At 50.4% G+C, this 60,948-nt stretch overlaps 3 protein-coding genes across 4 annotated transcripts; 1 reads left to right on the plus strand and 2 right to left on the minus strand.

Annotated features, from left to right (window-relative positions):
* The first annotated feature begins 11,404 nt into the window (after positions 1 to 11,404).
* Positions 11,405 to 28,590, plus strand: LOC308347913 (keratin, type II cuticular Hb5-like). Of its 2 annotated transcripts, none has more exons than XM_080811720.1 (9): positions 11,405 to 11,924; positions 14,581 to 14,789; positions 16,107 to 16,167; positions 16,762 to 16,857; positions 17,502 to 17,666; positions 17,887 to 18,012; positions 21,221 to 21,441; positions 23,933 to 23,964; positions 24,690 to 28,590. In XM_080811720.1, the coding sequence occupies exons 1-9, from the start codon at positions 11,502 to 11,504 to the stop codon at positions 24,839 to 24,841; spliced, it is 1,485 nt and encodes a 494-aa protein (XP_080667846.1). In that variant the 5' UTR covers positions 11,405 to 11,501; the 3' UTR covers positions 24,842 to 28,590. The 2 variants fall into 2 exon arrangements, with proteins under 2 accessions (XP_080667846.1, XP_080667845.1); XM_080811719.1 differs by having other exon boundaries at positions 11,445 to 11,924; positions 17,866 to 18,012.
* A 1,718-nt stretch (positions 28,591 to 30,308) lies between these two features.
* On the minus strand, positions 30,309 to 37,974 carry LOC308347695 (keratin, type II cuticular Hb5). Its single transcript, XM_080811343.1, has 9 exons — positions 37,448 to 37,974; positions 35,241 to 35,449; positions 34,586 to 34,646; positions 34,361 to 34,456; positions 33,529 to 33,693; positions 33,136 to 33,261; positions 32,536 to 32,756; positions 31,713 to 31,744; positions 30,309 to 31,301 (listed from the first exon to the last, which is right to left on the minus strand). Exons 1-9 carry the CDS (start codon positions 37,865 to 37,867, stop codon positions 31,108 to 31,110), a joined length of 1,524 nt encoding a protein of 507 aa, XP_080667469.1. The 5' UTR covers positions 37,868 to 37,974; the 3' UTR covers positions 30,309 to 31,107.
* A 15,378-nt stretch (positions 37,975 to 53,352) lies between these two features.
* Positions 53,353 to 60,682, minus strand: KRT84 (keratin 84; the record flags this gene model as incomplete). Its single annotated transcript, XM_080812368.1, has 9 exons — positions 60,024 to 60,682; positions 58,604 to 58,812; positions 57,926 to 57,986; positions 57,318 to 57,413; positions 56,274 to 56,438; positions 55,982 to 56,107; positions 55,645 to 55,865; positions 55,143 to 55,174; positions 53,353 to 53,690 (listed from the first exon to the last, which is right to left on the minus strand). Exons 1-9 carry the CDS (start codon positions 60,558 to 60,560, stop codon positions 53,353 to 53,355), a joined length of 1,785 nt encoding a protein of 594 aa, XP_080668494.1. The 5' UTR covers positions 60,561 to 60,682.
* Between the last annotated feature and the right edge of the window lie 266 nt (positions 60,683 to 60,948).

The following is a 60,948-nucleotide window of genomic DNA, read 5'->3' on the forward strand; positions in this document are numbered from 1 at the left end:
AATAGAGAGAGAGAAAGAGAGAGAGAGAGAGAGAGAAAGAGTGCGTTCAAGCACAAGTGGAAGGAGAGGGAGAGAGAGAAACCTCAGGCAGACTTCCTGCTGAGGATGGAGTCCGACATGGGATTCGATCCTGGGACCCTGAGCCAAAACTGAGAGTCAAGAGTCGGATGCTCAATGGACTGAGCCACTTGGGTGCCCCTGTCCTTTCTTAATGGAGTTTGGATATATGACTCTGTGATGAACATTTATAAGATACATCTCAATGCCCATCTCCACTAATTTCTTTAACATAAATTCCTGGAGGTAAGATTCGCGGGTTCAGGGAGACTGTCCCGGCCTGGGTTGTGCCTGGCTTGTTGCTTGTCTGGCTGTGGACGTAGTATTTCTGTGGGGAGACCGCTTCTGGAAGTAGTAGGACTTGGGAGCCGGGAAGTGTGGGTGCCAATGACATCCACTAGGTGTGTGACAAGTTAGCTCATCTCTGCACCCTGTGTCTCGTCATCGGCAAAGCAAGTTTGGAATATCGGCTTCCTGGGCCCCATGAAGACGAAGTAAGGGGGCGCACCTGAAGGCACATGGGAGGCAGAGGCTGAGAGCGTACCCGCCTCCTAGCCGGGGTGGGGCACCTCCCATGCCTTTGCTTGCCCTTGTCCTCCAACCTTCCTGCCTCCAGCTATGCCTTCTGGCCTTGAACTCAGAGCACACAGGTCTGTGAGCAGGAGACGATGAAATGTGGCTGCTTCGTGGGCTCCAGAACCGTTTATTAGACAAGTGCTTGGTGCTTCCGGGTATAAAGAAGAATTTAATATACACCCCTGTCCTCGAGGAGCTGACAGCTTAGTCATGTAGATCTGTAAATAGGCACAAGTTCAATGGGTAGTAGATACAGTCGTTTTCCAGGGAAGTTCATGAAGGACTGTCCACGGACAGAGTGGGTCTTGTCTCAGGGGCCCAGGGAGGAGCTCTCTGTGAGCCGGTGCAACCAGGGAGACCGTGGGAAATGTCATCCTTGAGCCGGGCTTTGAAAGATGTGGAGAGCTTAGGAAAGTCAGGAAGGTGGAGGCGGTGCCAGGCCTAGGATGGCAGAAGAGTCCAGGAATATTCAAGGGCCAGTGGATGAGCACCGGGGGAGTTTGTGGGGAGGGGGCTGGTGTCTCACCTGAAGGACAAGTGTTGGACACACACTCAGAAAGCCGCGAACAGGACAAGGATGCCTGCTGTCCATGCCGTGCCTCACATACTGGAATTGCCGGCTCAGGACATAAATATGCATAAGCATGAGACAAGAATTGGGATTGTTTGCACAGCTACATAGAAGACCAAACAAAATCAACTGATAAACTATCCCAATAATAAGATGGGATGAGCAGCCAATTAATTGCAAGGTCAACTTAGAGCGATCTCAAGTGTTTTTCTGGATCGGTGTTAATCAGTTAGAAAAAACCCAGAAAAGTGGAGATATGCCATTTCCAAGAGTGCTAAAAACAGTGAAGGATTTACGATAGAACAACAAAATATTCACAAGATCATTGTGGAGAGCAGTGTAAGTAAGACTCTATTATGAGAAAAACATACGAAAACATCTGATTAAGTGGAATTATATCAAACTCAGGAGTGATTGGACCTGATTCCAAAGATACAAATTCCCTCTAAGTTTATTTACAAGTACAAGGCAAACCCAATAAAAACTCAAGCTGGATTTCGTTTGAGGGGCTTGATAAAACCAATCTCAAATTTATAGGAAAGAGTAAAATCCACTGATTGTAAAGTCTGTTGTGAGAAAGGAAGGCAAAGATGTCTGAGGATCAGAGAGCCACAGTAATAAAAACGTGTAGTACTTATGCAGGAACGGGTAAAGGGGCCCCTGCAACAGAACAGAGAGCTCAAAACGGCCCCTTTAATAAAAGGTAAACTTGGTATTTGTTTTTTATTTTTGTTTTTTTTTAAAGATTTTATTTATTTATTTGACAGACAGATCACAAGTAGGCAGAGAGGCAGGCAGAGAGAGAGGAGGAAGCAGGTTCCCCGCTGAGCAGAGAGCCTGATGCGGGGCTCGATCCTGGGATCATGACCCGAGCCGAAGGCAGAGGCTTTAACCCACTGAGCCACCCAGGTGCCCCTTTTATTTTTGTTTTTATTTTTTAAAAAAGATTATTTATTTATTTACTTATTTGACAGACAGAGATCACAAGTAGGCAGAGAGGCAGGCGGCAGGATGGTGGTGGGGGAGCAGGCTCCCTGCTGAGCAGAGAGCCTGATGCAGGGCTTGATTCCAGGACCTTGGGATCATGACCTGAGCCGAAGGCAGAGACTTAACCCACTGAGCCACCCAGGCGCCCCTAAACTTGGTATTTGCTAAAGGTCATGGCAACAAGCAAAGGGCCATTTCTTCAGTTGGTGAGACTCACTTCATGGAAAGTGGACAGCTGGAGTGGGAGACCCCCAGCGATCGGAAGGCCTGGACAGGAACCACTCAACTATAACGCAAACAGAAGAACGTGTGAGAGAACTTCCTTGTAACTCAGAGCCGGGGAAAGAATTCTCAAGCAAACGCTAAAAGCTGAAACCACAAGGTAAAAAAACCAAAAAGGATTGACATGAACACATCAAAATGAAGAATTCCAGTTCACTGCAAGAGGAAACAGGAAGAGACGGCCGGCAGCCTGGGAAAAGCACAGCATCTACCCTATGGGACGAACTCCTTCAGCACAGCAGGGGACTTCCAGGAGACCCAGCGGGGAGCCAGCCGGAGCCTGCCAAGGGAAAGACCAAGCGGGCCGACGAGCATGGGAGCTGGGGATGAGCCCTGCCAGTTCTTAGAAGCTTGCAGACGAAAACGAAAACTGTGAGCCGTGAGGTGCCTTTCTATCATAGGGATGGTGAAGATCAGACCGTGGGTGTTACTGACTGTGGGTGGGCAGCTGGGGGGACAGGGACCCCTTCCACAGTGGGGTGGGAGAGTGGGGTCCCATGCACGTGGGGGTGGGAAGTGGGGTCCCGTGCATAGGGGATGGGAAGGTGGGGTCCCATGCACGGGGGTTGACGGGAGTGGGTGGGGTGGGAGGGTGGTGTCCTGTGCACAGGGGATGGGAAGATGTTCTGGAATGCAGCAAAGCGTTACGCAGTGAATTTAGGCGGGTGGAAACCCTGCGAGCCCCCAGTCCCCCTCCTGAAAGCCATTCTCCTGCAAGGACAAGACAGTTCATGGTGGCCTTGTGTGCTGCAGGAGGAAGCTGGGGCAAGCCAGGTGACAGACTGGACAGAGACAGGGAGAAGAGGATGAAAGCAGATTAAGGCACTTGGAAGCCACACAGTCGATGTCATACTTATAGATGACAGAGTGTCAAGTTAGAACCTGTCAAAACCATATTGTGTCGGTAGATAAAACAGACACACTCCCCAAACACTGCTGCTCCCAGGTGTGAGTGCCCATGTGAGGATTTTCATATGCGTTGGCTGAGCTGAGGAGAGGGACAGGAGGAGTACAAAATGAAGAGAACAGAGGAGCAAAACAGAGAGTGGCTTCTGTGGGCTCATGGGGACACTGCGCCAAGAACTGGAGCATGTGACAGACTCACCTCTCTGCCAAGAGGTTGGAAAGAAAAACAGAAGATACAATAAAGAGAGTAGGGAAGGCCTAGGAGATGGGCTAGATGGGCTTCTCGGGGCCTGCTGGAGGTTGGGCCGAGGAGCCTTCTGATGCCTTCCTCTCAGCCTTTGGTGACCTGGCAGATGTGTCTTGGAAGCAGATTTTTAGGGAGCAAAGACCGTCAAGGCATACGATAAATTGCAGGAGGGAAGCCTGGTACATAGATCTGTGAGGAAATGAACACATGGGGGGTGGTAGCTGCCGACCGCCCAGGGAGGGTACAGCGTGGTGTGCCGAGCACTCGCTGGGAAGCTGCTGGGAGAGTGAAAAATCCAGGCAGGAAAGAGCCAGGGAAGCCACACTTTGTGTTGATCAACCTGGGAAGGCTTCCTGGAGGAAAGGGGCTTTCCTTGTGTCAGGCTTAGGTGATTTCTGTGGCCAGGCTAGGGTGCCCTCCAGTGGAACAGCGTGGCAGTTCAAGCAGTCTGGGAGCATCTCTTCTGAGGCACCTCTGAGGCAGAGGGGTGACTCACACAGCCCCACGGGCTCCTAAGCCTCAGCGCTCAGAGCTTTGGTTTGTGAAATGGGTTGCACTTCATGCGGGTGTGATGCCATTGGATGAGCTCCTGGAAGAACACAGGAAAGGGGTAATCATAGGTGTCTGTGGGCCAAGTTTTCTTCCTGTTTGTCTCCTGAAAGTCCTTCTCTGGCAAGGCTTCTGAGCTGTTGGAGTTGGTGGACTCTGGAGGGCACTGTGTCCCACCGAGCCCTCCAGGCAGGTAGCTACCTCTCTGTTCCGTGGACGGCATTAGGAAGCTCTGGGAATGGCCCTTAAATAGAGCCCAAAGCTGAGTCCCCGTCACTGCAGCCCTCTGATGGTCCTCTCTGAGCACCCTGTGACATTAGCCCTGCCCCCTGGCAGCCTTACTTGGTGTCTGTGGGTACAGCTGCCCCACACGTGCCTGCCACTCTTCCCACCACCCCAAGACAGACAACCTCCTTTTCTTCAAGACTCTCACAGGGCTGGGTCTCTGGTCCCCGGGCGTCTGAACACCCCCGGGTGTGTCTTGGTCAGCACTGTGAGGGGGCTCAGACTGCTTACTCTCCCACTTACATGGTCTGCGATGCAGAGGGCGGGAGCGCCCCCTGCTCTGGGCTCCATGTGTCTATAGTTGATGCCCGATAGGGCAGGAGCTCCTTGGAACAGAAGAATGAGCTGTCCCTGTGGAGCACCGCCCAGATTGCAGATTCTTGAGTAAAATGAATGTTGCTTTTTAAAGCTGCTAAGTTGCAGGGTGGTTTATGACACAGCTGCAGTTACGGGGACAGACATCTTGGGTAGATGTCATAGTTTGTGACCACTTGCTCATTAGAATCATCTTATTCCAGAATTGAAGATGTCCTGAATTCTTGATACAAGTTCAGCTTTTTTTAACCTTAAAAAAATCTTATTTATTTATTTGTCAAAGAGAGGGATTGCACAAGCAGGGAGAGCGGCAGGCAGAGGGAGAAACAGGCTTCCCCCTAAGCAGGGAGCCCAATGTGGGGCTTGATCCCAGGACCCCAGGATCATGACCTGAGCCAAAGGTAGACGCTTAACTGACTGAGCCACCCAGGAGCCCCGATACAATTTTAGTCTTGAAGTCTGCTCAAACCTCTTCTCTCTCTGCCCCTAAACCTGGGTTTAGCCCTGGGTTTACTCGTGTGTTTACGGCTTGGTTCGTCTCTTCATTACCTCCTTCTTTTTTTTTTTTTTCTTTTAAAGATTTTATTTATTTATTTGAGAGAGAGAGAATGAGAGAGAGAGCACGAGAAGGGGGAGGGTCAGAGGAAGAAGCAGACTCCCTGTCGAGCAGTGAGCCTGATGCGGGACTTGATCCTGGGACTCCAGGATCATGACCTGAGCCAAAGGCAATCGCGTAACCAACTGAGCCACCCAGGCATCCCTTTTACCTCCTTCTTTTTGAAGATTTCCATCATGTGTCAGAGGGGTCACCAATCAAGCAGGGCTCTGCCTAGGTGACAGCTGATGGAGGCGGGGGGCACTCCATGGCCACCATGGGGGTGGTGGCTTCACGTGCCCGTTTGTTCAAGGGTTGGTTCCTGTGAGGTCCCCACACATGGTGCTGCCTTGTGATGCTTGGCCACACGTTGGCTTGTCCACTACTGGACGCTGGCAAGGCCGACCCTTCCATTTCAGCTCTCCTCCCACCAAAGCTGGTGACCATGACAGGTGGTGGCCGTTTCCGGTGGATAGCTTCTTAGAACTTGGGGGACTGATGCCCTTTTGTGCTCAGTTTTGGGACTTGGCTGCCATTCTGGGACCATAGGAAAAATCCGCCGGATTTCCATTCACCTCAGTGAGTATCTTAGTTTATTGTACATCAGTCTCATGGTTTTTTAGTGGCTAATTCACCCCAGAAATCACAAGAGTCTGAGTTTCCCTCCCCTGTCAGATGCAGGAGACCCAAAACTGTTCTCTCCAAATTCCTCTACATCTCCCTTGATGATGCAACATGCTCTCCTGATGACCCCACACCCCAGAAATCCTGCTTCTGCCTCCCTTGTGCCTAGCTACAACCGCATCCCTGCCCTTCTTGTCCTGCTCCAGGTTCTTATTCTGCGCTGGGATGTCTGTCCTCTTCCCTCACTTAGCCTGAGAGCATCTTAGAAGCAGGGGTCTATTCCAGGGGCCGGAACCTTCTACTACTCTGGAATCACGAGGGAAAGAGATGTCACTCTCAGTAAAATTTTTAATACTTGAAGTTTGACCCCAGACTTCCACGTGTACAGAAATATTTCTAGAGTCTGTCCCTGACATTCCTGCTGCAGCAAAGTGCATCAGACGTGATGTGAAGCTGACTTAGGGGCTCAGGGTTATAGGAACAGCTCCTCCTGTCCTCATGCCCCATGGCCAGCTCAAGACTGAGATGGAAGGGGAAACCCCCCTCCTGGCCGTGAGGCTGGCCCTCTGCCCTTGGCATGTCCCTGCCTCATGCTTGCAGCAGAATAGCAACTGTGCTCCTTGAGGCAGGACTCCACGGGGCACGTGTGGATTTACACTGTATTTAATGTGACCTGCACAACAACCCCAAGTTTGACACAGGGACACCGTGTGACATGCACGGCTGTCTGTCCCTATACTGATGGGCCCCACGGGCTGTTCTACTTTCTAGTACACACTGGCTCGGGATCCCAAGGGGGGATGAAAAGCGAGAGTGACCATGGCTGAGTGTCGAGAGTGCGCCACTGGCTGTGCTAAGTGCTCTTGGCGACAGTCTCTGTTAATTTTCTCCACACACTCAGGCAGGTCTGGGCTCGCGTGCATCTTGATGCCCGGCTGAGGGGGGCGGTAGGGCTCCTTGCTCTTGGCCATCCTGACTTTTGTTTTGCTTATACCACATCCAACCGGTTACCAAGACCTTCTGACTCTTCGTGGTCCTTCCGTTTCTTCTCCATCCCCTCCAACACGGTCTGAGCTCAGGCTGTGTTATTTCTCGTTTTGTTTCACGCCATAGCTTGCCAGCTGGATTTGCTGCCTTTTATCATGTTCTCACAATCTGTTCTTCGCCCTGCTTCTCGATTGATTGCAATGTACATCCAGCCACCTTCCTCCCACCCACCCACTCACCCCATCCATCACCACGCAGGCCCACCCTCCTGCCTCTTTAAGCCAGAGGAAACTCTGCTGCTGACAGGATGGGGGGAAACTCCTGGGCCCTCCTTCCTCCTCCTCCTGCTTCCTCATCACCCTGCAGGGGAGGCCCTGCCCTCCAGCCACACTCAGCCAGCTGGGTGTCCCTCCATACCTTCACACACACTGTCCCCTGGCTTTGGGCATCTCCATACTTGGTTCAGGGACCATTTCCTTTAAAAGGAGTATGGCATCTTTGCACATGTCTGTTACTATTCTGTGCTGTAGATGACGGGTTTCCCACTGTGACCAGAAGGCTGTGAGCCACTAGAGGGCATGGCCAGCTTTTGCCCACCTTGGTCACCAGCACCTAGCACAATGCATGATCCCCAAGTGCTTGATAAACAATTGCTGAACAAGTGGATGAGTGGGTGTGCTGGGCCAGGGACCCACAGACTGGGGGGGGGGATGGGTGTTCAATGGCCACCCTGCTCCCCCACTCCCTGGTCCCCAGAGCATCAGCTAGCATGGTCATGATGCCTTCACCAGACGCATGCAGGTGCTTAGGAAATTCTTGTGGCCAAAGACAGATACAGGCAGGGCAGCCTGGGCTGGCTGTGAGCAGGGTTCCCTCCATAGCCCTATTTTCTGTTTTCAGGGTTCTCCCCCACACTCCTGGCCCTGGTGGTTTTCCAGCTGAAGATTCTGGCCAGGAATTGCCAATTCTCCTTCAGGAGCTGGGCACAGCAGAAGACTCAAGCCAAGATCCTCCTTTCTGGATTTTTTTTTTTTTTGGACACCTTCATAATGGTGGTATCTGTAAGAAAAACAATCGTCCTTGAGCTGGAAGCAAAATAGAAAAACCATTTAGTACATACCCTACTCTCCAGGGCCCGTAACAGGAGATCCCCAGTTTTCCTTTGGTGACTCATCTAGCATCCTAGAGGCTAGCTCTGCGTATGCCAAGCAGGATGGGGGATCACAGCAGTTATCGGAACCTTGGTCTCAGGGTAACTGCGCAGAGGAAAGCTGTCCTACCCACTGATCTACCCCTTCCACAGTGTTCCATGAGCAGGGAATAACCTTTGGCTGTATTTGAGCCATTCCGTGTTGTATGGGAAAGGGTCGGGGGGCAGTGGGACCCGTCTGCCCTGGGTAAGGGCCAGAGGAATGCATTTTTTTGGTAGAGAATTTAAAAACAATAAAACAGACTAAAAATCAGTTTGTTTTTATGGTCACCTAGCAGGAGCGATTCTAAACAATGTCAGTGATAAAGTCCTCTTCCCCATCAACTCCCCCAGCCTGCTCAGTGCCCCCATCTCATTAGAGCCATTACACTGTTTTCTTTTGAAAGCTTTAACATTCTTTATGATACTGGAATACAAGAATACATTTAGTAAGCCTGGAAGTTCTGCCCACCCAGAACGTTGTAGGCCCCTCTGGGGAAGGAGGTCCCTGGAGCTTGCCTTTGTGCCCTGTACCCTGGCCTCAAGATTAGCAAGATTAGGCCAGACATTTGTATTTGGGCTAAAGGTACCCAAAGCCAGCCTGGGGAGTGAGCCAGGCTTGTTGAGGGACAGCCCAACAGGCAGTGGAGGGTACTCCAAATGAGGTGGTGATGAATGAGCCCTCCCCAGTTCTTTATCTTGGGGAATATCCGAGGGAGGTCCCCTCAGAGAAGGCAGCAGGAACCACTACTGAGGTGATACCACGCCTTGGTCACCAGAGAGGCTGCCAGTCCTGGGCAGTGGGAAGCCTTTTGCCGTGAGTTCCCGGACGTTCTGGAATGACCCCGTGTGAAGGTGGGCTGCATAACTTCAATTCCAAAGGCACCAAAGTAGTTTTGCTTTTTGTTTTCCCCACACAATGCTTGGGACCGGAAGTGGCTCAGGCGCACCCAGGTAAGCAATAGGACACAGTGAGGAAAAGGTCCCATCCCACAGGGCCCAACGGTGCTCTCCCCTCCCTCTCTGTATCCCCCGAACTCACCATACTCAGGACTCCCTCGCACTCTCTCTGCTCAAACCCCACAGGGCTTCCCTGCTCAGACTGGGCCTGTTCTCACCTCAGGCCTTTGCACTGGCTCATCCCCTCACCTCCTCGAAACCTTTGTTCAACATCCCCTTCTCAGGGCAGCCGACGGGGACCATCTTGTTAAAATTGGACCCCATCTTGCTCCCACTTCTCCTGAGTCCCCCTTCTTTGTTCAATTTTTTCTTCTTCTGACACGTATCACCATCAAATAGATAATTGACTCCCTCCCCAAGTTTATTGTCGATCTCTCCCACTGGAATGGGAGCCCATGAAAACATACACCTTTGTATGTTTTATTCCCCAATGTATGCCAAGTTCGTCGAACGGTGCCCGGCACATAGTAGGTACTCAGTTAGTACTTGTTGAATGAAGAAAAAGAAACAAATAGAGCCCAGCGTGAGGCAGGCCCTTCCAGTGCATTGGTTTTGAGGCCTGGTTTCTGTTTTGCTTCTCTTGTTCTGCCTGCCCACCACGGAGGGGCCCTCTCAGCTTCCAGCACACCCAGCTCCCCTTCCTGCCAGCTAGGGTTAGTGTGTGCGTCTGTGGCCACAAGAGTAAAAGGCTGGGGCAAGTTGGTTCTGCAGAAAGTCAGTTGATGGGGTGTCTCCCCAGCCCACCCTGTGACTTGGTTCAGCCTTGCAGCTCTGTCCTCCGGGTGCAGGAACAAGGGCCTCTTCTCAGACCGATGTTCCCGGGGCAGGTCCTGCTCCCTCTATCCAGCCTTACGCTCCCCACGCAGAGTGTGATTCTGTCCTCCATGTCCTCCTGCTGTAAGGTGTGTGTGCGTGCGTGGGTGCGTGAGAGAGAGAACAAGTGAACGAGCAGAAGGACCCTCCCCATTCTCTCTTGTTCTGTGTGGCTCTTTTCTTATGCCCCCTCCCCAAGCCTCTTTCCCCAAGAGGGAGTTCTGGAAGACCATTCTTTGTTCTTGTCTTTGTACGCAGAGATTCTCTGTAATGAGAGCTTTACTCAGAGGACTGGGTTGCTGGAGGCTTAGGCATCATGAGAGTCGGGACTGCAGGGAGGGGCTTTCCCCCCTGGGTCCCTTTTCCATCCTGCCCCTCTGGGGTGTGACATCGCGGTCAGCTGCTCTGGCTGAAAGCTTGGTTTGGCAGAGGATCTCAGGAACCAGGCAATCTCTCTCAGGCTCAGAAGCTCACCTGGCACCCCCGCTTCTATTCTCTCTGCCACGTCCTGTCATCTTCTAGGCCCCACTTCAGGTCCCACCTCCTTTGTGATGTTCCACCTGCCATGAGCGGCCTCCCTCAGAAAGCCGAGAACATTCCCTTCACCTGACTGGTTGTCTTTCCCTCTCTTGCCTGGATCTCTCCTGCCTCTGTCCGGTGTCCCCAGGAGACCAGGTTCTTCAAGGGCGAGTTCCGTCCAGCTCTAGTGCGCTTGGCATCTAGATTAGGGCCTTGTTCTGGTGGGACCTCAGCACTTGCCCGTGAGTGAAGGCACCTCCTCGGGGACAGCTCCTGGGCATGGCACACGGTGGAAGGGTCAATCAATATTTGTGGACTAGATGAAGACACTCTCCAGATATTGGCCCTTCCTTCCCGTGTCCAGCCTATTCAATTGTGACAATGCTTCCTGCGGACCTAGTATGTGTTGGTTGCCATGAAGGCTACGGAAGTTGATAAGGCATTCTTTCTGCACCAAGGGGCTGTACAAGCCCCAGTGACGCGACTCTGAGAATGTAGGAAAGGCAGTAACAGGAAAGGCTGGAAGGGTTCACTCCACACGTCCTCACCCTGGAAAGATCAGCCAGGCATCCTCGTGGCCTCATGGAGGGAAACGTGTAATCTGCTGGGAGGATGGGTCCGTCGACTTTATGGGACACGGGACCCTTGGCGTCTCAGGAATGTGTATCTGCCCAAGCCCCCGCTTGCCCATGTGGGATAATGACGGCAGTGGACTCACAGGGTAGGAGGGGAATTAGGGGCTGAAGAACCGTGTCTAGGCCTGTGGGGTGGAAAAGGCAGCAAGGGGCAGGTTTACTGTGACACGGGGTCTCCTCCACATGCTTATTAAAGGAGACAAGTTTCAGCTTTCCTTCTCGGTCTGCCTAGCGGGAGATTCCCACGCTCATAAATGGCATTAATAACTTTCTCCCGCCTTTTATGTTGTTGGGAGGCCTGTCGTCTGCCCCATAAAAGGCAGGGGCATTGACAGGTCTCCAACGTGAGACCTGAGCGCTTCCATCCTCTCCGCCTTCCCCGCACTGCCCTGCACGGTGGAGGCATGGCGAGCCGTTCCTACCGTCTCAGCTCCGGCTCCGGGGTCAGGAACTTCAGCTCCTGCTCTGCGGTCATGTCCAAACCCTCGGCCCATAGCTGTGTGGGTGTCCTGGCCTCCCGCGGGGGCAGTCCTGGGGGGCCCGCCTACAGGCGCCTGGGGGGTTTCGGCAGCCGGAGCCTGTGTGCCGTGGGGTCCCCACGGATGGCGGTGAGCTGTGGATGGCCCTTGCGTGGAGGGAGCAGCTTCGGCTACCGGGTGGGGGGCCTCTTCGGGCCCAGCCTGCCCTGCATCACCAGTGTGTCTGTCAATGAGAGCCTCCTCACGCCCCTCAACCTGGAGATCGACCCCAATGCTCAGTGCGTGAAGCACGAGGAGAAGGAGCAGATCAAGAATCTTAACAACAAGTTTGCTGCCTTCATCGACAAGGTGGGTCTGCAGGCTGCGCCCTGGGGAAGTGCCATGGGAATGGGCAAGGGACTTGGAGTCCAGGGATGAGCTGGGTTCACTCTATGCCCCAGGCCTGCTACCCATCAGCAGGTGGCCTTGAGAGCATGACTGAATCGGGCTCTTGGTTTTTACGTGTCACCAGCAAAGTCAAATGCAATCGATAATGGGTGTGAAACCACCAGACAGAACAGGACATTTCATTGAAGCTGCTTCCCTGCCCAACAAGACCTGAGAGTGTGTCCGTGGCCCCATCTCTTGGATCTCAACCATCACACAGTGGTAGGCATGGGGGCATGTCTGCTAGGCTGGGGTCTGACCCGCCTCCTAGAGGAGATGCCGCCACCTCCAGGGTGGACGGGGAGCCAGGAAGAGGAGGAGCCAGAAGCTCATCTCCTGCTCCTTCCAGTGGGAACAGGGTAAGCAGGCTGTGAGTTCCCACGACTTCTGCCCTGGGCGCCCTTCCCCACCTAATACGGACACAGATTAAAGACAGTGACTTGAGAAACTTCAGGGGAAGCCCCAGGAGGGGCTATGGAATTGTGCTTTCCTGATGGTGCTCTCTCTGAGCCCACTTTCTGGTTGGATGCCTGGCTCTGGTTTCCTCTGACTCGGTGGTGCTCTGTCTGAGAGCCTCTCTGCGGGAGGGCAGCCACTGAAGTCTGGGGGAGGAAAGGCTCATCTTCTGGGGCTGAATGGTGTGCCTGTCTACGCCCAGGGACTTCATAGGTGGACGCACACAGGGTGATGGTGCGTGGGAGCTTTGCTCTCAGACAAATGCCGCCATCAGGAATGGGCATCTCTGTAAGCAGAGGGGCCCTACATCTATTCTTAACACACTGCCGGCTCTCCCCTGCCATCAGCACATCATGCAGGGTCTTCACTTCACAAGGACATGCACCAAGGATGTGGGGTGGTGGGGGGACTTGAAATCCAGCCCATGCTCTACTCACTGGGCTGTGTTCCCCGGCAGAAGGCTGCATCTGCCTGGAGCGGCCTCTTTGCCTAATTTGCTCAAAAGAATAGTGAGTGCCCTGAGCATGCACAGACATTTGCACAAGGCCTTCTGGGCAGCAGCACCCAGCTGTGCAGTCTCAGTTGTAAGCAGTCCGTTCCAGTCACACTCCCTCCCCAGGCTGGCTTTCCCTCCCCTGAGGTGGCCGACAGCCCCCCACCTTGTCATAATGAGCTCTGGGTATGCAAAGTGTATCGCCCAGGGTGGTTTAAGCCTGCGGAGCGGGCAAGCCAGAGAGTGGGTCTGCATGGGGCGACCCAGGGCAGGTGCCTTTGGTTAATTAGGGTTTGGTTTCTCTTCCCACAATAATAGGCAGTTGAGGGGTGCTTTCTTCCAGGTTTGTGCTCCCAGAAGATTAGGGCTTGGGAGGAGATCACCTAGTGTAGGGCTGGCAAGGGCATGGGGCCTGGTAGGACCCAAATGAAGCCAAGCTGAGATGCATGCCTGCTGGAGGGGGAGCCGCGGAGACCCACCTTCAGACCCACGCCCAGCACCACCTGAGCCTCTGGTCTGTTAAGGTCACAGAGATCCAGACTCTTGCCTGAAATTACTCAGTTATTAAATGTTGGCAATGAATTCAATTTCTATAAAACAGTTTGCTGGTCAGATAAAACACGTGGGCAGGGCAGAAAGGGCCTGGGGTCTCCCTGTGTGATCTTGCTGATGTACGGCTGCTGCCTCAGTTTACCGTGAAGCTCAGAGAGAAGGAGGCACAGGGACCTGGTGAGTGGCAGAGTCAGCCAGTGGGAGGTCTCCTAACTCCCGGTCCGGGGCCCCCGCAGTTGGGCTCTCACACCCTAGGATCAGAGTGAGGGAGAGTATGGTGGATGCATTTTTACATGCCCTAAGAATGCCCACAAACTAAGTAGCTTAAAACAACATGAATTTATTATCTCCTGAGGCCGACATCAAGCTGTTGGCCCTAGGGAAGACCTGTTTTCAGGGACATGCAGGCTTTTGGCAGAATTGAGTTCCACGTGATTGTAAGACTGAGGTCCCCATTCCCTTGCTGCTCGCTGCCAGAGCTGCTTCTGTTTCTAGAGGCCACTGGCATTCATTGGCTCAGGCCCTTTCTCCCTCCACCTCCAAAGCTGGTGACCGCAGTGGTGGCCATCTCAGGTTCTGAATCTCTCGTCCACCTCCTCCTTCCGTGACCCTCTCCACTCTCTGGTTCCTTGTCCACTTTAAAAAAGGTCCATTTGGTCCCTTGAGGCCATCTGGATAATTCCAGATCTCCTGATCTTCAACGCCATACCTAAATTCCACGTACGCGGTCCCTTTGGCCACGTAGCGAAACCTATTCCCAGGTTCCATGGATTAGGATGTGACCATCTTTGATTCTGCGCCCCCGCCCCCATCCTGGCCTGGGGTGTTTTTGCAGGATCAGATGTTACTTCATTCTGTGCAGAAAACCACATCACACTCCTCTACAGGGAGATGGGGATAGGGTGAGGGAACACAACTGGGGAGGAGCTGTGACCTGCGCTTCTAGGCTTTGCCAAATGATTTGGACTTTGGGGGAAGGTCACAGGCTGCTGCAGGTCAGGGGCTCTCCCCAAGGGCAGTGAGGGCTCCGGGATCCTGGGCTCCCCCTGAGTCTTTTTCCTCCCCGCTGGGTTGCAGGTGCGCTTCCTGGAGCAGCAGAACAAGCTGCTGGAGACCAAGTGGCAGTTCTACCAGGACCGCAAGTATTGTGAGAGCAACCTGGAGCCCCTGTTTGAGGGCTACATCGAGACACTGAGGCGGGAGGCTGAGTGCGTGGAGGCCGACAGCGGGAGGCTGGCCTCGGAGCTCAACCACGTGCAGGAGGTGATGGAGGGCTACAAGAAGAAGTGAGTGCGGCCTGGCTGGGGGTACTTATGGGTGTGGAGCAGGTTTTGGCCCCCCCCAACTACCCTGGAGGTGGAGATGGCTGAAGGTCAGGGTCATTTCAGGCGACCACTCAGATGGGTCTGTTTCCTCAGCCGACTCCATCTGGTCTCTGCTCCCGGCCCTTGTGGGCCCTGTCCTGGGGAGATTCAGAGAAAGGAATGATGAAACGGGAGGGTAGAGATCACGGGGCTGGAGGGAAGAACTTGGGAGCAGTCAGCACTAGGATGGGAAGAAAGGAAATGTCCCTGGGGAGATAGATATCTCAAAGATGATCTGGCCAATGCCATTCAAGGTATCTGATGAGCTCAGATAATTCCTTTATTTGCTCTGTAAATAAATCACTGGGCTCTTGTTCTGCAAGGCTCTGCAATACAAAGGTTCATGTAAATCTTTCATTTTAACCTGACTTGTTTGTTTTGTTTTGTTTTGTTTTACCTGGTTAAAATTCACGGGGTCACTGCTAATTTACCCCTCTACCTGGTAGATATGGACAGAGAGAAGGGCGATTCTGACATAATCAGTCCTGGTAATACTAACTGGAAGTAACTGCAGAGGCAGGCACAACTCTGTTTGCAGGTGGCAACGTCTGTCTCCCAGTCTCGGGGAGTGTGAGGGCCGGTAATTACACAGCTCAGAGTTTATAGAAGCCCAAATTACTCTGTCATTAAAAAGTTGTGGAAAGCGTGCCGTGAGAACTCTGGTTCTCCTGCTGGCTGGGCCAGGCTGCTACAGGAATGACCTCATGGGCAGGAGTAAGAGAATGTGCCAGCAGGAGGAGAGGGAGGTGGAAATGTCCCCCAGCAGTCTGGGCCCAGTGGGGTGCTTCTAGGATGTCAAGCCCTTGGATGTTGGGGGAGGGGAAGAGAACATTCCGGAGATGGCTTCAGGGAGCTTTATGTTTTGTACAATTTGGGGGCTGAAAGACCTCGCCCCCGGAGCATCTGTCTTCCATTCATTCCACAAATAAGTCCAGAGAAACTTCCTGCACACCAGTCATTTTAACCCAAGATGCAGAGAGATTCAATGACTTGCCTGAGTTTTGCAGCCACTTCAGTCCAAGCTTGGACCAGAAACCAGAGACTTGAGCTCCGTGTCCAGTATCTTCTTGGTGTGTTCCTTGTGACTGAAGAATAGAAGCCCAGAGAGGCCAAGCCTCTTCTCGCAAAGCATACAGCAAGTGAAGGGTAGAACCAAGGAGTCTTGAAATCCTCGGGCTCTCTGGCCAGCCCAAAGCCCTCCTCCTCAAGGGCCTTTCCACCTGTGCTGTGTCTCCTCAGGTATGAAGAGGAGGTGGCTCTCAGGACCACAGCCGAGAATGAGTTTGTGGTGCTGAAGAAGGTGAGTGACTCTTCCCACACGGGGAGGAGCGAAATCTTGGATGCTAGAGGCCAAGTTTGTATCAGTCTAGTGGTCATGGCCAGGCACTCGAGTCCCCTAATGGATGGAGGCCAGTTAGTCGGCAATGTCCCTGTGAGAGTGAAATTGATTTACAAGTGACCATGGGAGATGATCAGGGCATCTGCAGAGAGCCGGACAGCAGCACCATGAGGTCTCAGGCATGAGAGCCAGCTACTTGGGTGACGCCTGACCTGGGTGCCGAGGATGACCTGCTGGGGCATGTACTCAAGGCTCTGTGGCCACCACATGGTCATGCTCCATCGGCCAGTTTGGCTCAGTGGTAGCAGTCTGACATTTTGGGCTGCGATTCTAAGCTACCCAGTTCAGGAAGATTTCCAATCCTGGAGGAATCAGAAAAAAAGTCTGTAAGGGGTCAGATTTTTCTCCACTTCCTATTCCTAGTTGGTTCCACGGATGTTCCTGCGATGGGAGAAGAGTGGGCCACAACATGGCCTCGGGGCCCCCATAGAGTGCTGATGTCCAGGGGGCACTGAGCGACCTCGTGTTCCCTCCTTTCCCGTGTGTGTCCACCAGGACATAGACTGTGCCTACCTGCGCAAGGCTGACCTGGAGGCCAACGTGGAGGCGCTGAGAGAGGAGATGGGCTTCTTGCAGGCCCTCTACGAGGAGGTGAGTTTCTTCCCATCTCCAGAAGAGCAAGTGAGGGAGGAGAGGGTGAAGGGCTTTTTGGGTTGTGGCTTGTCTTGGCCCTTTGGCTCTAGAGAGGGTTGTCCATCCCTAACTCTTTTAGGGCCTAACCACCCTCTCCTTCTGTGACCAGAGGAGATTTCTCTTGCTCAGACCTCCTTGAAAAATGGAAATGGATGATGTCCTTCCTTTAAAATGATTCAAAAGACTATGTTTCGTTGTCTGTCTACACATTACAACATGAAGTAGAGATTTGAGAATATAGGTATAGGTATATAGAGATAATAATCTTATTAATTCAGGTAGTATGAAAACTTAATTAGAAAACCCATTATCTGGTTGATTACATTTATACAGACAGCTAGAGCTGATCTGGATAGTTGGGGCCCCAGGTGGAGTAACCCCCTTTGTCTCTATCCCCAGAAATTAGCCTCAGGCTTTAATGGAATTCCACCTTACTCTTGCCTTGAGGCCATGGTCCCGATTCCAGCCCTTTTCTCTTAAAATCCCCTCTGAAATTTTCCAGTTTACTTCCTGAAGCTTCAGATGGGGACTGTTTTTTACCTCCAGCGATGGGAATTGGAGGGGGATTTGGAGCTGAGGACACTGGTTGCTATCTCCCACAGGAAATCTACCTTCTTCAGTCACAAATCTCAGACACATCGGTGGTGGTCAAGATGGACAACAGCCGGGAGCTCAACATGGACTCGGTTGTGGCCGAGATCAAGGCTCAGTATGACGATGTTGCCAGCCGCAGCCGGGCCGAGGCTGAGTCCTGGTACCAAACCAAGGTGATCTGGAGGGCCAGGTTGCCCATTGGGCAGGGATGATAGCTGGAACCCAGAGCTTCCTGGGACAGGTGCCCATGCACTGAGAGGGGCCACAGCACCAACCCAAGCAGAGCAGGGGTGGGAGGTGGGACTGTGGAATAACAGAGAGTTCTTCCCAACATCCTTTCCCGCAATGTTGCAACCATTGGCTGTTTCTCAGTGTTGGTCCCCCAACCCACAGTGTGAGGAGATGAAAGCCACCGTGAGCCAGCAGGGTGAGAACCTCCGCAGAACCAAGGATGAGCTCAACGAGCTGAACCGCCTGATGCAGAGGCTCACAGCGGAGGTGGAGAACGCCAAGCAGCAGGTCAGGAGGCGCTGAGACCTCACCTGGTGTACCTGCTGCTTCTGATCTGCTCTCTGCTTCCCTCCTACCTGGACGGACTGCTGCTCTTTTTGGAGAGGCTTATAGTTTAACCACCTGCCTCTGAAGTTTGCACAAAACATTTTAGGGGGAGGGTTGGTCTGTCTGTCTTCTCTGAATTCTGCTCTTATTTCCCTTCTTCTCCCTTTACCATTTCTCTCCTTTAAACATAGACAACGTGGTCTAGGGCAGGTTGTGTTCTGCTGTCTCTCTCCCTGCCTCTCTGGATGGACTTGAGGTGCACAGACCTGAACTGATCCAACACCACTCTGTTCAAAGTGCCATTCACTACTACCATCTGTGCATCTCTGCAACTGAGCATGGTTTTTCCTTCATCTTCATTCTATTCTCCTCCATCCCCAGACTCATTCTCATGCAGCTAATATACATCCCTCTTGCACACATATATTTACATACACAGATACATATGCATCCTTCAAAATAAATTCATATAAACTTCTTCGTGTTTTAAATTTATATCGTGACATTATGCCATTAATCTCATCTGATTCATCCTGTTGCCAGTTCAAAGTCATTGACATCCATGCATGTTGCTCTAAATGATCTGTTTTATCTTTTCCGTGGCATTGAATGCATTAATATTCATAAACCAGAGTTTCCTGTTCATTCCCCTATGGATGTCCACTCTGTTGGCCTCCAAGTCTTTGCTATGCCACCAGTAGTATCATGAACATTTTTAATGTTTTTATACATGTGTACATGCTTCCATATACATCTCCATGAGAGATATCTTGAAGGTATAAAGCAAGAAATGGAATTGTTGAGTTGTAGGATATTCACTGAATTACTTCCCATAAGAACCCTCAGAGCCCTGTGCTCGCACACAGTCCCACTGTAGGCAGGTGGCAGCTTCGGCTCAAACTCGCTATGATCAGACCCCAATTCTTGTGGATCTAATAGGTGTAAACTAGTAACAAATTGTTTTTTAAATCTTCATTTCTCTGGTTAACTAGTGATGTCGAACGTCTCCTCACAGGCTTACTTACTCATTTGCATTTCCCATTCTAAGAACTGCCTAGTCTTACCATCTGCTCATTTTTGTATTGTGATTCCTGTCTTTTTTCTTGATAGTTTGCAGCAGTTCCTTGTCCACTACGTCTAGATGGTAACCCTTTGTCAGTTCTGCCTGTTGCAGCTCAGCTCCTCTCAGGCTTTCCCTTGTTTGTTTGCTTTCCTGAAAAGAAATCTTTAACCTGGATGTGGCCACACTCTTCAGCTCTTCCCTTAATGGTTTATACTTATGAAGGTTTGAGGTCATAGAGGTATCCTCTCGCATTCTTGTCTTCGACTAGTTTTATAGTTTTACCTCTCACATTTAGGTCTTTAACCTGTCTGAACTTTATTTTTTGTATATGCAAGGAGTAAGGTTTAGGTTAATTTGTTTCTATGGGTAGTAAGAGAATGGATCATGTAATCTGTTCCTTACCCACTGGTTTGTGATACTACCTCTGTCCCAACCCTGAGTTTTCACCCATCTGTGGCTCGATTTCTGTCTTCTCCCTTCTGTGTTGTGGTTCTTAAACACTGTAAGATGTATCACAATTAATTTATTGCTATTCATAGCTGAGGTGATAAAATATGAGAATGGTACTGGAAGTGAAATTAGAGAAGATTGGAAGTTATCCTTGCTTGCATGCTGATATGCTTTTAAAGAATATTTATTTCATTGTGGTAAAAACTCTTAATATGAGATCTACCCTCTTAGTGCATCTTTAGGTGTACAATACATGATTGTGGACAGTGTAGTACAGCGGATCTCTAGAACTCATTCATCCTGCTTAACTGAGACTTTGTGGCCGTTGATTAGTAACTCTGTATTCTCCTTCCTTCCGGTCCTTGGCAGCCACCATCCCACTGCTTGAGTCTATAAATTTGACTTTTTTATTTTAATCTAAATTTTAAAAAATTTTACTATTTTAGATACTTCATGTAAGTGGAATCAGGCAGTTTGTCTTTCTGCATCTGCCTTATTAGACTCAGCATAATGTATTCAAGGTTCATCCATGTTATGGTATATTGCAGAATTTCCTTTTTTAAAATAAAAGGCTGAGTAGCATTCCACTGCATGTTTATACCATGTTTTCTTTATCTCTTCATCTGTAGATAGACACTTAAGTTGTTCCCATGTCTTGGCTGTGGTGAATTGTGCTACAATGAACATGGGGATGTTAATATTTCTTCAAGATCCTGATTTTAATTATTTTGGATAAATACTCAGAAGTGGGATTGCTGGATCATAGGGCAGTTCTATTTCTAATTTGTTGAGGAACCTCCACACTGTTTCCCATAGTGGCTGCACCCTTTTGCATCCCCACCAACAGTTAGCGAGGGGTTCAGTTTCTCACATCCTCAATAACACTGACCTTGTTTTTTTGATAATAGCCCACCAGGCAGGTGTGAGATGATTCTCATGGTGGTGTTGATTTGCCGTTCCTTGAAAAGGATGTTGTTGAGCATTTTCTTCTGTACCTGCAAGACATTTATATGTCTTCTTCAGAGAAATATCTCTTTAAGTTCTTAGCCCATTTTGAAAATCCAATTATTAGGGTTGTTTTTGTTTTTGTTTTTACTACTGAGTTGTGGGAGTTCCTTCTGTTTTAAGTGGGGCAGAAGGGAGGAGCTGCAGTTAGTATGGTGGGTGGTTAGGTGGGTACTTCTTCCAGCATGCTGATCTCAGTGGGTCAGAGAATGGCCTATGAAAACCTGGGCTTGACACTAATTACTCGGGTAGCTTAGGGCAAGTCACAGCTTCTTTGAGTCTCAGTTTCTTCATCTGCATAATGGGAATAACCATGCCTGTTCTGACAAGCTCACAGAGAAACTGTAGGCGGGTAAGTTAGATCTGTGAAAGTACCTTGTAAACTAACAACGGTAAACAAATGTCAGATAGTATCACCACTTATTACCAGCCCTGTTCCATTGCTCCCTAACGGCTTACCAGGAACTTGAATTTTACAATTAAGTGGTACAAAAATGGAGCAAGAAAGCCCCAAAGCGCCATTATTTCCCTGTCTCATTAATTTGCAAGTTGACCATTTTGAATGGGGTTGACTGAGGCCATGGGGGACCCACCAGGATTCCCATAGCCTACAACCCCTTCTAAACCCTTCCCTCCTCTCTTCCCTGACAGCGCTGCAAGCTCGAGGGCTCTGTGGTGGAGGCGGAGCAGCAGGGTGAGGCGGCCCTCAGGGATGCCAAGTGCAAGCTGGTAGGGCTGGAGGAGGCCCTGCAGAAGGCCAAGCAGGACATGGCCTGCCTGCTCAAGGAGTACCAGGAGGTGATGAACTCCAAGCTGGGCCTGGATGTGGAGATCGCCACTTACCGCAAGCTGCTGGAGGGCGAGGAGAGCCGGTGAGGATGGGGCTCAGGGTCACTTCTCATCCCCACTGAGGGCTTGAAGACTGCCTTGCTCGGCTATAGTCCTCCAAGCAGAGAGCATTCAAACTGGGAAAGACTCAAGACAGACTCTAGAAATCATGGAGACCAGCCAATTCTCCAGTTTCAGATGGGGAAACTAAGGCCTAGAGAGGGGAAGGAACTTGTTCAAGTCACAGCTAGGTGGGGTCTGTGCTTACACCGATCTCCTGCTGGTTAGCGTTCCAGTGATCTTTGCCCTCTTACACGTCCCTCTGGCTGCACATCAAGCTTGTACCAAGACAACTGCTTTATCCCATTGGCTGAAAGGATGTTTCTGCAATCACATCTCAGTGGATTGCAAAAGCTGGAATCATTCTAATGGTTTGTTAAAGGTTATTTGATTTGGGGTACACAGGCAAGGAGCCCTGTAGTCCCATGTTCAGGACCAATAAATGGAAATGAGCAGCTCGGTGTCCTTACTAGCAGGGAAAGACAGGATTGGACATAAATCCATCCTTCAAGTGACCAGGGTTAGTGTCCCAGGGAGGCTAGAAGAGGAGGTAGAAGAGCTGAGGGGGTGGGAAAGGGACAGGAGACATCAGGCTGTGCTGACAGTTTGAGCCAAGATTCGGGGCACTGAAGTAAATAAGGGAGGAGCAATGTGGATTTACACCCGGGGTAGTGACGGGGCCCCTAGCCTAGAGGTGGCCACATCATTACGGCCTCCTAGTTAGGTCCTGTCCCTGGGAAGCAGGCTAGACTGGGGAAGTAGAATATAAAGGTTAAGATCACAGGCTGGGAGACAAACCACTTGGGTTCAAATCCCAGCTCTACCCCTTACTAACTCTGAACCCCTATGCTTCAACCTCCTAATCTGTAAAACAGATAATCATAAAACCCACCACTTTAAGCTGTTGGATTAAATGAGTTAATGTGCGCAGTAAGCACAAGTAGGAGCAGGTTACGATCAGAATAAGAATCTGTCTCTCCAGGTGGTCATGCAGGGCTGGACCATGGAGAGGTTCCTTATTAACCAGGTTAGCTTTAGAAATCTGATGTGTGTGACACCCAAGGCAGCTAGCACACTGCTGGATTTGTGCCACGCTTGACCAAAGCAGGTCATCTTTTCTCTCCATGTCCTCAGCCCACCAGAGTCTGCCTCCTCCTTTGTACACTTACGCCCCCAATCCACTCACCTACACTCAGTGAAGCACTGGGCATTTGCGCAGTGAAACTTACTTTCATTGTAATCATCATCATCGTTAGTGTATTAATAACCCCACCATATAACGAATGAGGCACTGTCTCCAACACATGAGATTTTAAAAGATGGTTTTAGTGTGTGGCATCTTGCCTATCGTGGCCATTGACCTTTTAACGGATCTTCTCTTCTTGGCATTTAACAAGTTTAATTGGACTACACGAGTAATTCTCATTGCAGAAAACAAGAAAATAAAAGCAACCATTATCACTCAACTTGGAGACAGCTGCTGCTAACAATGTGGTCCCATAGGCAGTATGATGGGTAGAATCTTCTGGAAGAGCACAGTTCCAAAGCTGTGGTAGAGTCAGAGTCACATGGCTGGAAAGTGAGCCCAAAGCATAGATGTCTAGAAGTGCTCCACGTCGGGCAGAAGGGCTCAGATTAGAGCTTTACTGGAGGGTCAGGTTTGAGGCTGGGGATTAACAAAGAGGGCAACATAGAGCAAAAAGTGCAGGTGGCCCTGAGGGAGGAGGGGGACCACTGCATTGATGTAAGTGTCCCACCATCAATGAGATGTTTCTAATGTTAATAGCAAACACAGTGGATTTACTGGGTGCCAGGCTCTATTTGTAGAGTGCTTGGCAATATAGAGCTTACCACAATCCTGGAAAGTGGGTACGATCATCTCTGTTTCAGAAATGAGGAGACTGAGGCACAGAAAACCTGGGTGACTTGTCCAAGGTCACCCAGCTAGTAAGTGGCTCAGCCAGATTTGTGCCCAAGAGTCCAGGCTCTTAACCACCATACCGTCCTGCCTCCCTCTGCATTTATCAAGTCAGGTGGATATTTGGGGTAGCATGTAAACTCATGGGATAAAAATGGATCTATTAGAAGAGAGGCAAGCTTTTTGGTACCTAGAGGTGGCCAGTTAGATAGTGGTTTTCCCATCTCTTACTTGGCCGTGCTGGAATTTCCAGCCAGGGGACAAGGAGGAAAACACTCACTGTAACCCATGTCCCCCTTTCAGTATACCAGCTTCCCAGGGGCAAGAACCAAACAAGGCATAAAGTGGCCTTTTAGGTCCTGCAACCTAACATTTCCCTGTCCTTTCGGAATCCCTGGGAGCAGGGACATTACTGATGCTCTCTACAGTGGGTAGGAAGCATGCTCCCAGCCCTTCAGCTCTGGTCCCCTTGCTCAGGATGGAGCAGAATAGACCCAATTGAGAAGGAGCAGGGAACTCCCTTCTAAATGTTCACTCTCTCTCTCTCCCCCCTGCAGCTTGTGTGAAGGCGTGGGCTCTGTCAATATCTGTAAGTTGGGTGTCTGTCATGGGCATTGTTCTTTTGGGTGTTAATATTGGGTTGCATCTAATGGGTGATTGAACCTCTGTCTGTGGGGCACTGGGTGGGGGAGAAGGGGGCTGAGGTTTCTGGGATCTGAACAAAGGGATGGTCGAGAATATTTGGCCCCTATGCGGACCCATTTGGAACATGCGTGAAACCTGAGCTAAGGATGGTGACAAGTTCTGCCCCACTAATTGTTTCTGCAAAAATAGTCCGAGTCTTTCAGTTACGCACAGAATGCTCCTCAAATGGCACAAGGTTTTGATAAGAAACATGAGATGTTTATTCTGATCATTTGGGGCCACTGCAGGCAACTCTTAAATCTTTACCTTTAATAATCCAATGTGTATGCAGTTCCTAGGCTAGGTGTCCGTTCTTCTCATCTTTGCAGCAACCATATTTCTAGATGATTCCTCCACTGTGACCATAAGTTTTTGCTCAAAGACTCTATAAACACATCTCAACATTAGTCTGGTTTAAGTAGAGTTAGGTGTCCCATTGGCTAAACACACTCCTTCCAGAAGCAGATTTGCCCAGAGGCAGATCCAGGGTTTGGATTTGCCTGGAGTTGTAAAGATTAATGTTGCTGGTCCCTCTGAAAGTGAGGAAAGTAAACCATTGGTTCCAAGAAATTCTGGGTCATGTCATGTTGGGTATGGAAGAGAATTCTGATTCAGTGTCTCCTTCCACAGGTGTGAGCCGTTCCCAGGGTGGCATGGTCTGTGGGGATCTCAGTGCCACTGTCTCTCGTGGCCTGGGGGGCATGGCCACCAGCAGTGCCCTCCTCTGTTCCCCTTCCGTAGTGGGGACCTGTTCCAGTGTCAGATCTGTGAGGTTTGCGTAAGAGGCGTGGGTCTGATGGGGGCAGGGGTGGGGACAGGAGGGAAAATCTTTGCTGTCTCAGATCTTAGTGTCAGCGTAGGAGTTTCCCCTAGCTGCAAACCCAGACTAACTCTCCAGTTTCCTCCTTACTGTGTTATGACTTACCCTTCAAGGGCAAACCCTGGGGATGGCACGACTGCCACCTCCATTGAGTGTCCCTTGCCGGTGGTCCAGCTTTTTGATAGAAGCTGCTCAGCCACTTTCTTCCCCAACTAGCTTCAGATTAGCAGACATTTACTAAGCATTGACCATGTGCAGGGCCCTCTGGGAAGGGAGCTGGGTCAGGGAATGGGGATGGGTGGGCAACCCCTGCTTTGCCCTCAGATATGGGGGGGTGTCACCTCAGCCCTTGAGGGCACAGCAGGGGAATGGACCAGGGGTCTGGGAGGCCCCTCACTGATCTGAGAGACTGTGCATTCCCCGAGTGTCTCCAGCTCTTCATATGTCCGGATGGATAGGCTGACTGAAGCTGATGGCTGAGGTGCTTATGGTTGGTGGTTGGGTTTTGTTTTTTGTTTTTGTTTTTGTTTTGTTTTGTTTTGTATTTGGATGATTCCTGTTATGGCTCCTTTTCTCTTTGGGTGTGTGTGATTAAATATTGATGACAAAAGTTTTCTCTTAGTAAACAAATGAATGCCTGCCTCCTCTGTGGTTTTCCCCAGCCCCCACCCCCCACCCTTCCCCAAGCCCTGACCGTCTCAATGCTTCTGCAAGTGTGGTCCATGGATCACCACCAAATCAGGGTCCCCAGGGGTGGGAGGCGGAGGGAACTTCTTAAATAGGCAGATCCTGGACTCCATCCAGAACTATCGAAGCAGAAGTTCCAGGGATGAACCCAGGAATCTGAGTTTAAACAAGCTCCCGTGTGATTCCTAGAGGAACTAAAGCTGAGAACCATTGGTTTATGTGGGCAGAGGCAACGGAGGGTCAGGTAATTCTGACTGTGGAACTGACTTCCTCTCTGACTCTCACAGAATCAGGTTCATCTCTTTGCATTTCTCCTTTGACTTTGCCAAAAGGTCAGAGCCAGTCTGGTCCCCCCACACCTGGGTGGGTTGGAGGCCAAGGTAGAAGAGGGTAGGGGACAGGAATCTGTATCCACAAGCACCTGCTAAGTGTCAGAGACACTGTGTGTGTATTTCATTCATTGTTCACAGCAGTGACATTATCGTCTTCACTTTATAGATAAGGAAGTCCAGGCCCAAAGAAGTTAAGTACCTTTACTGAGGTCACACAGCTAATCCAGCATTCCAACTGAGGTTTAGGGAATGCCAAAGTTCACATACTTTCCACTGTCTTACCCCAATTATTCCTTCAGACTAAACATCTTGGCTCATCAGACTGTCTCTGAAGGAGTGGTTCTAACTGACTGACCCTGCTTGCTAGTCAGACACTTCAGAATAAGACACGGAAGATGACACAAAGGAACCTTCTCGAACTATTGTAGAAACAACTCCCATAGTCTCAGCTCTCTAAGAATCTTGGACAGATCTTCTTATGGGACAGTTAATACAGGCCAATTATGCGTGACCCCAGAAATAAAACCCAGACTTCTGGTTGGAGGACATTTTCCCTGACGGCCTGGACAGGGCAATTGATTGGGGAACTCTGCCTCTGCCCTATTCCTGAACTGATAGTCCCCAAGAAGTCCCACCTGGGGAAATCTGTTTGGAGTCCCCTCTGAGGCAAGGGGTGTCCCCCTGCTGAGGTGGAGAGAGGGGTTTCTGATGGACAAGTTTCTTTCATTTGATTTATAGGAAGAACTCCACTTCTTCCACTTTATTTACTTTTTTTTTTTTTTGGATTAAAAAAAAAGATTCAAAAACAACCTAAATGGGTGGAAGCTATTTTGTCATGAGAATGCATATTTGATCTCAAGGCATAAGAAAAGCTATGAGCAGTTCTTCGGGCAATGCAGTCCTTCTGATGCTTTCAGAATGTGTCTGCAGTGGGGATATTATTCCCCTGTGACCCTGGGAGGACCAAGATCTTTCTTAGTATATTACTCCCCTAGTCTCTGCCTCCTGGCCTTAGAGGGTCCCACAGGAGTTGCATGCTGGGTACACCACAGTCTGGATCCCACCGAGTTTGAGTGGAGGTAAAACCAAGTCGAAGGGCCACTGGATCTGCTCTGAGGAGGGAAGGGAGACCCACTGGGCACCTGCTGCCCTACGGCAGAACAGGGGATGGAATGGGGGAGGGTCTGCCTTTCCTTTCTGATGGTGGTGTTGGAGGGTGTGGAGACACATTTTTGTGTCTCTAGTGTTTTCTTCATTTTTAATGCAAAAGCTCATCTTTGGGGCACTTAGTCCATTGAGCATCCAACTCTTGATTTCAGCTCAGGTTATGATCTCAGGGTCATGAGATCGAGGCCCGAGTTGGGCTCCATGCTGAGTGTGGAGCCTGCTTGATATTCTTTCCCTCCTTCTGCCCCTCCCTGGCCCCTGCCATTTGCTATTTCTCTCCTCTCTCAAAAAATCTCATCGTCTGTGCACTACCTTCACCTTACTCATTCCTTGGCTACCTATCTCCCACCACTCTTGTCCAATAGCACCAAGAGAGCAAGAGTGGGCACTTTGGAGAACCTTTTGTTTTTGAACAAAGTGGAAGTGGGCAGGGATTTCCAGGGGGCACAAAGGGCATCTGGTAACAGTCAGAGGAGGGGCAGGCAAGTGGTGTGAGGCATTTGAGAACTCAGCCACTCCCCAGTGCAAGTCCCCCTCACGTAAGAGAGCACAACCTTGTTCATGTGTCCTCACTGCTCTACCTTTCAATGAACAAAACTCTCAATACAACCTGTTCTTAATAGCCACGTTCCCAGAGAGTGTCAGTGGCTTGCATATGCAGACGGGGTAATCCCAGATTGCCATTTCTAGTGTCTTTGTCTATTCCAAAGAGCAATATGCTTTGCGATTTCCTTGCTCATGTGGTTAGTTTACATTTCTCACTGTGCTTGGTTCAGGTGAGTAATGCTACCCATCCGTGTTTCCTGGGATCCCAAAGATTGAAGCAGGGATGTTGGAAACACTGGGCGGGTTGAAGGGGCTGGGCTGGGAGTGGCTGTGTATGAGGATGGTCCAAGCGGAGGGTATTTGAGACTCGGTGAAGGGGAGCTTGTGGCCTCAGAGAAGAAAGAGAAGATGCCAATGCCTAACCTGATCTGGTTTTTTAAAAAAGGACTATAATCCATACTTCCCTCATCCTTTGGAGACCCTTGTATTTTGGGGGGCAGTGAATATTTGAATAAGGGTAGAATACAAGCAGAAGGTCTGATTTTTCTCTGATGGAGGTCTTATTTGGCATGTGGAGTTTCGAGGGAAAATGAGCCCAGGAAAGAGCTCTGGAATCACCCACATGGGCCAACTTTATTGTTTGGGTCATTTGCTCTAGAACTTACCTGATCTCTTGATTTCAGACCACTTGACTTCTCCTTAAAATTTTTGTTCTAATTAAACTTTAATTCTCCATTGTCCTTGGATTGTATCTTTTGCTTTGTGTGGAGAGTAGTTCTTGTATCAGGAGAGGGCCCTGGAACACCAGGGTCCTTTGAACTGGAAGAGATTGCACTGCATTTTCCCTGTTGGCAGCAGGGAGGACTGAGGAGGGGAGGTCTCATCCTTATAAGGCATCCATATGACACCTCAGCTTGGCCCAGTCCGTTGACTGGTCTTTGTGCACAAAGCATGGAAACTCATTAAAAACTTATTATTATCTCCCAGCCTGTGGCTCTTTGACTTTTCAGAGCATCATGTCCTATTTTGGGGGTACCAGATTTGGTGTCTTAGTTGTGCGTGGCCTAGACTCATGGCAACGTGTAGGTGTTTCCCCCACAGACTCACTCCAGCTACCCAGAACCACGGGAGGTAGCAGGGCTGAGGAAGGCTCAGCTCACAGACCCCCAGGTTGATGTAAAAAGTGTGAAGGCCACTTCCTGCCCCATGACTTACTGAGACATGGCAGAGTTCATGCTCAGGTTTTGATTTTCAGCCCCTGACTTTTAACCTTTCCTATGGACAAGTGATGTGTCCTAAATTAAACTTTGGGGGTGCCTGGGTGGCTCAGTGGGTTAAGCCACTGCCTTCGGCTCAGGTCATGATCTCAGGGTCCTGGGATCGAGCCCCACATCGGGCTCTCTGCTCAGCGGGGAGCATGTTCCCCCTTCCCGACTGCCTCTCTGCCTACTTGTGATCTCTCTGTCAAATAAAAAATAAAAATAAAATAAAAAATATAAAAATGTATAAACTTTGTCCTATTGCAATTAAGACCATGCCCTTGAGGCGCAGAGAGGTGAGTCAAAGGAGGGAGGTGGGTGGGAAATTTAGAGCAGGCCCCCCTACTGGCAGCCAGCAAAGCTCAAACAGCAGCAGCTGGAGTTCCCAGAAGAGGCCAGCAGCAGCCCAACCCCCGCCCATCCATTGGAGCTGCAACCCTTTGGACCTAAAGCAAGGACTCATCAGAACGCACAGAGCCATCACTTCTCTTCTCAGGGAAAGACTGGGGGATGGGGCAGCGGAGGGGGCTGGCAGGTGGATGTCCACCTAGAATGGTGAAGCAGGTCTGTTTTCCCAGTGGAGAAAAGGAGGGGAGTCCAACAGGGCTGATATCTACTCCTCCTGTTCTACAGCTGCCTGAGTTCATCCAACCATCCCAGGCCTGATGTGTCTTACAGCCCATCTTGGGGGTGAGGTGTGTGTGTGTGGGGAGGTTCAAAGCCAGGAGGAGATACTTCTGCTCCCAAGGAATTTCTAGCTTGATCCAGGCTCCATACACACCCAGTGACATCCTGAGCCCTGAGCCACAAAGTTAGAACCTGAGATCCTCAGAGTTGGAGACAGGGTGGGGCAGGGGTTAGGGGACTATGCATGTGAGAGGGAGTGTAGGTAGGAAGAACAGAGAGAGCACTGGGTAAGGGCAAATGGAAGAGAGATGTGGGATGGCTTATGTGTCCCTGTGGGATGGTCCTGGTGGCTTAGAGGGTGGGCTTCTCTCCATGGAGTGGAGTCTGCATCTGGGAAGATCGGCACTGGGTAGAGGGTGGTTGCACAGGGTTGAGGAGCTGGTGGGGAAGGAGGAGATGGAGGGAGGCTGGTGACTGGCATCAGGAGCTCAGGCACATGCTGGGAACTGGTTTGAACTAGGTCGTAGGGGCTGAGAGTGATCTGGGGTGGGATTTTAGGCTGCTGGGGGTGCGTGGGGGTAGGGAATAAAAGGTCATTGGGGGAGCTGGAGCTGTGGTCCAGGCCAGACTGGACTGAGGAGGGCTGAGCTGGAATCAGGCCATGGAAGTGGACAAGAAGAGGTACAACCACTGGAGGATTAGGGAAACACCACCTGGATCCAGTGAAGTGTTGGCCAGCTGGGGATGGGGTTGAGGGTTGCACATAAGACAATGGGAAGGGGTAGAGACATTGTCATTCACAAGACCACATATCCTTGCATCAAAGCAGCATTTATTGAAACACAGACTGAGACAACCCAGAAGGCAAGGCACCCACAGACAGTCGTAACAAGAGGGAGACTCAGGAAGTGGCCTAACCTTCTCCATCCCATTGGCTCCCATTGGACACACCTCACCTGCACCCGCAGGGGGAGGTCTGGAGCAACCTTGGAGTTTTCTTTGAAATGTATAAAGGTGCAATGAATAGCAAGACCTGTGCCAAGTCAAAAGGATTCCCCTCCGTAATGAGCCCCTCAACTGGGAGGTCACATGAGGAGTTTGGCTGGGACAGGTTAACCCAAAGAAGGCAGTCAGTCAGAGAGACAAGCAAAACACAAACAAGAATAACCCTGGGCCAATGCTTCCTGCAGACCTCCCAGCCAGGAGAGAGGGAGGACTGCTGCTGGGTGGGAGGATTTCCTCTCAGACTCTCAGCCTGTAGGAGACCTGGCGGGGAGTTAGGCTCACTCCTTGTCTCCCGGGAAGGCCAAGCTCCCATGATGTCCAGCCACCCTGGGTGACCGGTAGTGTCCCAGACAGCTTGGAGAATGATACAAACTGGCCACGGTCTTTTGGAGTCAAACCAAAGTTAGGTGAAGGACTGGGAATGCCTCTCTAACTGAAGCCCAGAGGAGAACCAGGAAACAACTCCCTAGAATGAGAAGGTGCCAGAGCGTGGCCGAGGGTCTTTCCCTCTGTAGGAACACGTGGAAGATTCCGGAAGCAAGCACACGATTTCCATTCACACACCATTCCGTGCTCTGGGGACGGGGACACAGGTGGCCGGGACTCTAGGCGAAGCGGACGGACCTGCTGCTCCCGCAGCTGAAGCTGGATGAGCGGGGCTGGCAGGGGGCACAGGAGTCAGGCGCCATCACCGTGATGCTGCCACCGGTGGCCACAGGGCCAGAAGCAATCTGGCGCCCAGGAGTGGTGCTGCACGTGAGGCCCCCACAGGCGACTCCCCCGCGGGAGCTGCTGACACCTGTAGGGGGAGAGAGGGGGCAAAGTGGGTAGGTGGCCTGCCCTGATCTCCCCAACCTTGTGATAATCCCCAAGGGGCTTTTGACTAGCAGAAGCTTCCTCCTCCTGAAAGGGGTTTAGTGGTTAAGAATTCAGGCCCCGTTCTTTCCAGCATCTCAGTCCTTCCAGGGGACAAAGATAGGAAGGAAGTGAGGACCCTCCCCCAGAGAGAGCAGAACAAAGTCTGCAGTTCCCATCACCACCAGTGGAGGGCGCTCAACACCACCGTCCCTAAACCCGATGGTGTTCCCCAGTGAGGAGCCAGGGGAGGAGGAAAGGCCTTCTCCTGTTCGGGAAGCATTCCAGGTTCAGCTTTACCCATCAACAAAGCCATTTTTTAGGGGGAGAGGCTGTTGTTTAAGCAGACACTTACAGACATTCACGGAGCCCACACCTTCACACAGCCTGTGGGAAAAGAAAGCTCTGTTAGCTCTGGACAACCCAGCTGGATCCCCAAAGCAGGTTGTTGCTTGGCGACAGAGAGGGCCCTTCTGTGTACAGCTCCTCTCCCCAAAAGGCGGGAGGGGTATGCCCCAAATCCTGGGTTACATGGTCACCTTTCTTTTCTTTTTCTTTCTTTCTTTCTTTTTTTTTTTTTTTTTAACATGGTCACCTTTCTCTAACCATTCTCTGACCAGAGAAAGCCTTCTGACTTTAAGCAGAGGTGACACGTGTGGCTGAGCTCCTGCCCATCTGAGTGACCCCGTGGCCTGGGTCGCGCTGGTTGGGCTCAGGGAAACAAGAGTGTGGAGGGGCTGGCACATACGGGGCACACTGTCCTCACAGGGCACAAGTGACCCGATGTGGCAGGTCAAGCTGCAGCCTCTTGGGGTTAGGGAGTGGGGGGCGGGGAGGGGGTACCAGAAGAAAGTATGCTGGAGAGGCCAGTGACTGGGGGACATGTTGTGCCTCTTGCACTTATTAACTGAGGCCATGAGAAAGTCACTGTATGCCGAGCCTTACTTCCTCATCTTTGGATGTGAAAAATGAGACCCGACCTCATTGGATCGTGAGGATTAAAATGAGCTCTCAGTGCAGGCCAAACCTGTAAGTAACTGATAAGTTATGACTATTATTGAAGCTTAAACCTGCACTAGCCATGCTTAGAGATGTAGCTCACACTGGGGCTCAGGGAAACACAGTCCCAGGGGACCAGGGCCTCCTTCTACACAAAGGGAGATGCTCCTTAGCCCCACCTGTGCTCCTCGCCTTCCAGCAGCCGCCTGTAGGTGGCGATCTCGATGTCCAGGCCCAGCTTGGAGTTCATCACCTCCTGGTACTCCTTGAGCAGGCAGGCCATGTCCTGCTTGGCCTTCTGCAGGGCGGCCTCCAGCTCCGCCAGCTTGCAGCGGGCATCAGTCAGGGCTGCCTCGCCCTGTTGTTCTGCTTCAGCCACGGCGGCCTCCAGCTTGGCCCGCTATGAGGAAGGGGATGTGAGAGCAAGGATGAGAGAAAGATGGTGTAGCTTAGCTCACCTGAGCTCATGGAGCTGGGCCAGGGAGAGGGGGCTCCAGAGAGAAGTTAGGTTAACTATGTAGGACCAGATATTTAATGAGACCTTGAAGATGAGGGAGGAGATGGGAGCTTTCACCTTCTCTCCTTGCTGGTTGTCATAGGGTGGCCCAGGAGGGTGACATTGGTGATATGGTACATCCTACTTTGAGGGCTGTGTGAGTTGTTTGGGTCCCTGATTCCTCACAGGCACACTGTGAAGCCCGATGGGGGCCAGGCCTTTGCCCTCCTGGGGGCAAAGAGTCTGCTTGTGCTGGGCATTCAAACCCCTCTCCGTACCCTACCTGGCACTTGGCATTCTCGATCTCAGCAGTCAGCCTCTGGATCATGCGGTTGAGCTCGTTGATCTCCTCCTTGGTGCGGCGCAGGGTCTCTCCATGCCGGATCACCGTGGCCTTCATCTCCTCACACTTTGTGGGGGTGGGGAGCAGAGATGTTCCTGAGGCTCAAGATGCAGTTTCCCACCCATTTGGACACCACAGAGGATTTGCAGGTTGTACAGTGCTCAGCCTGTGCAACTATACATGGAAGCCCTGCTCTACCACCTGGACTGAGAGCTGTTTGTCCTCTTTCCATCCCTACTAATCAAAATCCTTAGACAAAAGAGGCCTTCTTTAATATATACCGGCTTCCCTCCCACTGCCGTGTCTAGGAGGCAGGTGTCCTGTACCCCTCACCTTGCTGCGGTACCAGGATTCGGCCTCAGCCCGGCTGCGGCTGGCAATGTCATCGTATTGAGCCTTGATCTCAGCCACAACGCAGTCCATGTTCAGGTCCCGGCTGTTGTCCATCTTGACGATGACTGAGGTGTCTGAGATGTGGGCATGGAGGACCTGGAGCTCCTGGGGGCCAAGAGCCAATACATTTGGGTCTGGTGCCTGCCTGGTCTGGGCCATCAGCTCCACCTTTAGGGGCAGTATCCCCTCCTGCGATGGGCGCTGGTCATCATGTCACATGACCCCTGCTCCACCTGCTCCATTTCCCCCTTTGCTCACACACAGGTACATCATAAAATAAGAAAGCTGAAGGGGCCTCTGAATGAACAAATGGGAAGACTCAAACTCATGCTGGGTTTTCTCCAAGTCCCCTAGCAGTGGAGCTGGGGTTTGAATGCCAAGACTAGTGACGTGTCCATTAATTAAGACCCCTCTCTAACCAGAGACTCACCCTGGCCCCCACCTTTGACCCAGGTGCAGACTGACACAGCCCCAGAGCAGCCCACACACACACTGCAACATACACAGGCACTCACAGACATGGAGAACCACAGCCACGCTCCACGGTCCTCGAACAAGCACGCCAGGCTCTCCCTGGGCACCTACCTACGTTTGTCTATTGCAGTTGTGCAACGTGACCCTCTTGTGTCTAACACAGTCGTGCAACATGAGAAAACATGCCTACACCGCACACACGGGCAAACATGTACACACAACACAGTCCCTCCCTTCTTGCTCAGGTCCTCACGCCTCCCCTCTCCCTGACCTGGTGGGCCAGTGGCGGCCCCCTCACCTCGTCATAGAGACGCTTCAGGAAGCTAGACTCCTCCACCAGCGCCTCCACATTGGCCTCCAGGTCGGATTTCCGTAGGTAGGCGCAGTCCACGTCCTGGCAGTGGAGGGAAGAGGAGGGCATGTGGGGTGGGGGGAGGCCTCTGTGGTCCGCGTGGTGACGGCCCCCACCGGAGGCTGTCTAGGTGGGTGCCCTTCCCTTCCTGCCCCGTGGGCAGCCCCTCACCTTCTTTAGAACCACGAACTCGTTCTCTGCCGTGGCTCTCAGAGCCACCTCCTCTTCATACCTGGGTTGGGGGGAGAGAGGGGTCGCGGCTGAGAGGTGGGGGCTTGGACGTCATCCCAGCTTTTGAGTCAGCCTTCCCAAGGGCCCAAAGGAATGGAGTGCCTGGGATTCTTATCTTGTCCTCTCTGTGGTCTAGTCTGTGCGTTATTCTTGGCCTAGCCCTTGCCTCAGCCTGGCTTAGGCCACCCCGGTCCCACTGCCTCTGGAATGAGATCAGGGAATGCACGCTCTGTTCCCCAAATCAAAAGTCCTCTGTGCATCCCAGATCCAAAGACAGCCAGTGTCCTGGGCAGGAAAAACACAAGAGTGAGCATCATAAAGTGAGCTGAGACGGACAGGTAGGACCACAGAGAGCTCTAGAACTCCATTGGGTTGCCTTTCCTCACTCCCCGCGAAGGCTACTCTAAGACCCACAGGGCCTCCAAGGGGGAGAGTGGGGCCAAAGAATCTAAGACATCTAGGCCCAGCCCCAGACAGCCGCTGAGTTCCAGGCAGCCCCTGCTCCTAGATAGGCAGGAAACTTCAGCTGCTTTAAGAAGGTTGAGGGCGGAGCCTTCCCATGCTCCCTGTGTGCCCCACGTCTGGCTGCACTCACTTCTTCTTGTAGCCCTCCAGCACCTCCTGCACGTGGTTGAGCTCTGATGCCAGCCTCCCGCTGTCAGCCTCCACGCACTCAGCCTCCCGCCTCAGCGTCTCGATGTAGCCATTGAACAGGGGCTCCATGTTGCTCTCGCAGCAACGCTGGTTCTGGTAGAACTGCCACTTGGTCTCCAGCAGCTTGTTCTGCTGCTCCAGGAAGCGCACCTGCGTTCAGGGTGGGTGGGTGAGACTGGGGGCGGGGCAGGGTACCCGGGAGGAGCCTTGTCCTCCAGAGCCCTCTCTCCTGGGCGTTCACCGCACACCCTCACCGAGGAGCTGGGGCCCACCAAGGCAGGAGCATGGGGCTGAGTGTCTGTGCTGCAAGGGGCCTTGCTGCCAGCCCTCTGGGAGGCAGTGTGGCTGTGGGGGAAAGCGCCCTGGGCTTAAGTCCAGATGACTGGTTCAAGTCCAGTTCTGCCACTTGGAGCGGGCAAGCTGTCTAACCTTTGGGTGCTCATTTCTAAACCAGGGATGAAAATAGTGCCTCCCTTAGAGTTGTAAAGATTGCACAAGTTAATACATGGAAAATGCTTAGAACAGCTCCGACACATGGTCAATGCTTGACAAATTTAACTATGACTATAATTAGCAGTTCCTCATTTTTTAATCCACGGGACACTTACTGAAACCTTACTGTGTGCTACGAGGGCCCGTGCTAGGATACACACACATCTATTTATTTCTATAGCTGACTCTTGAAAAATGCGGGGGTGAGGAGCACTGACGCCTCTCCCCACCCTCACCCCTACCCCACGCATTTGAAAATTGCCATATAACTTTTGACTCCCCCAAAACTTAATTGCTAATAGCCTACCCTTGACCGGAAGCCTCATTGATAACCTAAACAGTCGAGTAGCATACATTTTGTATGTTCTAGATATTAAGAATTGTATTTGTACAAAAAAGTAAGTTAGAGAAAATATGTTATTAAGAAAATCATAAGGAAGAGAAAATACATTTATAGTACTGTATATATGGAAAAAAAATCCTTGTAGATGTGGATTTGCTCATCTCCAACCCGTGTTGTTCAAGGGTGAACTGTGTATCTCTATTTTTATCCCTCTGTCTCTGCCCATGTATCAGTCCCATTCCGTTCTCTTAACCTTCCGGTGGGGGGCGGTATCATTTCCCTCATAGCACAGAGGGGGAAACTGAGATGACTTGTTCATTGTCACACAAATAGTCGGTGAGATTTGGGATCTGATGTCCCCTGAGACCCCTTCACCTGCCCACGGCGGTATGTCTAAGCAGCTCATCTAAACTCAGCTTCAATTTGATAGTAAAAAAATGGAAATACTAACGTCTCCCCCATCGGGTCATTTTGAGGATGAACCAAACTCACTAACAAGAAAATGGTAACAAAACTCCTGACCCCAAGCCCAGAGCCCAGTTCTATTTATTCTGCCAGAGTGAGGCCTCATGGACATGCAGGGAGGGCACTGGGGGCCTGGGAGGCAGCCCACAGTGTGGGGGGGTCTCCACACTCTGCATCCCTGGGTTTCTACCTCCAGCCTGCCCCCCCTTCCCCATTCCCAGCCCTCTGTCCATGAAGGCGGCTGTGCTGGCCCTGGGTGGTTTACTGTCACACCTCTTGTCACACTATCGTCCTGGGAGAATCATGCTGACAGTGAACATTCATTGAGCATTTACTGTGTGCCAGCATTTTTCAAGCATGAATCCATCCATGTTTGCGACACACATATGAGGCGGGTTCTGTTATCCAGACAAGTGACATGCCCAAGGTCTCACGCTGCCCAGGGGCAGAACAACGATAGGGAGGCAGCGTGGCTCTGAGCTGTGCCCACCCACTTCCCCAAGCTGCCTGGCTGGGAGCCACGAGCCTTTTACTCTCCCCATTACGGCCCACTCTTGTAGCTCCCAGTGCCCAATCCAGTTTTCCAGGGGCACCTCTGATATTCCTGTGTTGTCTCCAGAAGCACACACACCCTTTAGACCACAGACTCCATTTCTGGACCATACGGGGCCCTCTGTGTACTTTGCTGGAATTAAAAGATGGAAACGGATCCTCTGCCTATGTTAGCCTGTGTTTCTCTCCCTGTGCTGTCTCAGGCCTGGCTCCATGCTGTCTCCCCAAAACACTGGGACCTTCCTGAGGGGAAGGCTGGCCGGGGCCTTCTCCGGACCATCCCAGGCCTCACTGACCTTGTCGATGAAGGCAGCGAACCTGTTGTTCAAACACTTGATCTGCTCCTTCTCCTCATGCTTCACGCACTGCGCATTGGGGTCGATCTCCAGGTTGAGGGGTGTGAGGAGGCTCTCGTTGACAGACACGGTGGTGATGCAGGGCGGGCTGGGCCCGCACACGCCGCCGGAGCGGTAGCCAAAGCTGCGGCCGCAGGAGCCAGCGCGGAAGCCACCCATGGCCATGCGAGGTCCGCAGGAGCCCAGGTTGGAGAGGCTGCGGCTTCCGAAGCCCGTCAGCCCCCGGTAGCAGGACACCCCTCGGTAGGGAGCAGCACTGATGCAGCAGCGGTTGCCAGTTTTGGGGGCCACAGCTGAGCAGGAGCTGAAGGTCCTGGTGACCCCACAGCCTGAGCTGATCCTGTAGGAGCGGCAGGACATCGTGCGGGTCTGAGCAGAGGCTGAGTGCGGCAGGAGTAAGTGAAGGCTTCAGGTGCGCTGCTTAGGATCCTCTGGCCTCTCTGATCCTCCCTGGTCCTTTTATGGGTGAGGAGAGCTGGGGTTGGCCGCATAAAAGGAGTGAAAAGCCATTTTATGTTGTTTATTGGCTTGGGGAGTTTGCCAGCAAATCCCCAAAGACTCGTCTTAAAGGTGAGCTCAGCGGCGACTCGGGGCCTCCGTAAAGGTATTGAAGATATTATTAGGGACACTGTGTTTGCACTTTTCATCTTCAAAGCTCGTTTACATACATTAAGCAATTAATTTTCTCGCAGTCTCCCTCTAGGATGGCCCCAACCCACAGCCGGAGTCGGATTTGAACTCCGCAACAGTCTGAGCTGGCTGGGGTTGGGGTAGAGGCTGGTCCACTGTCTCAAGGGGAAAGCTCTAGTGTCCCGGGTTGGGCAAGACCCCGAGAGTGCATTACCTCTGTCCTCCTGGCTCTGTGCAAGAGATATTCTCAAGTAAGTTGTCGTGTTTCAGAGGCTGATGGATCAGGCAAGTCCAGATCCAACCAGGCACCGTGGCCTGGAAGGTTGTCCCGGTCCGTGGGACCATTTTGACCATGCTCCCGGCAGGACAGAGGGCTGGAGCACATGGGATCTTAGAACCTTCTGGATTCCAGCCCAGAGGCTCTGTTTTGGAGCTTTCATTTCTCACCCAGGAAAATTGCAAACCACTCCACTCTCAGTGGCCACAATAATGGCTACTTGTGGATAATGGGAAGCCTCCCCCTTTAACCACTTTCTCCCACTGGGCTGCAAGGATGGAAGAAATGAATCCTGGGATAACCTAGCTGCTGTGAACTTGCTCTGGGCACTTTCCCTCTGCTCTTAAAGAAGAAATAGGTTCTGTTTGTCTCTCTTCCTTCTAAGACCACCAGCCAGAGGAGGGGCATATCTTCGGCCCCCAAACTATATCCCCTAGAGGAACATTTAGAGATGGGGGTGGGAAAGTGGCTTTTTCTTGTCTGAAGATGCTGTGATTTCTGGCTCCCGGGGGTTCTGGGGGTCTGGCTCCTCAGAATGTCCCTGCTTCCCTGTGTATCCTGGAGCTATTTATTAGGATAATGATTGCTATTCTTTTAATGGTCCTTGAGCACAAAGCTGGGAGATGTGGTCTCTGCCTCCAGGGAGGCTAACCGGACACCCAAGGTGTTAGGAACTTCGAGAAGGGAAGAAGAGCAGAGGAGCATCCTCCGAGGGAGACAGACCCTCTGGGGAGCCTTCCAGAATCAAACACTGCCACTGTGGGGCCACAGCCTGAATCCTTCCTCCTGCGCCTGATGTTCTGTCCCGCTTCTGCCCTCATCTCCGTGGCTGGGCCCCCTGCAGCTCTTCACCCAGAAGCAGGCTGGTTGGTTTCTGTCTCCACACTCCACACGTGTTCTTCCAAGGCGGGGGATCAGGGAGACTTTGGGTGGCTGGTGAGGAGAAGCAGGCAGCCTCACCAGCTGGCCTCGAAGGATCTTCAGATCACAGTCAAGCTGGGCAATGGAAGCAAAGTCGGAAGACCTGGTCCATGGGCCTGCTCTGATGCTTCCTGGCTGTGTGACTCTGGGGAACGCTCTTGCCTCTCTGAGCTTTTGTGTGCTTGCCTGTAGTGTGGAATTCATCCTTGCCTTCCCGGGTTATTGAGAGGATTATGTGGATAATACACAAGCTGTGCCTTGGGGACCAGAACACTCTGTATAAAGGAAAGGGATTCTTGTTTCTGATCAGAAACACCTCTACCACACCTTACACCCTTCTCCGGCAGGGAGTGGGTGTACTCCCTGCCCCACCCGTGGTCTTCACATCCTCTGCACATTTACGACTTCTTTACCCTTTTAAGACTGCTTTTAATGTTTCCTTTAACCTGATTTCACTAGTATAAAAATTTGGGGTGGAGTCTGGGGGTGGAAAGAGGAGGCTAAGGAGTGCGGGGGCTGGGTTCCCAGCACCCACTCCTTAGTGGGGGCACCGTTGGCCTGGGTCCAGGCATGTCTCCTGGCACCTTGGACAGTGAGCTCCTGACTGCCTGTTGTGTGGGCCCGGTGCTGGTGTGCTGGGGACCAAAAGGGATTTGGGCCCTTTGAACATGGCAGGGGGAAGAGACCAGGTGAGCACGGGAAGAGAAGATGGGTGCGCCCTCTGCCCACAGACCTCCTCTCCTCAGCTCCCATCAGCCTCTGCTCTCCTTCAGCTTGCTGAAGAGGATGGAGCTAGATCTGATTCTGCCTCTCCTTGGGGGCAGGAGGGAGTGGAGGCTTCGTCCCAGAGAGAGGCTTCTGAGTGACTTGTTCTCCTTGCCTCCAATACACACACACGTGCGCACGTGTGTGCATACACACACACACACCCTCCTAAACCTCTACCTCGAATTGGGCTTGGGCATGGGCTTGGGCACTGAGGGTGGGGAAGAGGATGCTAGGGGACTCAGGAAACCTGGGGGAACAAGGGCTCGAGTGGGCAAGAGTGAGGGCCCCAACCTGGTACGGGGTGGGCTCACGGGAGCTGGGTGATGTTTACGTCGTGGCAGATGGTGGTCATGCCCAGGATTGGTGGCAGCTGCTCAGGAAGGCTGTCCGCATGGTGCATTGGATGGGAGGGGCTGGGCTGGAGAGGGAGGCTAAGTCCTTCATGAGGCCGTTCCCAGGTTGTGCAGGGCAGGTAAGAAACTCACAGACCAGGCCAGTCTGACGCAGCTGCCCTGGAGAATCTGTGTAGACGCACAGGACCTGGGCCTTTGCTGCCTAGTCCTATCGAAGAAAGAGACAGGGAACCCATAGCCCCATGCCTGGCTCTACTCATTATCCACCCTTCCGCTCATGGGACCGACTCTTGGGTGGGAGCCTGACCTCTCTTTCCTGGCCTCCTCCTCATTTATTGCCACTAGGCCCTATAGGTTCCCTGCACCCCTCTCCCTACGCCCAAGCCTCCTCTCTGGGCACACCTTTGCCTGGAATGTACCTGGATGGCTGGCCACCTCTTCCAGGAAGCCTTTGTGAACTAGTCAGAGGGAGGCTGTGATTTCTCCTCCTTTGTCTCAGCAGGCAGCTCATAAAATGTCCCTTCCGGGGCTTCCCAGGTAACTCCAATTATCTCTTTCCACACCCTCTTATCCCGGGTGCTGTCATCCATCACCCACTTTGGTGCCGTCCCCTCCTGCCCCCGTATCTTTTGAAGGCCACACCCAGTGTTGGGAATGTGCGCTGAAGAACCCACATCCCTCCTGCGATGTACAATGTTCCCAAGAGGGCACTTTGTCCAGGAAGCCTTCAAGAGCTAATTGAGCGAGAGAGATTTTTTTTTTTAAGATTTATTATTTATTTGAAAGAGAGAGAGAGCAAGCAGGAAGAGGGACAGAGGGAGAGGAAGAGGGAGAGAATCCCAAGCAGACTCTGTGATCAACATGGAGTCCTATGTGGGGCTCAATGTCATGACCCTGAGACCATGACCTGAGATGAAATCAAGAGTTGGACTCCTAACCCACTGAGCCATCCGGGCGCCCCAGACTGAGAGATTCTTCCCCCCACCCTGGAGACCCAGGCAGCTGCCACAGCTCCATCTGACTCTGCCTCCTTCCTGGTTGCCATCTCCTCAGGCTTCCCCAGAGATCTGTCACCCACATACTTCCCCACAGATGGGCCATCCTTCTCCTGCGTGCTACCTATGGGACGCCTGCTGGGCACACCTGCTCTTCCCCCAGCCCAGGGCTCTCTACCTCCCTTCCCTTCTGATCTCTCTACTCTGCTTAAAATTTCCCTGTTTCTAGGAAGGTTTTTTGGATTTGTCCAGAGATAAAGGTGCGCTGACCCCCTCCCATCCTTCTGACTGCTGACTCTTGCAGGTTCGTATTTGTATTTGTCTAAGCTCTCATGGACCATTGCTCCATCCTTCCTGGCTGACTGCTTCTCCAGAACAGCCCTGATGGACTCTCCATGGACAAAACCCATCCTGAGAGGGCCTCGGTGGCTTCCCACACAGCTCATTCAAGTTGGGCAGCACCCATCATCTCAGCTGATCTTCTCCATGTTTCTTAGTTTTTGAATCTATACCACGTCCTGGTGCCGGGACACAGCTCTTTAGGGTCTTACAGCCCTGTGACCCTTTCTTTGGCTTTCATAAAACTTGGGCATGACTCATGACCCTATGAAAGAGGGGTGAGGTCTGAGCAACAGACAGGAGCTGGATGAGCACCCGGGCTGCCCCCAGTGCATGTGGGGCAGGGCCCCCCTGCAGTCAGCCAAGCTGTTACATGGCCCCTCCACCTCTGCTCTCATGGGGTTCCCCACCAGGAACTGTAAGAAGCTCTCTGGTTTCTCCCTGAATGCTACCTGTGCACCTTCCTGCAGGCAATTTTCCCCGGTGGCTTTGCTGTTGTCTGTGGCCGCTCTGGGTCAGAGCAATGAATCAGTTATTACAGGGCATCCAATTTCAGAATTGTACCTTAGTAATGGTTTGGAAGCTTTTTCTCCCTGTCTTTTTTTAAAGCACTGGGACCGTTTCCCTGAATCTCAGGAGAAAAGCAGCTATCTAAACTGGTCTCCCATTGCACTTCAGACACACCTGCAAGACTCCTGACTCAGGGCCTTTGCACTGGCTGTCCCTTCTATCCAGCATGCTCTTCCCTCAGCCACACGGCTGACTCCATCACTGCCTCTGGGTCTTTTCTCACCTTCAAAGAGTCTTCCCTGACCCTTCTTTTTAAAATGGCAATCTGGCCTCCCATTCCCAGGGCATTCTTCAACCGGTCTATCCTGCTCTGATCTTTTTTTTTTCCCCCTTAGCACTTAACACCTTCTAACACACTCTATAATTGACTTATTTATTCTTTTTATTGATTATTGTCGGTCTTTCCTCTTTTCCCCATCCAATTAAACCAAAATGAAACAAAACCCCACAGGAGCAGTGATTCTGTCTGCCTTGTTCATTGATGGTTCCCAAGCACTTAGGACAGTACTGGGAATGTAGGGAGTACTTAGTAAATATTTGTTTGTGACTACATGTGTAAGTGAATGGAAATCCCTGACAGTTTAGATATTTAATGTTGGCAGAAAATGTCACCTTGTGGGAAGACCGGGCCCAGGCCCCTAGGAGCACACCCAGTTTCAAGCCCTTGGGGCTCAGAGCCCACCGCAGCTTTTTCCTGTTTGAGGGTGGTGGTTTAGGGAGCCCCTGTGGGAACGAAGCCCGATGAAAACCCAGAATGGTGGAAACAGGGCTGTGTTGGGTCTGGTGAGACAGAGGATTTTTCTGTCAAAGTCGCTATTCGTTGTTACAGTGTTTGTATCTTGAGCACAAATTTGGAGAAAAAATTGGTTTAAAAGTCTCTAAGCGGTCGGCAGCATCAGTCAGTGTACTTGGAAAATTCTGTGTAGGGCCTCCTGGGAAACCGGCGGCCAGCAGGGGGCAGCAGACCCTCACCGCTGGCCGGGTGGCCCCAGATGCAGTGCTCAGGACTCGGGAGGAAGATACCAGAAACAGTCTGCGGACACTTCAGCATCCACCCCTGTTTGCTGCTGGACGGGTGGGGCTGCCGAACACAGCTCGTCTGCATCAGCCGTAACACTAGAACCACCGTTGCCATGACCAAAACAATAGCAGACATTTGTGTACCCAACTGGGCACTGGGCTGGGCCCTGAGCACCTGGGTTATGTCACTGTGTGTCATCTCCACAGCGACTCTTTTTTTTTTTTTAAATTTTATTTATTTATTTATTTGACAGACAGAGATCACAAGCAGGCAGAGAGGCAGGCAGAGAGAGAGGAAGGGAAGCAGGCTTCCCGCCGAGCGGAGAGCCCGATGCGGGGCTCGATCCCAGGACCCTGGGACCACGACCCGAGCTGAAGGCAGAGGCCTTAACCCACTGAGCCACCCAGGTGCCCCTCCACAGCGACTCTTTGATGTAGGAGCGATTTTCCCACTTGACAGGCAAGAGGCTTAGCACGATGAAGGGATGAAGTAAGACACTGGAGTCTGGATGCCACTGCATCCACCACTCAGCCTCTCTGGGCCTTGGTTTTGTCATCTGTCAAGTAATAATAAAGGACTCTTAAGAGGGAAGAATAAAAGTACCTCTTGCATACGATCATTGAAAGAAGCAAGTGAGTTACAGCATGAAACATCGCTGCCTAGGCTTTATGACCTCTGGTCTCAGGGCTAGTAAGCTGGGGGCCAGGGATCTGATGGGGTTCTGCCCACACCGGAGCCCTTGGGTTTGAAACCCATGTTGTGACCAGGGGTGGGTTTCTGGGGGGGGGGGCAGTCGACCTCCTAACAATATTGAATCTTCCAGTTCCTGAAAAGAGTCTTCTTTATTTCTTCGTCTTCTTTGACTTCTTTCATTGTTGCTTGTGGTTTTCAGCACCGGGGTCCTTTCTACACTTCATGAAGGCTTACACCGAAGCGTGTCACTTTTGGGGTGCTACTGTAAGTGATACTTAAAACATGTTATTCATTTAGTTTGAAGTTTTATTTACTTATTATTTGACAGAGAGAGAGAGAGAGAGTGCACACACGCACAAGCAGGGGGAGTGGCAGGCAGAGGGAGAAGCAGGCTCCCTGCTGAGCAGGGAGCCCGATGCAGGGCTCAATCCCGGGACCCTGGGACCATGACCTGAGCTGAAGGCAGATGCTTAACTGGCCCTGACTTTTTTTGTTGTGAGATTTGAAACTATACATTCAATTCCTTTAGTAGACCTACAGCCGTTCAGGTAGGACTGGTTACACAATTTATGGGGTTCAGTGTGACCTGTTGTTGAAAACTAAGAATTTTCAGCATTTTCAAAAACTTCAGATTTCAAGATTTTAATGATAGTAGTCAGTAAACCATGCGTGGGGCATTCTGTGGCATAGGACCCTGGGTGATTTTACACAGGACACACACTAAGAGTTCCGGTCACAATTCTGATGTGTGTGTGTGCGGGGAGTTCCCACACCAACAAGCAATTCTTGGACAGCAGCTGAATGTCCTGCAATTCAACTCAATGCTGACCTTATCTACCCGGAGATAACATCGGATTCCATGAGTTAAGGCTTCAGTCCTCTAGCACCCGCTTCGTGCCACCTGTACCCCCTCGTTGTCATCTGGACTGCTGAGCTACCAGCTATAGATCGGAGCTTCCAACGACCCCCTCTCTGGATCCTATCTGTTGGCTACAGCAGCTCACAGAACTCAGAGAAATACTTTGCTTACTAGATTACTGGTTTATTATAAAAGGATGTAACCCAGGAAGAGGTGTGGGGAAGGGTGTGTGGCTTCCAGGCCCTCTCTAGACTTGCCACTCTCCCCACATCTCCATGTGTTCACCAACCCAGAAGCGCTCTGAACCCAGTCTCTTGGGGTTTTGACAGAGGCTTCGGTATGTAGTCATGATTGATCCATTCAACCTCCAGCCCTTCTCCCCTCTCTGGGAAGTTCTAACCCTCTAATCACTGGTTAGGTGTGTCCCTCTCTCCCTACCGCTAACTAGCCTCTCTCCTTAGGTACAGTCTAAAAGTCAGCTTATTAATATAACGAAAGACAACTTTATCACTCTCCCCACTTAGGAAATTCCAAGGGTTTTAGGATCCCTGTGCCCGGAAGAGGACGAAAACCGAATATCTATTTCTGATTACAAATCACAATATCACACATGCCCATAAAGCCAGCCCTGTATTTGGTTACTTTTTTCTTTTTTGGGGGGGGGTATTATTTTTTTTTTCTTGAACAAGCTTTGGTAATTTGTGTTTTTCAAGGAATTAATCCATTTCCTCTAAGTTCCCAGATTTCTTGGCGTAAAGCTGTTTGTGGTATTCCTTTATTATCCTTTTAATATCTGCCGTGTCCGTAGAGATGTCCCTCTTTCGCTCTTGCTGGTGTTAATTTTTGCCTTCTCTTTCCCCGCCCCTTGTTCAGTTTGGCGGGGGGTTTACCCATTTTATGAGTCTTCTGAAAGAAGCAGTTTTCAGTTGTGTTGCTTTATCTGTCTGCTTTTAATGTCATTGTTTTCTGCTCTTTTCTTTATTATCTCCTTTCCTCTGCTTGCCTTGTGTCTACCTTGCTATTTGTTTCCTAGTTTCATTTCGTTTCCTTCCTTCCTTCCTTTCTTCCTTTTGAGAGAGGTGGGGGGAGGGTCAGAGGGAGAGAGAGAATCCCAACCGGACTCCATGTCCAGCGTGGAGCCTGGCGTCGGGCTCAATCTCACAACCCTGAGATCATGACCTGAGCTGAAATCAAGAGTCAGACACCTAATCAACTGAGCCACCCAGGGACCCCTCTTTTCCTGATTTCTTAAAAGGGAAGCTTAAATAATTGATATGAGACCTTCCTTCCATTCTAACTTAAGTATCCAATGTGATAAATTTCCCCCAATCCCTGCGTTAACTGCATCCTCAAATTTTGATATGCTGTGTTTTCACTTTGACTCAATTAAAATATTTTCTAACTTCCCTTGTGATTCCTCTTGATCTGTTTGTTATTTAGAAGTATGTTGCTTGATTTCCAAGTATTTAGGGATATTCTCCAGATAGTGTTCTGGTATTGGTTCATAATTTAATACCATTATGGTCACAGAACATGTTTCATATGGGGTTGAGTTTTTAAACTTGTTAAGATTTGTTTTATGGCCCAGAAATGACCTATTTTGGTGAATGTTCCCTGTTGTCACTTGAGAAAAATGTGAATTTTTCTGGTTTTGGGTGGAATGTTCTATAAATGTCGGTTGTCAGGCTGACTGACAGTGTTGTTCAGGTCTTCTGTTCAGGTATTCCTATTGTTTTTCTGTCTACTTGTTCTGTTGATTACTAAGAAAAAAGTGTTTAATTCAAGTATGATTGTGGATTTGTCTGTTTTGCCTTTCAGTTCTATCACTTTGTGCTTCATGTATTTTGAAGCTCTGTTGTTAGGTTCATATACATTTAGAATTGTTAGGTCTTCTTGTTGAATTGACCCCTTTAACAATATAATATCTTTTTACTGATGGCAGTATTCCTTGCTTTTTTACTCTTTAAGAGTATATCTCTTCGTATTTTTTAAGTGGTTATTCTAGAGATTACCATGTACATAATCTAATGTTTCACAGTCTACCTAGAATTAATATTTTGTTACTTCATGAAAAATGTTATAGTTGTTGTAGATATTCATCTGTATACACTGAAACTCCACCAGACAATGTTATAATTTTTTTAAGAGTCAGATATAGATTTTAAAGAATATAAGAGAAGGAAAATAGTCTTACATTTATCCAGTATTTACTATTTCTGTTGCTCTTCCTTTATTCCTGAAGTTCTATGTTTCTCTCTGGTATCATTTCCTTCTTTCCTTCCTTCTTCCTTCCTTCCTTCCTTCCCTTCCCCCTCCTTCCTTCCTTCCTTTCTTCTAGATTTTATTTATTTATTTGAGATAGAGAGAGCATGAGTGGAGGTGAGGGGGCAAAGGTAGAGGGAAAAGGAGAAACAGGCTGCCCACTGAACAGGGAGTCTGAGGCAGGGCTCAATCTTAGGACCCTGAGATCATAACCTGAGCCAAAGGCAGACGCCTTACTGACTGAGCCACCCAGGCGCCCCATTCCATTTCATACTGAAGAGTTTTAGCCTTACTTTTAGAGCAGGTTTGCAGATTGCAAATTCCCTTAGTTTTCTTCCATCTGAGAATGTCTTTCTATTCCCCCCCTCCCCATACTTCTTAAGAATACTTTTGTTGGCTATAGAATTCTGGGTTGACAATCCTCCTCTCCCCAACCACCCACCCCAGCACTTTAAAGAAGTTGCTCATTTTCTTCAGCCTTTTATTGTTTCTTTAAAAAAAAAGTTTTACTTATTTATTTGAGAGAGAGAGTGTGCCTGAGCATGAATGGGGTGGCAGAGGGAGAGGGAGAAGCAGATTCCCCCCTGAGCAGGGAGCCTGACTTGGGGTTCAGTCCCAGGACCCTGAGACCATGACCTGAACCAAAGGCAGATGCTTAACTGACTGAGCCACCCAGGTGCTCCCAGCCTTTTATAGTTTCTGATGAAAAATTTGGTATATATATATATATATATATATATATATATATACACACACAGACACACAGACACACACACACAATGTATCATTTTTCTCTATCTTCAAATATTCTTTTCTATTTTTTTTCTCTTTATTCTTCAGGTTTTCTCTTTATTCTTCAATTTCTATTGCTCTGTCTTCAAGTTATTGACTTTCTTTTGTCCTTTCCTTTTTGCTATAGAGCACATTAATGACTTTTAAATTTTAAATGTAGTATTTTTTTAGTTTTTGAATTCCCGTTTGGTTCTGGTTTTATAGTTTTTATTTTCTGCTGAGAAGTGCTACCTTTTAATTCACTTCAAATGTTCTTACCTTTATCCTATGGAACATGATTGTAATAGTGATAGTGATTTAAAATCTTTGTGTGATAACTCCAACATCTGTATCATCTTGGGACTGGCATCTGTTGATATTCTTTACCCCAGAAAATTGATCACATTTTCCTGATTCCTTGATGTCAAAATCATTTTAGATAGTATCTTGGACATTTAAAATATTATGATGTATAGACTCTTGGTCCCGCTAAAATCCTCTGAAGAATTTTTTGTTTTGTTTTGTTTGCCTAATAGGGAACCTGCTTAATTAGATTCAGACTGAAAATTCTTTTTCTATGGGAAACTCAGTTCAATTTCAATTTTCAAGCCTTTCTTTCTTTGTGATTTTTGTCTGTCCTGTGTCTATTCCACTTAGGGTTTTTCTGTAACGTGGGCAGTGACTTAAATGTTACTTCAGTTTTCAAAGCTTTGGCATGCTATTTGGGTCTCCCATGCATGTGTAGCTCAAGGGAGAGCCCAGGACTTGTACATGTGTGGATTTACACACAGAGGAATCCGCCCCTCCAGTTTTCTCTCTCACTCCTTCCCTCATGGGGTGGGGGGAGTCTCTTTTTCTGCCTCCTCCTGAGAAAGATCATGTTTGTCTTGGAATTTCTGCTGCCATATCATGGCTACTGCATAGCTTTGTGACTGGGATTTGCTCTCAGGGCAAAGCCATGAAAGAAAAGAGAAAAACATGAGGATTCCCTGCCTATATTTTCCAGCCCACAGGAGCCCCCTTTCCTGCTGCCTCTGGTTAGAAAAATGGGATTTCTATTAGAGTTCTAGTTGATCGTGTTGACGGCTCAGAGCCTTATCGTGGAGCCTGTCGTGTGAGCAGAGGGAACAGAAATACACGGTTGATTCTTCAAGCTTTTTCTTCCCATCATGATCTACCAGCTTTTATTTACTTTTTAGAGTCCTCTAATAGTTGTGCTGGATTTTATCCAGAGTTTTTTGTTGCAATCAGTGGGAGGGACAGGCTATAATAAGCTTATTCCATCATGGATGCAACTGGAAGTCAACTTAGTTTTAACAGGATTGCCATGGCTGTTTTTTGAAAACATGCTCAGGGAGGGTAAGAGGAAAGTAGAGGGTCCAGATAGGAAGCTACTGCAGCAATCCAGGCAGGGATGGTGGTGGTTTGGACCCCGGCAGTAGTCATAGAGGTGGTGAGACGCGGTTGGATTCTAGATGTTATTTGAAGGTTAACCCAATGAGATTTGCTGATGGATTAAAATGGGGCTGTGAGATGAGAGAAGGTTTAAAAATGATTCTGAAGCAGGGCGCCTGGGTGGCTCAGTGGGTTGAAGCCTCTGCCTTTGGCTTGGGTCATGATCCCAGGGTCCTGGGATCGAGCCCCGCACCTGACTCTCTGCTCAACGGGGAGCCTGCTTGCCTTCCTCTCTCTGCCTGCCTCTGCCTACTTGTGATCTCTGTCAAATAAATAAATAAAATCTTTAAAAATGATTCTGAAGTGTTTTTTTTGGGTTACACAATTGAATAGAGATGCCCTTAATATGGAAGGAGTAGCATAGAGGGAGAAGAAGGAAGGTGAAGAATTTGCTTCTGGACATGTTTAGTTTGAGATGCCCATTAGCTTTACAAATGGAGGTGTCAATGATTTGTGTCTGTATATACCAGCCTGTAGTTAACGGAAGGTCTGGGCTAGAGAAACAAACTCAGGAGTCATCGACATATGGATGACATGTAAAGCCATAACACTGATTGGGTGAGATCACCTATGGGGTAGGATAAAGAGGGAAAAGAAACTAATGACTGGAGCCTGAAGAGTTCCAGTGTTGGCTTGCTGTCTAACCCTAGAGGCTGGAAGCAATGCTGCCCAAGTGGCATGTGTCAGTCGGGGTCTGACAGGTGATAATAGAACACGGCAAATGAACAGGGGAAGTTTAATACAGTTAATATTGGGGTTGGAGTCATGAAAGATTGGTGAGTAAGAAGTCCAGAGAACTCTAAAGAGTATAGAATGACAGATAATAAGGGACAGTCCCTACCTCTAGGACCCCAAGGAAAAGACAGGACTAAGGTCCCAGTCTCACTGGACAGGGCACAGCACTACTCACTGGATTCCAGAGAAGTCACTGTGTGTGATGCTGCATCAGCGGAACTTGCTGGAACCTCCCATCCAGAGCTTACCAGAAATCCACCCTCTAGAGTGCTGGAGAAAGCATTTCACCAAGAGATATTTGCTGGAGGCATGCACTATGAAATTGCCCAAGAGGGGTGTTGGGGAAGCTGCTGGCTGCTGGCTGCTGCTGGCTGCTGCTGCTGTGCATTGTGGGGGCCTCATATTATAGAAGTTGTCTGTGCTGCAGGAATCTGGCAATAGAGACACTGCTGAGAGAGCTCAATGGAAGGAAAGTCCTACTCCTGCAGTATCTCTCCATCACCCTGGGAAATGCCTACCAAAGAGGCTTAATTAGCATCTGCCAGCTAGCAAAGGAAAATATCTAGAAGGATGAGATCTGTTTTCACAGGGGAAGCAATAAGGGTGAATTTGGAACTAAGGCAATAAATTGATAACCGGCATAGGGTAGATGTAAATCTGGCTGTGGAGAGGCACCGAGGCCAGACAGCGGCTCCCTCGACGTTGCTGCCACCTAAGGGGTGTGTGTGACTTCACACATGGCAGATAAGGTGGCTAGAGTGGAGCTCTCAGAAGCAGGAGGGCAGGAGGCTGGTGAGTCCAGGGTCAGGCAGGCCTCAGGCTGTGAGCAAAGCAACCTGTAAATTCTCAGGCTGAGGTGTGGGCAAGGCAGAATCCATAAAGATGAAAGGTGTGCTTCTTGCTCTCTGAGGAGGACTCTAGAGGTGAAGCAGAGCGGCAGACAGTCGCTGTGTGAGACATGTGCCCTGATGGAGCAGTGCCCTGGGAGCTGGTCGAGAGCGCCCCTTGCCTGATTCCTACCCCCATATGAGCTATCACTTGGAGGCTATGTTATATTCAGCCCCAGCGAGATCCCAAAACTGAGCATGCTCTCTCCAGCCTCTTTGGTTTTACACAGACTGTATCCTCTGATTGGAGCACTGCCTCCTTCTTAGTGTGGCTAATTCATCATCCTTCCCATCTCTGCTGTGACATGACACCCTACAGGAAGCTCTTAATGATGCTTCAAGTCTAGGTTGGGCCTCTCCTCTGTGCGTTGCTATATCAATTTAACTCCTAACACAGTACTTAGCATATCAGGACATAAGTGCTTGTCTAACTGTCCATCTGTCAGGCTGGACTGTAAGCTCTTGGATGGCAAGGACCAAGTCTTGTTCACTGCTGTTTTCCCAGCATCACGCCTGGCATGTAGTAAGCATTTCACAAGGAAATGGGTGAATGAATAAAGTATGAGAGGCCACAGTGGGGTGCATGGAGGAATATCATGGGGTAGAAGTATATGGGCCGATCACTCAGGGCTTGTATGCCATGTTAAGAAGTTTGGGTTCTTACAACTATCATATGATCTCTTTGATATGAGGAAGTAGAGATGCAAGGCGGGGGGGTTTGGGGGGAGGTAGGAAAAGAAAAAATGAAAAGATGGGATTGGGAGGGAGACAAACCATAAAAGACTCAATCTCAAGAAACAGACTGAGGGTTGCTGGGGGGAGGGGGGACGGGAGAGGGTGGTGGGGAAATGGACATTGGGGAGGGTATGTGCTATGATGAGTGCTGTGAAATGTGTAAACCTGGCGATTCACAGACCTGTACCCCTGGGGATAAAAATACATTATATGTTTATTAAAATAAAAAAATTTTAAAAAAAGAAAAAAAAGAAGTTTGGGTTCTTCTGGAAGGCAATGGGGGAGCCACTGAGGGTTACAGGTTAGGGAGAGCCATGATCAGTTTTCTATATAAGGCCTTTCTAACAGCATCATGGTGAGTCTGCTGGATGGAGACAAGTCTGAGGGCAGGAGGATGAGTATCCCGCAAAGGTCCCAGAGGAAGCTGGGCTAGGGAAGGACCTAGGGAACTGGTAGAAGGATGAGTGTTGGTCAGCTGGTATGGGGTAACACTTGGAGAGGAGTGGGCTGCTGGATCCTTGTTCTCAAGGCCTTTGCTGCATTTCTCCTCTCCCCCACTGAGCTGAGAGCCCCTGCAGGGAAGGGCCTGAGCACTTTGTGCCTCCCCTTTGCCCAGCCTGTGCCCTTGGCAAGTCCCTGGCAGGGTGAGGGGGGGATGAGCTGGTGGGCGGGTGGAGTCTAGAAGGCAATCTCTCCTATGGGCAGTGTGAACCAGAAGAAGCCAGAGTCCTAGTGATGTTAGCTTGGCAAGTTTATTGAAAACCCAGCAATGCAAAGAACAGTACAAACAGGCACCCTGCCCACCCAGACCTCACTGGAGCTTGCAGACATAAACCCCCCTGCAGTGGACAGGGTCAGGCCTCCTTCATACCACCACAGGGACAGGGTCCATGCAGCAGAGCAGAGCTCATGCTCCATTGGCTCCCCGCCCCTACATGTGCTGTGCACCCACATGCACACTAAACCAAAGATGCAGGAAGAGAAGCAACAAGGACATTTGCCACTCAGAGAAGAACCATCTCACGGGACTTAGGGATCCCTTGGGCCACCAAGGACTGTGGATCCTTTTGGGTGAGGAAGAAAAGGAAAGAACCTTCTCCTGCCAGGGAAAGGAAGAAGGAAGCAAAAGGCAGGGGCTAAAGACACCTGCAGTGTGGGCAGTCAACTCTCCATTCTCCAAATTAATCCAAAGCCATGGATGGCAATGGAGCCCAAGCACATTCTTTTTGGCTTTGAACTGCTCTTTTTCTCCCTGGTGCACTGATTTGTGTAACTGTATGGAATGTACCTTTCTTCAGGCTGTTCAAGAATGGTGAAGAGTGACCCAAGGAGCAGAAATGTGGAGTCAGGGGGAAGCCAGTCTACTGGGGCTGCAGACAGAGCATCTAGGTGGTGAAAAAATCCCTCCGAGGACAGGGGCCAGGCAGATCCATCCCTGGGGAGAGCTGCGTTGCCTTCCTGGCAGGTGTGGTAGCTGGATCCCCCTCCGGCCCAGAGTCTAGACATCTCTGGGACAGAAGCAGGTGACACTGAGATGGCTCTTCCTTGGGCGGTGGCTCACTGACGCTGGCCTCTCAGTACTTGGTCCGATGGGAGGTGGTGGTGGACACGAAGCGGACACTGGAGCTTCGGCTACTTCGGCCCCCACTGCAGCTGCTGAAATTTCCCTCGGAGGGCAGCGGGCAAGGGATGCTGGGGGCCTCGCCCATGAGCACCGAGCCACCCCGGGAGCCTGCACTCAGCAGGTCCCCACTGGCCTTGATGACCCGGGCCCCACCCAGGCTGGAGCTGCAGGTGCCACTGGGCCGGATGCCACTGCTGCCCGAGAAGGTGACTCCACAGCGGGAGACGGTGGAGCTGGCAACCAGGGGCTCAGGCCCGCACACTATACCACCCCGGGAGCTGCTCACGGCTGCAGGAGGGAGAGGAAACAGTCAGTGAGGCAGGCTGCCCACACCTGGGGTCCAATCCTCCATGCTTGCTGCTGGTAGCAGGGGTGGAGGGGACAGGACTGGTGTCACCAGGGGAAGTGGTTCCTATTGCCTACACAGACATCACCCACTTTTCCCTTCTCTTGTCTGGGTGACTCAAAGGCTGTGACTCCACTAAAGTTAAACATTCAGATGAAAATGGAAGAATTCGGGCAATTCCCCAGGTCGCATATAGTCATATTTGACTGTCATTTATATATGGCTGAAGTCAGGTTGGGCGGTGAGCTGGATTACCCAGGCAACTGGAGTGGTAACCCCAATGAAGCCATGGGGCTTCTCTCTCCTGATTATATCATGCTCCTTGGGGGTCCCCACATTGTCCCTCCAAAAGGAGTCCCTTGCCAGTTCTCTTCTGACCCACTGATGTCTCTGTTCTGTAGCCCTCTGGTATCCACTGGGCATACCTCCATACCCCAGGAGGCCAATCCCACTAAAGCTTGCTTAGACCAGCCCTGTCTGTGGAGGGTTCCCCTGTCCTTCCCTCTCCTCTTACCAGAATCCTTTCTACCATCTGTGACCTCCACTCAAGCTTGATCTCATGCAGAAAGCCACTCCCTGCTGTCTCCCCCTCTCTGAGGGCAGGTCATCTGAGGATGAGTAGCTTTGACTGCCTGGCCCACCCGGTGTATCTCTCAGCTGCACCATGCATCTATGTAGATTTGTACTTTTGGACCAGATATCTGGGTTTGAATTCTGACTGTGCCACTGACTAGCTTTGGGACTTCTGGTAAACCAGCTATTTTCTCTAAGTGAGCTTAAAAGGGGGTGCTAATGCTTATTCCTCTCTTCAGGGCTTTGAGGGATAGGTTGACAATATATAGGGCTCGCCGCAAGATGATTTTAATTCTAGAGAGCAGGGGCTGGTCTTGCCTTCCTCGTGCCTAGCTCCACCCACCCCCCCATACCCCGCAGTGCCCAGCATAATCTCCTGCATGCTTTGGGCACAAACAATATTTTGTCTAGCAGCAAGGGAGCAGCAAGGGAGACTTCTACTCATCCTTGTCCCATCCCCTGCCATGGGTGTGGGGGTAACTCCTTGGCACAGGTCTTTTCATTTCTTCTTTGGCCTTTGCTCCTGAAGGACAAGACCACTTAAAGGAAAAAAATCTGACTTTCTTCTGGAACTCTCTCCCCTCTACTTTGCCCTATAAACCTTTGTGATTGTTTTCTCTAGGGAATGAAGGCTCTGGGGAGATCTCAGACCTCAGCTAAGGGATGTTCCCAGACCAGGGGCTAGATGGTCCTTGCTCCCTTCACTGTCATGGCTAGCAAGCCCAGCATGGGCTCCTGATCCCAGCACGAGCCTGAGTTTAAAGGAAATTTACAGAGCCTGAGGAGAGGAATGTGAAGAGGAAAAAGATTAACTTTCTTACATATGTTTACTGGTCCAACACCTTCGCAGATTCTGGGGAGAGAAAGAAATAAGTAAGATCACACGCAGTGTTATTCCCTGAAAAGCTGGTGCTCTAAGAAGGGACTTCTTGGCAGAGTGGACTGGTGGTTCTTACCCCTAGCTTACAAGCATCCTGGGAGCTTTGAAAAAACACACATTCCTAGACTCTGCCCCCAAACTATTGAATCAAAATATTGGAGGAAATGTGGTTTTATTATTGTTTTTCAACAGACAACCAATCACGCAAAATATCCTTTGATTCTGGTGCAGCCTGCCTACAAACTTGTATTTTGGAGGCAAAAATCTAGAACCATCTTCTGATTCCCTGGGAAGGGCAACCTGAGTAATGTTTGCAGAGAAGGTACTACTACCTCTAGAGATGGCTCAAGCTGGCAGTTCTTCACCTGGCCCCCTCCCCAATTTAGTTATTCTTGATGCCCACGTCTGACCTCACTCCCTCTGGCTGCACTGAGAGCTCTCACCGGATCTCCTCGCCCTCCAGCAGGCGCCTGTAGGTGGCGATCTCGATGTCCAGGGCCAGCTTGACGTTCATGAGCTCCTGGTACTCGCGCAGCTGTCGGGCCATGTCCTGCTTGGCCTGCTGCAGGGCACCCTCTAGATCTGCCAGCTTGCACTTGGCATCATTGAGGGCCGCCTCGCCCTGCTGCTCTGCCTCGGCCACTGCAGTCTCCAGTTTGGCTCGCTGCAGGAAGGGTGGCATGCAGGTGGGCTTTGGCAGGGACTGGGGATCCCTGGTTGGGGCTAGAAACACAGCCACCTCTCCTCCCTCTGGGGCTTTCTCTCCTCTCCTTTGCCTACCTGAGCTTTGGCATGCTCGATCTCTGCCTTCAGTCTCTGGATCAGGCGGGTCAGCTCATTGATTTCATCCCGTGTGTTGCGCAGGTTGTCACAGTGTTGGCCAGCTGTCACCCGCATCTCCTCATACTGTGGGTGGGGGAGGGAGATTTTAGGAGGGTCCAAAGTTTGAGTGAAGACCACAGCCCCAACTGACTTGGTGGCCTTCAACTTCCACTGGGTCTACTTGGTCATACAAGAGTCTTACTCTAGAGCTCCCTATACCCCTTCCTTAGCCCCCCAAACCTCTTCCCACCTTGGTCTGATACCAGGCCTCAGCATCAGCCCGACTGCGCCTGGCAACCTCTTCATATTGGGCCTTGATTTCATTGATGATTCCATCAACGTTCAGGTCCCGGCTGTTGTCCATCTTCACGATGACCGATGTCTCTGAGATGTGTGACTGCAGCAACTGGATTTCCTGTGTTGGAGGATGAGCAAGACAGTTGGGCTCAGAGTCCCATCAGTGGCCAGGACTGTGCCAGAGAGGCCCCAGGAGTGTCTTCAGGAGCAGAGGGCATTGCTCATTTGTTCAGAGCAAAGTGATGGAGCTGCCCATCCAAACCAAGGACAAAGAAAAAGACATGAACTGAGAACCATTTCAGTTTGAAATGAAACCCTTGTTACATACTTGAAGACATGCCTTTAACTCTTTATTTGCTTAGGTGAATATGTGGGGCCTAGGAGCTTGGCAGAGGAGAGTGAGAACCATGCTAGGGTTGAAATTTTCCTTGGCTTATCCACAAAGTGACTGTGCTCATCGTGGATCATTGAGAGTTGATAATATTCTAGAACATGTTGGTCTAGGAGTTCCTCTGTCTCAAGTCCTTAATAGAACCAGGGGCTCCCGAGGGAACTTTCTGATGCCTTTCTGCTCAGAGCCAGACATTAGCTCTGGCTGGCTCTGTACCAGATCAAACAGACCACTTACCAAGCAAAAGATAACTAGTTCACTTAGTTAATTAGGTCAAACAGAGTTTTTCTTACATCTACTAGCAAATCAGTTTTCCAGAGTCTTCTGATTGGTAGAGAGGAAGTGACGCTCTTAGACCCCTCTTTGGATTGGCCAACGAGGAGTTGGATCATAGATCTAAGGAGTTTATTCATAGACCTGCTGAGAAGCCTGCATGCTTACTTTCCTTTCTCTATTTGTAGATACATCATATAGAGGGTAATAGATCGGAATGGGAAGAAATGTACAATACTAAATGTTAGAAATTATGCTAGTCCAGATGAAGCCCCCCAGAGTCCAGGCCAAGCATTGATCTCCTTGTTTGGCTCAGAGGGGATGAATGCTTACCGCCATGTATAGGGTTTTCAGAAAGTCAATTTCCTGAGTTAGGGTATCCACATTGGTTTCTAGATCAGACTTATTTAAGAAAGCTGTATCCACATCCTGTATAAAAGAGAGAAGTGAAAATGGTCATTACTTGTGCTCTGCTTAAACTTGGCAAGGTCTGGAGGTGGGTGGAAAGATCAGGCCAATCCCCACAGGGCCAGGCCAGGCTTTGGGATAAGTGGGAGTGTCCTTGGAATGCACTTTAGTGATGATTGTTCTTCTTCCTACTACAACATGAAAAAACCCTTTTGGGGGCTCCTGGACATTTTTGAATGCCTATTTATAAGCAAGAAGAATATGGATAATCTAAGATCTCCACCCTTTTTAAATCTGAGACTCTTAAAAAGTCATCTCTTCAGAGCTCTGCTCTGGTGAAGACCCAATCCTAAATAATCCGAACTCCAAAGGGAACCTGTTATGACTTTAGAGGTTCCACTCTGTGTGAGTGGCCCCAGACTCCATGGGGCTGCCTGGGCAGTTTCAGGTGGGGGGTGCAGGGGTGGGTTTTGTCTTGGGAACATTTTTTTGTCTGGAGGAGAAACTTGCTTGGACCTGTTGCTCTCCCTTACCTTCTTCAGAGCCACAAACTCATTCTCAGCATTGGCCCGGAATCCCACCTCCTCTTCATACCTGGATGAAAAGGATTGAGAGGGTGAGTTCTCACCTGAACTGGCAGGCAATTACTCCCAACTCTCCAGTGAGCCTCTTAAGACATCTCTGCTACATCCAGGAGCATGGGTCTCTATTGCCGCCTACTTTTCTCATCTACTTTGTCTCTACCTTAAGAACTTTTATGAGCCGGTGGCCCTAAGTTTTTCCAAATTCCTTTTACTTTCTCAAATTAGATTTGGGGTCTGAAAACGTGGACCATTGCTACGCTCCTCTGCCAGAAAAGACTTGGAGTCATTTCACTTGAACATAGAGAAAGTAGGACCCAACTCACTGCTGAACCTGAACACTATTCTCAAAACCAAGGGCTGTTTCTGCAGTCCACTGTCCATTCCCACAAACAAGACTAGGGACAACACATGCTGAACCCCAAGACTTCTACTTACTCAGGACCCACAGAGGGCCTCCACCACCTCCTCTCCCTTACATATCATTGCCCCTCCTCCTATCTCTAAGCTAAGTATTGAAACCAGCATTCAATCCCGGTCCAACCAGCTGTAGTTATTTGAGCATAGCAGCGGCTTTGGGGGAACCAAACCCTGCCTGTCCTTGGTCTATGCAGTCCAGAGGCCACTTACTTCTTCTTGAAACCCTCAAGGACGTCCTGCATGTGATTCCTCTCAGCTTCAAACCGGGCCCGGTCACTGTTTGCTAGGTCCAGCTGCCTCCGCAGGTTGGTGATATAATTCTCGAAGAGGGGCTCCAGGTTGCTCCGGGCACATTTCTGCTCTTGGAGGAAGTTCCACTTGGTCTCTAGGAGCTTATTCTGCTGTTCCAAGAACCGCACCTAAATCCATAGGGGCAAAGAAATGACACCTGAAGGACTTGACAGGTCTCTTATATGTCAACAAGTTCTTCAGGTGGCCAGAGATGACTCTCAGCCTCAGGCTGACATTGTCCTCTTGTCTGTTGACTTTTATTTCTCCTCTAACTCAGTAGAAGCTGGAAGACTAGGTCTGTGACCCCCTTCTCATGTTCAGCCAGGCTCAACTGCAAACAAGCTTTTAAACCAAAACATTTCAGTACAATTTCCCCTCTACCCTCCAAGAAAGGTGTAAGCCAGTCCACTGGGAAGTTGGAAAATTTGACTCTACCTGAGCTGGGATTTGCCTATATCTAAAAACTGATTTGCCATCCCTCACAGGGAATGGGGAGCAGAGTAAAGTATATTGGGGTGGGAGTAAAGGTATTAGGAGGTGGGAATTCTCAGGTTGTAAATCATATCCACCACCAGATACTCCATCAGCTGAGAATTGTAGAGCTGGAGGAGAACTTGGATCATTAGCTCCACCCCCTCATTTCAGAAATGAGGAGCCTGAAGCTCACAGAGGTGAGTTTCCATTCTCAGATACAGAGGATTCCTGCTCCATGGAGACATGGTTTGTGGGATGTCATTTCCACATCACTATTTCTCTCATCAGTCTGAAGATGACTTCCCATGGTGGTTTCCTACTATTTTCCTCAATCTAGGCAACTTAGCTGAATCTGGGTACTCCATGTGAGGAGCATACATTCTTTCTTTTGTGAAAAAATTACTCAATTCCATTCTCTACTTTCCTGAGCCTGAACAGATGTGGTTACCCAGTCTGAGAGACTATGACAATCTCAAAAAGAGCAGGAAGATCTCAAAGGATAAAACCCTTTAAACAAGTAGTCAACATCTGCCCAAAGTCCTAATGTTTTTAGCCTGTCTGGGAGACATTTCTAAGTGACCAGGTGCTAGGTCTTAGTTTGTCCAGATGCCCTTATATTTGGCTGGATGTTCCTCTTTCCTCCAGAAGACACAACCACTATCTTTGTCTATCCCACCATGCAGCATTTCCTCAGGATTGTCCTTGTTTTGCAGCAGAGTGACCCAAAAATCCTACTGCAGTGCCTGAAGGATGTGGGTCAAGGCTGATGCCTCAGGCCTGGGATGTTTCTTCTTAAAGGAGAGGACACCCCAATGCATTTTAGCTCTCATCATCCCAGACCCAGAGATTGAGCTGTCATAGGTACCTTGTCAATGAAGGAGGCAAATTTGTTGTTGAGGGTCTTGATTTGCTCCTTCTCATCCTTCTTCACCCTCTGGGCATTGGGATCAATCTCCAGGTTGAGGGGGGTCAGCAGGCTCTGGTTAACAGTCACTGCTGTGATAGATGGGGCTGCTGGGACTCCAAATCCTCCAACTCTGTAGCCAAAGCCATAGCCAAGACCACTGCCGGCTCCAAAACCCAGACCAACACAGCTGCTGGACCCAAAGCCCAGACCAGCACCACTCCCATCACTAAAGCCAAAGCCCATCCCACTGCCAGCACCAAAGCCAACTCCACAGCGGATGGGACGAGGGCCCACAGCTGCTATCCGGGGTGAGCACGATCCAAAAGCAATGACGCTCCGACTACCAAAGCTGCCGAGGCCCTGGAAGCTGGGCCCACTCCTGCAGGAGACAGAGCTGGCCCGGAAGCGGTTCAGGTTCTGGGGGCTCACTGCGGAGCAAGAGCTGAAGTTGCCCATGCGGCACCCAGAGCTGACTCGGTAGGAGCGGCAAGACATGATGGTTTCCTGGGTGAAGAGCAGGGATTGCAGAGTGGGGCGAGCTGGAGCTGAGAGTCCCTCTGAGGCTAGTGGATCCCTTTCCCCCTTTTATGTGTCTGGGGATCTGAGGATTGGCCCCATAAAAACGCAGAAGATCCATTTGGATGCATTTATGAGCTTGGGTAGTTAGCAGAAACTCTTCATGCCTGTAACTTTGTTAATAATGAGCTAATCTCAGACACACCTATTATCCTCAGGATCAGGGCTATAACATCAAACCTATAAACATTAAAAACACATAAACACATAAACATTATGGTCCTATTTTTTCCCCACAAGTCCACCACAATTGCCATTATGGGGACATAAATTTGCTTTGGTCATAAATCCAATAGACTTTTTCACT

The sequence above is a fragment of the Martes martes genome, assembly GCF_963455335.1.
Source record: "Martes martes genome assembly, chromosome: 8".
Taxonomy (NCBI): domain Eukaryota; kingdom Metazoa; phylum Chordata; class Mammalia; order Carnivora; family Mustelidae; genus Martes; species Martes martes.

Bases quoted from the DNA above. Each gene is read 5' to 3' on its own strand.
- LOC308347913 (XM_080811719.1), top strand. From the start codon at position 11,502: ATGGCGAGCCGTTCCTACCGTCTCAGCTCCGGCTCCGGGGTCAGGAAC. The intron at 16,858-17,501 runs GTGAGTTTCTTC...TATCTCCCACAG, and splicing joins TGCAGGCCCTCTACGAGGAG to GAAATCTACCTTCTTCAGTC. The intron at 23,965-24,689 runs GTAAGTTGGGTG...CTCCTTCCACAG, and splicing joins CGTGGGCTCTGTCAATATCT to GTGTGAGCCGTTCCCAGGGT.
- LOC308347695 (XM_080811343.1), bottom strand. From the start codon at position 37,867: ATGTCCTGCCGCTCCTACAGGATCAGCTCAGGCTGTGGGGTCACCAGG. The intron at 34,647-35,240 runs GTGAGTGCAGCC...CCCCCAACCCAG, and splicing joins CTGGAGGGCTACAAGAAGAA to GTATGAAGAGGAGGTGGCTC. The intron at 31,745-32,535 runs GTGGGGCTAAGG...CTTTTCCCACAG, and splicing joins CTGGAAGGCGAGGAGCACAG to GCTGTGTGAAGGTGTGGGCT.